Source organism: Electrophorus electricus, chromosome 21 (genome assembly GCF_013358815.1).
Source record: "Electrophorus electricus isolate fEleEle1 chromosome 21, fEleEle1.pri, whole genome shotgun sequence".
Classification (NCBI taxonomy): Eukaryota; Metazoa; Chordata; class Actinopteri; order Gymnotiformes; family Gymnotidae; genus Electrophorus; species Electrophorus electricus.
In genome coordinates this window covers 8,508,848-8,580,322 of record NC_049555.1, presented here as the reverse complement: position 1 = coordinate 8,580,322, position 71,475 = coordinate 8,508,848, and the positions used below count along the sequence as shown (strand labels likewise).

Genomic DNA, 71,475 nt, shown 5'->3' with positions numbered 1-71,475 from the left:
TTCCAGTCTTCCCATACAGCACTTCCAGTCTTCCCAGACAGCATTCCCACATCCCGACACCACACACACAAGACTGCTTCAAGTCCATAAGCTGCGCGATGAAAGCTTTTCCGCAAGCCCTGAGGCAACCGATAGAGGTTCCTGGCAGAGACAGGTCTGACGGCGTATGAATGTAGACATCTCACAGCCGTTCGTGTTTCCTTTCAGCCCCAGTCCCCCTGGCATAGCTAGGGCTAAAGCTACGCTCATCCGCACACTCTCACCAAATCAGAATTCCTCAGGCGGAGGAGTGTTCTCTATAGGCTGGGGGAACGTAACACTGCTACTGCTTACTGGGACTTCCAATCCAGACCAACAGCGATAGCATTCCTCTGAGCTGACTGCAGGGTCTTTTACACCATCCCTGACACCCCTACACCCCCAATGGCCAGGGCTAAATGATGCAGTGATGGATCCGTTGTTCATGCTTTTCACTCCCATGAAGAGAAATCAATGCGTCCTGACAATGTCTCTCTTCATTTTCGGCAGAGCCATACATTTGCCACGAAGCGGCTTCATTCTTCACAGATTCTGACAGAGGCGGCAGCCGTGGACGGAGCCTGAGAAATGCTCTCATTCTTCAGCAAGCGCTCACTCTGGGGGTTGTCCTGTTCTTTTCCCTCACAGACGCCAGGTCTCAAGCTGTGTCATTAGGCCTCCTTTCCACTTTTGATCCACATGGGCAGACAGACCGAGCAGAAGCAAAGAGAAGCAGGCGGCACTGCGACGGTAATCATCAGACGAGCAGAGCGAGGTGTGGAGAATCGCGCGTGGCACTTTCCTTCTTTATTCGTCCACCCTGACTTGAGCTCATCCAACCATTCGCCACTGCACGGTCCTGTTATGACCAGACCTCGCCTTGCCCCGGCACGAACACCAGGCTTACACGCCGCGCAGCAGCGGCACTAACTCGGGAAGACGGGACGGCGTCCCACTGTGGCCCATCAGCTGATCAGCCAGACGATGTAGCTGGGGAGGGGGGTTGGAGGACTGTAAAGGGCTTTAAGCACAGGGGCTTCGGGGACGGGGGTGTACATGGCTGCATGGTCTGCCAGTTCACAGCAGTGACATGGTGACAAAAGAGTCTGTCTCTGACCAAGAACACCACCAAACTGTTGTTGGCTGTTGTTGCACTGAGCGTTTAAATTTGAGAGCAGTCAGATGACAATGTAAAGAACTGCCTCTGTTCGCACTATGTTTGAAATTCCCTTTAAAAGAGTTTCATTACTTTCAAATGTATGATCTTTTTTTTAATTATTATTACCTCACCGTGAAGACACTGCACTAAGGGAAGATGACAACAGTCTTACTCACTCATTCACTGATGCACTACCACATTAAAATCACTGCAGTTCATCATTATCATTTTTATTATTATTATTATTATTATTATTATTATTATTATTATTATTCCCATATCAATAATTTCATGTAATTACCTTTGAATTTGATTAATTTTGTTGATTTGAAACAAACACCCTTTTCAAGGCTTTCAGTCTCCATTGCGGAGTTTCTATCCTCCATTTAAACAAAGAAATAACATTAAAAAGTAAAGGAACAAACATTGCTTTACAAAAGCATTACAGCCTTTCTCTTTCACGTTAAAAGGTCAAAGGAAAGCCCTGCAAAAATAATTTACAGCAGCCATAGCTGCATAGCACCTCCGACCACATTAACATTAGACACGCAGAAGACCGGCAGCTGATGTGAAGGGGCGCGAGGACTTACTGCTACAAAAGGTGGGAAGAATTCCCAATCACCATGAGCAGAAGCTTCATCAGTGGCCAAATTGAGTTGATGGTTGCATATCTTGCATAAAATTTGGCCTATTTTTCCATAAACCTCCTTGCACTGCATTTTTCAGGCCGCTTGCGGGAGGCACAGGGTGGCAGCACAAAGAAAGCTGGGGGAAGGGAGGCAGCCACAGCACAGGCTGCCATCAGAGCCTGGGCTAATCGGCTTTAAGCCGGCCCAGAGTTTAAGCGAACAATAGAGAAAGGGAGAGACAGAGCAAGTGGGAGAGGGAGAGATAGAAAAGAGATTGAGAGGGAAAAAAAAGAGAGGGAGGGACAGAGAGAGAAAGAGAGAGGGAGAGCGGAGCTCTTTCGGTCATTCAAAAGGATCAGCATGAAGAGACTGGGGCAAAAGTTAAGGTTCTTGCGGCATTAACCGCTCCTCCCTTTTTTTCAGTGACTCCGCTCCCATGCAAACTGATGAACTATCGCCAAAGCAAAGCCTTTTTTGTCCCTGAATCTGTTTTACAGCATCACTGACCCATGTGCTTTGAGATGGAGAACTACAGCATCTCAGGACAGGGTTAAATTATGCTCGATAATGGACGTGGATGTGGAACGGCCTTCATGGGGCTCGCTTCCTCCCTGGAGAAGGCATCGCAGAGAGGAGAGGAGTCGAAGCTAAAAATACAGCCCTGCTCAACCATGAGTCACAGGCCCGACACACAAACGCCTACACTGCACTCAGATGAACACACAAAAGAGTGTGCAGAAAGCGGAAGCGAGCGAGAGATAGACAGACAGAGAGAGAGAGAGAGTGAGTGGGATGGACAGACCAAGAGGAAGAGAGCTGGAGGCCGGGGTGCGTCAAAACTGGGGTCTTGTGAAATCTGGGACGTCATCCAAACCTAGAGGCAAATCGCAATGACGTAATCTGTAATTGTTACCCGCTCCTCATTAGCGTATGATTATGGATGAAATGTGGCCAATTATACAGTGACAGCAGTGTGATCCATGCTCCGGGTGGGGGGAGAGAGAGAGAGAGAGAGAGAGAGAGAGAGAGAGAGAGAGAGAGAGAGAGAGCGAGAGCGAGGGAGAAAGAGAGACTATAATTTAATTCATACTCGTCAAAATCAGTTTAGTTTTGACACTTCTGTGCGTCAAGCTATTTTCAGAAGGCACATGGGCTATTCTGGCAGTTTGGCAAAGACATCTATGCGTAGTAATTCATTCAGCTATCAAAGAGGCTATCAAAGAGGCTTGAACTGCTGCTCAATTATGAAATAATAACAATCGGCCTCACTTGTTTCCCTCTGAATGATGGATGAATAAAACCCAATTACAGTGTCCAAAATTATCACACTGGCAACTGATACTCCAGTGGGATAATGGAATGGTGTTACTGAACATACAAGCATACATATGAACACATATACTGAACATATATGTGCTCATATGTATGCTTTACATGTATGCCTTTCTTATAGAATGAGATGTCTAATCAAGTCCTGTACAGTGAAGATATGGGACGGTATGGGCACTGGAGGCTGGGTACAGCATCTCCTCACCGTGGCTGTGATGCACTCCCATGACCTTGAGCATGTCTGGCCCCAAGCCAGTGGCTGTGGTGACCCAGGCCTGGCCAGCACGTCTGCCGTGTGCCTCTCAGCTCCGCATGCTCAAGCGTGCCGTAGAAGCCACCCACACGAGCAGATTTACGGTCGCGGACGTCACCCCGGCACAGTCAAGGAGATGACGCTGTGATGCAACTTGATTTATCACTTCATTTACGTGCAAATGCATTTTCAGTGCATGTGTGCATGCATGTGCACAGGCATGCGCACGTGTACGAGAGTGCATGTTGGGGCGTGCGCACGTGTAAGGGCATGCGTGCTAGCATGTAGACACATTCGTTTGATCAAAGGCATGGCTGGGCAGTGGTGGGGTTGACTGCCTTCATAGCCACACAGCCATCTGTTCATGTCAGGGCTGGCTGCTGCTACAGAGGACTGTAATCCCTGAACCACCTCATCTGCTTGCATCCTCAGCACAGGGGCAGCATGTCCAGCTCTCACTTGCTCACTCAAGGAAACCTCTCATAGCAGAACCACGCAAAGCCAGCAACAAGCCAGTCATGTTCCAGCAGCAATACAGCAATGAGCTAATTCTCACTTGGCCTTGTGTTAACATAATGTGGAATTATTAGCCATGTTGAATATGTAACAAACACTAACAGATACACTAAAAAAATAAATTGTGTAGCCAATGAAAAATTGCTTTAAACAAAAAAAAAGAAAAAGAGTCTGAGAGTCTACTCAGAGTCTAAAGCATCAAACTACATAATCCTCTCAGAAGACAAAAGAAGAAGAAATATGTCTGTCTAGGCTTGCAATCCTCTTCCACACACATACACACACACACACACACACACACACACACACACATACACACACACACACACACATACATACACACACACACACATACACACACACACACACACACACACACACACACACACGCTTCTTGTCTGTCTCTTTTAAAATCAGAGGAGAGCCTCCACCCCATCTCTGTTTCAGACCATGGAGAACTAGTGGATTTAAAGCAAATTTAGATTTAAGTTGTTTCCAGGACACTGCACCATTTTGCTGACAAGAGGTCTGCTGAAGGTTTTGGGACAGATTTTCCCTAATCACCAAATGTGGTTGGAAAAAACCTTGAGGTCAAAAAGCATCACATGCCATACTAAAATACAGTAAAAAAAAAAATCATCTATTCTCTCCGACTCCCAGTTATGAATTTTCGCAGAACTCTCTGGTCATGCTATCAGCCTTCATATTTTTGTCTACCCCTAAAATACACGACGCAGACGCTCATGCAAACTTATGCATGCATGCACGTGCACATGTTCACTTATTGCTGTAACCATAGCAATGTGAGGCAACGCAGAAGGAAGATGCTAGAAATAATGCACTGAAATCAAGGCCTTTTTCTTCTGCATGCAGCAGGCAGCAAGACATAATGGCTTTCAAAAAGCACTCTATAGCTAAAGTAAAAGGCAGACTCACAGGAGAAAGAGGTAGCCTAATACGGGCTGAAACAGGGAGAAAAACACAACGCAAACCCGCAAAAGTACAGGGCAAAAAATACCCACCCATACCGTACCAGCAGTGTACACGAAGAGCATTCTCATGATACATTTAATTCATGCACTAATTAGTAAATAATAATGTACAGCATAAGCATAATAAATTCCATGTAGATTTGAAATAAGCCATTAGTTTAAAGGCAATTAATCTGTTTTATTGTTCCACATAGTAATTACATAGACAAGAAGTAAAAAAGACAAAACAAATCTACCCTTCTCACAACAGTTAAATTAAAACAAAATTTCAAAGCTTTTTTTGTAGTGAGCATTCTGTACACTGTGTGTATTCATGAGTGTGTGCGTATGCGTGTGCGTGTTAGTGTGCATACAGGTCTCCGCTGCTCAGCTGGGTAATGCTGTTGCCATGCTGAGCCAGGCAGCGCTCACCCAGGCCAGATGTGCACAGCACGTGCCCCACACCGTCTCCACGGATACGTGGCCGGCAACCGTCGATGTGGTGTAACGCAGCATGGTCAGCTCTCACTCTATTAGCTGCACTCTGGAAGAGGGCTCCATTAGATTAGAGGAACTCCTCAGCTCACATACACATTCAGACACACAAGCACACACACACGCACAATGCACACAAAAAAAGCTTACAGGCATACTTACACACATATACATCCACACACACACACACAAGCTTAAACATATGTGCTACCCCTCTCTCATGCAGTTAAGTGTCCAGAGTGCTACCTGCTTTTGTTGTTGCCAAAGTGGAAATAATAGCGGTATTTCAGCCCCCTCTGCACCCCACTAATCTGATTATGCCACACGATTGGATGCCTGGACCGAGGCTAACGGCCGCAGAGAATCACACATGGTTTTCTCGCACGCACACACATACACACACACACGCACGCACGCACACAAAAGTAGTCGGCGGGCCATCTGTGTGTGTTCTGTGAGGTGTGAGGACGGTGGCACTGTCGAAAGATCACAGCTCTGACGTAGCCTGAGGCAATGAGTGCAGTGTGTGTAAGCTCTATGGTCCATGCAAAATGTGAAACTTCACGCCTTATGTTATATATGCAGATGTCTGGGAATAAATCAGGAAGAACCACACATTTCCACATTTTCTTCAGTTTGTGATGCAAGTTCAATGTTCAATCTGTCAGATTTTTCTTGATTAGACATACAAGAAAAAATAAATGTATACATTATGACAGAGTTTGCACTGAAGCATCCCATAAGGCCATAATGCAGAAATAGCTTTCTTTAAAACCTATATTTGCTCCTTCAGATGTTTACACCTTTCCACTTCGTCCAGCCTAAATCACAGACCGCCCAGTATTTTTCACCATTTCTCACAATAAAAGACACAATTTAGGCAAAACTACAGCTTTAGTCTATTTTAAATGCAGATGTTCTTCTTATTTTTTTAAGAATTCCAAAGCTGTCCATAGTAGTGTTGATTTGGTAAACAGCTTAATGTAGTGGAACCTCCTCAAACCCCTGGAATGTGTGTGACACTACCATTCTGTTACAGTTGAATAACTCCATGTTTAACGTTCCAAAAAATAAGGGAATAAGCAAATGACTTATCTAAAGTCTAGTAATCCAAGTCGCTCCATTTGTATGGATCAGGTGGAAATCAGGCCCCGGTCACCTGATGTCATTAACAATACAGGGTATATTCAGGAAAAGCCAAAGTCAATACTGCAGCAGGACCATTATCCAGAAATAGTCATTATCAAAGCTTTCCTCCACAACACATGCAAGTCAATTAAATCTCTCTCCAGTCCATTATAAATGTAATTGACCCAAACACAAAGTGTGTGTTTATAGTTTTCATTAAAAAGAGAAAAAGATAAAAAGCAATTACACTGGCTTTGACCTACTAGATAGTTTAGCACATCCAACAAATCACTCATATGGCCTAAATATTACTACAAATTAAGAAATTGTGTTTGTGGCTCAAATAACAATTACTCAAGGTTACCTGAAGATGTTTCAGATGCAATGCATCTTCTGGGCTATTCTACTCAACACGAACTCACAGAGCTAAGGTTCTTTGTCTGATTCACCTCAGGATGAACACAAATTGTCTTCAGCCTGATGAGAACTCAATAGTATGATTCTTGACAATAAACCATAATGTTGGGCCTGTTTCCTTTGGTCTATGTTGTAGCCTACATTACAACATAAGAGCTATAAATATACATTCTATAATAAGGGCTATAGTACAGGCCTGGACTAGAACTATGTTTAATCTGTAGCTGGAAAGCTAGCCTGTGCTGATGGTTCTTGTCCTGTCTGCTTCCTGATAATGCCTTCTCTACATAATAACAGTGTAGATAGACAGGCGAACAGCTCTCCATGAGATACACGATGGCTTTTTAAAGGGCAGACAGGGTCTGATGGATCCCTCTGGATTTTATTCTCGCCTTAAAAGTTCCCATTGTCTCAATGGCTGAATTCTTCATTATTGCCATATTATCCCTGGCTGATGGAGGGCAGAAAATTAATGAGGGAGTGCCACAGCAGAAAAGCAGAAAACTGAAATATAACAGTCCTGCTTTTGTTCACAGAGGGTTCTTTGCAAATATAAAAAGAAAGCAACTGTAACAGAAGAAGTTACAGACCATTTATCTCTGTGTGTGTGTCTCACTGGAACCACAATAAATAATTCACTCTATTTTCCCTGATATGAAAGAATCTTCTTTAAATAATTTGTTAATTTCTGAGCTTTTGAAATGGCCATTCTATTCTTAAGTTGAACTAAAATCTGAACTAAACATGAACACAAACCAACTTAAACTCATTAATTCATAAATTAACTGTCAATACAGTACCTCAGGTTTACAGCTATACCTTGAATGTTTTTGTCAGAGGTTTGTGGTACTGTTCACACACATTTCTTCACACCCGTTTAAAAAACCTGCACTTGAAGCTTCTCAAAGAGCATTTCCACATATATGATAGAACCCTTTTCCTTGCCATCTTTACCATAAGTCAACCGATTCTCTCATAACACATGACAATGGAACAGCTTTCAGACCTCCGTTACTCACCATGGAACATGGAAAGTTGTGTAAGGTGGGGTGAAAGGTAAGGTGTGAATAATACCACAAAACCTCTTTTTTTTTTTTCATTGTTATTGCATTCAGGAATGTAAAAATGATAATCGAGGGCCAATAAAATGACTTGATTTGATTCCACACCTCTCGTCATCCTGATGGAGATATTACTGCTAGCGTAACATATTGAATCAACTCACTGCAAATATCAAGCAACAATATGAGTCTTACCTTTAATTTGGCCTATAGGGACACCATTCAGCCCAAATAAAGGGAATTGGGGGGGGGGGGGGGGGGGGCAGTGAGTCCTTATTCACATTCTAATAGCTCAGGTGGAGGCTTGAGTCCAATCAATAGCTCCAGCCCTTCAGCCTAGGTTGAGGAGCACAGCACCACAGCCATTCACTGCACATATGTATAAAAGTGGGTGGTTGCCATAGAAACCCCCAACTTGCCTTTGACTAAGGGTGAGAGATATAGCAGATATTCTATTGTTGGCTATTGCTACCCAGTCAATCCAAAAGTGACTTTACATCGCGTCAATATGCAGAAGAACGGTAATGTCCTTTATTACGAAAGCATAAATATTTCATTTATTCTTTGTTTTCCAAAGTAAGAAAGTAACCCACGAGTACAATGTTATCCAGCTATATTAACTCGAAGCTATAAGTAATAAAAGTTACAATAAATAAATTATTCAAACATGATATGATTGAATGACTAATAGTGAGAGGCATTCCTCGCTATTAACAAAGTGCCTTTTGTTTCTGTCTGTCAGCAACCTCCTCATTCACTTAATACTCTCTCTTCCATTTTCATCATCTAACTCAAAGTAAAAGCAGGATGATCCCTCTTGTCCATGAATAGAGTCTGAACAGCTAGGCATCGGTGACCACCTGACTAATGACCAGCCATCATGGCCCAGCACAACCCAGCCATCTGGACAGGATATACCCCCTCCGGTTCCTTTACCAATCAATCGCGCGTGCAAAACGACATCCCATTCATACAGTACCGAGGCAACAGCGACACCCTCCAGACGAATAAATTAATAAATAAATATTACTTCTCAAGTGGGTGTTGGGATGCTCTAGGCCATTGTATTGTGGCTTGTCAGAAAATGGTGTGAGACAAACTTGAATGGAGGGAGACACGCAGATGAACAAAGAAAGGGTGAGTGTGTGTGTGTGTGCGCGTGCGCGTGTGCCTGCCTTTCATTCTTTTTTCTCTGCACTGTCAGTGTCCCTTAACCCTGACTACGCTCCTTCACCCCCCAGTCTGTCGCACCACCCTCAGATCCAGCACACACACACCAGAGCACTTTCACCAGGCCGAGAGCTTCTCCTAATTAAACCCCCAAAAGGCCCATCTGTTGAGCTATTGACTACAGCCGGTGCTCTGGTTTCATCACAAATGCAGCACTCAGCTTTGAGGGAGTTTGTGATGAGTAATGCTCTAACTAAAGCTGCATGATTAATAACCTATTTTGGGGAAATATGTCATCATGGTGTCTGATTCCACCATACTGGACATTCGGTAATGGCTGTTGTGGAGTTTAAAGAAAGGATTCGCACAGGAGATGCCAAAAATCAATATACAACCTTCCTGTCAGGTTGTTTGAGTTTAACCCCAGCGATATACCCTCAAGGGGGCTGTTTACGGAAAGGATATCCCACAAAGCATCTGTGACAAGGTAGTAAAGGTTGCAGCATGAGGACAGGAATGGAGATAGAGAAAATGAGGACAAGCAGGACAGCGCGAGGAGTTGTGGGACTCTACTGGCTTTCACTGATAACCCACCCCCACCCCCTAGAGAGCATCCAGCTCCAGAGAGAAGCTCCGCAGTCTAGCTGGTGGTAGTGGTGGTGAGAGAGTGGTAGGAGGAGTCGACACAGCGCACAGCAGACTACCACGCTGACAATACAGACACCAGCAAGATGGGCAAATGGGGAGAACAGCCACTTAACAATAAACCAGAAACGAACAGCAGCCCAACCTGAAATCACTGCTTAAAAAACAAAACAAATAGACAGCTAGAAACCTCTGAGAATACCCCAAGTTCTGGCCTAAATTCATTACTTACATTGCTGATAATTATACTGTTGACTTGTCAGGTGGCTAGTCCACCTGTCCAGCCCTGGGGGTAACATCTTCCTCTATGAGGCTGACTCAAATTAAAGGGCTACAGCAATCAAAGGTAGTAATCTGGATACTTTCCCATCCATTTCATGCGCTAAAGCTTCAAACATAAAAATAATGCATACTGTCATCCTATTCTAATGGGGATGAGATTTTATCTGCAATGATGTCCTCATTCATTTCAGGGCATTCACAATGCATTAAGACAACTATCAGCTATGTGACATACTGAAGGCATTTTATTCTTATTTTATATCCAGTACCATAAAGCCAAAGGTAAAATGTAAATTTCAGACTTCTGGACATCAGTGAACCATTCAAATGAAAACATTGCAAAATAAATTTTAAAATTAATTTTAAATAAATTCCATATTCAGTATAAATTCCACTGAACATATCTTGTACCACTGTTATAAATGAGGGTGGGCAAGGAGGCTTTCAAAGCCTGGCTGTTGCTGTCTGCCTGTGATCTCCAAGATGGAAAGCATGGCCATTGTGAGAAGAGCCTTGTGGGAAGGGGGTGCAACCATGACAACCAGTTACTGTTATCCAGCACTCTACAAATGAGAGCCAATTGAATGCTGGGATGTGTCTGGGAAAAAAAAGAGACTTCAACCCCCTCAGACAGAAACACACAGACAAATTGTTCAGAAAGTCTTCACAGCAAGACAGCCATCCACTAAAACATCAAGTGGGCTTTTCAGGCTATAACACAAACTATTTGTTGTCATTCATTCAAAACTTACATCAACTTAATTTTCACAAATGCCCAAACAACAGCGAAAAAACAACATTTGCAGCAGACAATTTAAGATAATTTGAATATTATGGACCATGACATCTGTGAGGTTTGCAAAAACCCAGTATAATGGCAGACAGCTACACCCCAATGTCTTGGATATGCAGATGTGTAGAGAAACATTGTTAACCATTTCCGGTCCTGACGGCTTGTTTCCCAAGGACATAAGACTTAAGAGACAGGGGCTCAGGTCAAGCCAGATGGGAGCAAAATGAAGGGGCTCCGTTGGTAGCCTCTTTGCTGCTGGATCCACGCTTCCCCACCAGCAGACATCCACTGGCCCTGGAGTGGAATGTACATGGCTTGATTATCTCCTGCGTCTAGTCTGCAAGTGTTTCTGGAGGCCTGCAGCTTTCACAGAGCACCGCGTGGAGCCTTGCCTACAAGCTGCATGCCCATGACCCAGCACTCCTGCTCTGTCTTTGGGTCTGACAGGCTGCGTGCCCCAGGTACTTCCCTGCTTCATTAGAGAGGAACCCTTGGGATGCCTTAGCTCAGTGAGTAGAGTAGAAGAGAGTAAAGAAAGACAGAGAGAGTGAGAGAGAGAGAGAGAGAAAGAAAGAAAGAAAGAAAGAAAGAAAGAAAGAAAGAAAGAAAGAAATAAGCACAGAGAGGAGTAAGAAGACAGAATAAAGAGGAGATAGAAAATAAGGAGGAGGCATAGGGCAATGTGGAGCAGCTGAGAACCACAAAACAACTGTGCATGGCCCCCATACGGTACCACAGCTTATCATTATGAGCTGCCTCTGTTCAAACCGGCCATGCAGATAGCTCAATCTTCCTCACAGCACGAGGCCCTCTAATCTTCACCTCTGTGGCTCTTCTGCAGCTTACGCATGGCAAAATAAAGAGAAGAACCGAGGCCAGCACGTCCGATTTTGATCTTTTGGGGGGGGGGGGGGAGATTAAACAGGAGCGTCCCTTTTTCAGGCTTTTCATGGGGGTCTCCCTTTAGAACTCCCCCAAGACCCTCCACCCACACCGCCACCCCCTCTCCCATCATCCATCTTGTCCCCTCCCCCACCTCCCGCTCTCACCATAGGAGCCTCTCTTGTGACATATGGACGATCGTCCGCAGCAACGACGGTGGTGGCAGAGACAGGCTCTGTTTATTGGGCAACACTGCTCTCGGCAGCTATGCCAACGGCAGCAGAAAGATCTAAAATCCCCAGCACTTACCAGGCAGAGGCAGGCCTGGCCTCAGGCTAGGAGCAAGAGTAAGACTCATTTAGGGATAAGGGGACAAGAGTTTTTCAGATCAGCAGTGAACTACTGTAGGAACAAAAGCCCCACATGAACTCAGTCTTTTGTTGGGCTACAAGGAATACATCCAGCGTAAGTGCATGTGTCTCACATATCCTGGACATAAAAGATGTGAAATTTTCAATATAGAAGATATATAGAGGTTGATGAAGTTGAAATACACTGTCAAAGTTTTTAAGGGAATTCAAAAATCCAAAAAGGGTTTATAGTTATTTTCTGTTGGATAGCAATATGTAGAATACATTACTTCTCATGCCACATGTTTAAGGTTATTCATATCCTACCAACCACAACAAGCACCTACAAAGGTGTTTAATCAATATTATCAATAAGCATATGTACACATAGGTTACCAATGTGTACATATGCACGTCAATTCTAACTCTGAGAAACACTGGTATACTAGCATCCCCTTCATGTAGTAGCCTCTGGTACTTTCACAGAAAAACGACTTTGATTTGAGGATTTAGCATGGACTCTGGTCTGCACGGGTGTGCATACAGTTTAAACCCTTGCTCTATTCAATACTGGCCTACACAGGATAAGCAACTCTGACTGCACTGTATCAGCACCAGTCAAGGAGAGCCCATCGGTCATTCCCAGCCTCATATCACAATGAGCACCCAACAAATGAACTGTCGGAAAACAGATCAATAAATTCCCATGTAAAAATGCAACAAAGACAGCAAAACACTGAAAATAATCACCTTTGCACTCAAAGCCAACCCTTATACTCCAAAACAGGAGATTATCTGGATTTAACTACCAGAGGGTTCCCCAACACTAATTTAATCATTACTTCATTATGACAGACATGTCTGATTACTTTCTTACAAAGCCACCTTACACAGGTCAAAAACAGGGCAATGGTAGGACAATAACAGGACAATAACAAGTCAGCAACTACAAACTACTGAATTTGTTATTTGTGCACTACTTCTGGTTTTAAGGTGCAGAGTACAGTTTTAGAGTTAACTGGTCATATGAAGCACAGTGAAGGAACAATGCAAACACAGCGATACACAGACCATCGCAAAGGTTCATATAGTGGAACACTACTGCAGGCTACTGAAATCTCAAAGTTCAGGACTACATTTTAGCACTATTATGACTTGAGACATTCCAATTGCCAGCAGCGGGAGCCATTCTACAGATAGGAAGGAGGAAAACGTTCCTTAAGGACACCTTGTACCATATCTGCCCAGTCATAGAAAAGCTCCAAAAACGTAGACTATCGTAGCGTGAAACATTTAGATCTAGGCTGTTGCGTTGGGTAAATGTGAACCCAGTATATAAAGAAGCATATCCCGTTGCCTGGCAAATCGGGATTGGCGATCTTAGGTTAAACCAAACGGAAGCCGCAAAGACAAACTGACAGTTGCAAAAACCAACTTCATTTTTCAAAGAACAATGCAATATATCACAATTTCCTTTAATAAGCAACGTGTAACTGACTGTCATATAAGCACGGGACCCAATTCAGTTGTTGCGACAGAGCAAAAAGTGGACCGGGGTCTCCTCCTAACCTGCAAAAACTGCACAATTGCCCTGCCTCTACATGATTACATATAAGCAAACCTACCCGGCATATCCTGTCCATAACTGAACTGAACCTCAGCTTGTGCTATTAACCTATGAAGAAAGCATCATGACTCCCAAAAAACACAAAAGGACAAACCTGTCTGTCCCTTGCCGAGCGTTTTTTCCAGGCGATACGGTCCCACGTAATTCGCATGTTGAGCGCTGTTGTCTTTACTAGATGATGACATTTTGCTTTAGATGAAAAGGATGCTTTAACGTTAAATTGCTGTAATTCAGCAATTTAGTATTTTTCAAGGCCAGTACTGCAGTTACTTCCCCCGCCCAGCTTGCTCCAGTCGGTGCCTCACTTGGTCGCTCGAGGGTCGGTGGGGCTCGCTCGCTCTCTCTCGCTCTCTCTCTCGCTCTCTCGCTCTCTCTCTCTCTCTCTCTCTCTCTCTCTCTCTCTCTTTCTCTCTCTGCTCCGTGTCTCCCTCTTCTCCTCTGCTTCGGAGTGTTCTAAGAACATCACAGCATCGTATTCTGCTTAGCCTCCGTCCGCCTGCGATGGTGCTAGAGAGCAAAGCGCACATAATTCATGAGAAATCGTTGTGATGGACGTGGCGTTCAACCAAACGGCGGCGCGCGCCTGCTCCGCTGAGGGGTGAATGGTTATCACACACAGAACCTGCTTCCTACAACATTGCTAAACCAAAGGGAAAAAAATCTTCACAGAACTGCATTTTTCTGCATTTTTCAGAAACTTGACCTGTAAGGAATAATTCTAAAATTGTGATGTAACACTACTGACAAAAATGACTAAAGTGCTACTCAGCACATAAATTAAAAATTGAGTTTATGTACTCCTTGCAACTATTGATAATTTTAACCTATTACTGACATCCACAGACTATATATATATATTTTTTACATTCGGTGTCAAGTCAAACTTTTTGCAACATTTTACCTTTCCAAAATCATAAACAACCACACCAGAAACCATCAGTGTAAAATGCATCTTTCCATACCTCTCTTTCGGGTGGTTCACTGGATATTGAGAAAACCAGTATGTCGAATATGCCTTGGCTTCTGAGCACAACACATGGTTGCTCTCTAAGAGGGGCATGGCACTGAGAGCAGCCTGGCACCCTTTCAAACCCAGATCCCGGAGTAACTTACTTCTGAGTGCCACTGCCACTTTGAAGTCACTAGGAACATCTGCCCATGATGCCACTATCGACAGAGCAGCTCACCGAGTCACCCGTTCCCCCTTTGCTCTTTCAACTCCACGCTTAAGAGAAACTCATCAGCTCTGATGTGGAGGAGTAAAAATGTTATGGGCCAAATCCAGGCTGGCATATCTGAATGTATATCAGATTGCTGTATGTGTAGAGCTGAGACAATTGCTGTGTGCCGCAGTGCAGTGCTTCTTAAAGAAGTGTTCTCATTGCCTTTGAGCATGTCTGTGTAGCTTGCTTCCTTGACAGATGACCCCGGTACCAAAATGGATAATTGTCCGGCACATCTTTGCGAGTGTTTCACTGAGTTATATCAGAAGTCAACACAGTGTCTGAGACCATACCTTTTCAGTGTAGGAAAGTGATAGAGGCACCTAATACACACACACATACACACACACACACACACACACACACACACACACACACACACACAAGCTTCACAAAAGGGAAACATTTAGTATTTGAAGCTTGACCCCTTAGACACAGAAAACAGGGATTTTACAAGCTGGATTCTCCATTAAATCATTGTGTCCCCATCCCCCCTACAGCACTTCCACTATTGTTTCATCTCCAAAAGCCAGTACTCCATGGTGGAATCAATCATGGCTCTCCCTTTTCCTTCTCACACAATAGTCTGCCTGCTCATGAAAGAGAGAGGGAGAAGTTCTAGGTTTTAGACTGTGTGCTGTTTAACTTTCACTGCCTTAATGTTGGGCCTAACTAAACTGACATGAGGACAGAACACAGACACACACTACAACACGTATCAATACTAAGTACTTGGCTTTCCTCTGTGGTATGCAGAATCAGGCATAGGGCTGAAGGGGAGGGAAAGCTTGAGCTGTGGGGGGCCCCAAGAGGTGATCATAACTAAAGAATAATAATAAACGTCAAAAAGGCCCTCTTGTGGCGGGGCCCCAGAATTTTGCACTACGCTAATGTGATGATATACTATAATACTCATGAAGATATTGTCAATATCACTAGTATAACAGAGAATATTTCATTGAAGGATTTTGAGAGCTTGGAAACAAACAAACAAATAAATGTAGTTAATAATGTCAAATTGAAATTGCAGAGTAACAAGTTGCTGACTGGACATTACTCCATTATGCCATTGTTTGATTTTTTTAAAACCAACTTTCTACCAATTGTTTTTTTTTTTATTCTTTCTGTTCCTTCTGAGATTTTTGTAAATGGTGAATAAACAATGTTTTCATGACCTGAATTGGGACATGGTTGTTTTGCTAGTTCTTGTTAATAAACCTTAGAAAAATTAAGTTGTATGAAATGGATCCTGAAAAGGCCTTGATGTTATAGGATCATGACATATTGTTTTTGCCCTATCATGCATCCATAATCAAACATGTATACTAAATAAAAATCGGACAATCTGACTGTAAAATGCATACATGTCTGGTTTTAAAGTTTTTTTTAAACTGAACTGAACTGAATTTAACATACTTGCCTCTTCACATTCCAGATCCAGTTCACAACACATCACAAAAGTGACGAAGCATGTGCTCGCAGATCACAGTGCGATTTTTGTTTGGACCAACGCTGGCGGAGAACGCTCACATGCTAAAACGGCTGGCCGGATTAACGCTCCACCTCCGCCTAGCTCATGAATGTGTAATGTAAATAAGTGACCGCGAAGCTGAGTATGACTGTTTTGCCTCCACCTTCACATCTGTGCAGACCTACCTGACCTCTGTTACATCACTACATCTCTTGCTTCCAGCACAACCAATTAACACACCCGTTAGGGGGAAATGACCTCATATATTGGATGGATGCCTTGAAATATATTTTCTGCATACAAGTTTTGCTTTACAAGTGCAAAAATGCACAGATTGTGAGAAAAATATGCCTCTCTTTGGCTGGCATATTATCTTTGGAAAAGGAGAAGTGTTTTGCAGTTCTTGATACCACTTTATTGTGTAGCCTGAAACAATGAAGTATGTAAATCCGCTCCATTGTCCAGTATTTCAAGCAAGGAAAAAGTTGGCTCTTGGGGGAAAATATGCTGTCATTAAGCAACCATCAGTGAAACCTCTAAGATCTATAGCTAGGTGTAATCTGCCTGGGAAGCTAATTAGTTTTTTATTTTTATTTTTAAGAAGTGTTTTAACCCATACTAGACTACTGTTAAATATTACTAGATTAGTAGTTTACCATTTGCATCATTTGAAAAATAACTCTGGAATCAGGTGCATGTTATAGAAACAGTGTAATTATTCATTGATCCAAACCAATCCCAATAGCAAAAACTTCCATTCGTAAATAATACATTGTGGATTTCTGTCTAGTCTAGTCATGGAGGCCAAAACAACACATTGACCCCTAACACCTTTCTATCATAACCAACATGAACGTTTCAGCAATTTGTACTACAGAAGCTCTCCTGTGGGATCAGACGAGACACACTAGCCTTCCCTCCTCATGCACATCAATGATCCTTGGGGGTTGTTGTTTTTTTCTTTTTGGTAGGTACTAACCACTGTATACTGGGAACACCCCACGCTGACATTTTGGAGATGCTCTGACCCAGTCATCTATCCATCACAATTTAGCCCTTGTCAAACTCACTCAGATCCATTTTCCTGCCTCCAACACATCAACTTCAAGACCTGACTGTTCTCTTGCTGCCTAATATATCTCACCCTTGACAGATGCCACTGTAATGAGATAATCAATGTTATTCACTTCACCCAACAGTGGTTTTAATGTTATGGCTGATCAGCGTATATGCACACTAAACACCACAGATATAATGCCCTGTTCATGACCCATTTCTCTCTTCAAAGATCTGGAAGTTAAGAGGTAAAAGAGATACAATTGGTAAAAGAGACTTTATAGAAACAGAAAAGCAAAAAGACTATCTGCAAAAATATTGTGTGTGTGTGTGTGTGTGTGTGTGTGTGTGTGTGTGTGTGTGTATTGTATGTTGGAATCTGACTGAGGTCTGTTTGAATAAGGGCAGTTTGAATAAGGGCTATGTCCACTGCTGTGTTTACTCAGCTTTGTGGAGACAAACACCACTGTCTCATCACCTTGTGTCACATAATGAAATAATCACTGCACTTCATGCATGATTGAAAGTGTTGGAATTGCTCAGATATTCAATGGATAAGCAGAAGACTTACATCCCATAATCAACAATGGCATACTCACACCTATACCCACCCAATGCTTAGTGTCTCATGAGTCTTTCTGCTTGTTTTAAACACTTAAACTAGGGCTATTTCCCAACAATGGGGCATAAAATCCAAAACAAAGAAACTTCAGCAAAAAAAAAAAAAAAAAACTCTACAGAGTGGGGCAGGGTGAAAATGAATGTATACTATTGCTGTTAATTGTAACTTAATACACATGCTTATGAGGTAAATAATTACTATATAAGGCACAAGTTGTTAGCAATCAAGAAAACCCTGGAATGTTAGCAGATAATTGAGACTGGACTCCCTGAGTAATTGCATAGTGGCTATGGCAGAATGCTGCGCAGCAATTCAAATCCCAGTGCAATTACATTAACCAGACACCATAATTACCCCCCACCAGTGTGCAGTGTAAATCTCCACTAGGCCTTAGCCTGCTCCTCCATGCTCTAAAGCTACAGGGCTCATTTAATGTTGATCTGATAATGGTCTTCATCAGCTCCATTTATTTTTGCATGTTTGTTACTGCCATATAAACTTTAATTGAGAATTTTCCATTTTTTCTGGAGGAGAATGAAAAGAACAATCTAGAATGCCACTGGTCCTTTTTGAATTATATTTCTTCATGAAAAGGAAACATCAAACAGGGGTCCTGACTCCTGGACTTCTCTCAGCTGTTTCTGATCCTCCTGCCATAATGGAACCTGTCACTAGTCCACATGTTCTGACTTGGTCTCCTATGAGTCACTTTGGATCCTAAGGCTCTTGCTACAGATGATATATAGTGGCAGTTAAATTAAATCCTCACATGCAATGATCCTGGCAGGGGAGCAAAGACACACATCTTCGCCAAGGATTCGAATTGGTCAGTTCAGTCTAATCCACATGCCCTGGGTGTTTGTCCCAAATGAGCTTTCTTAGATTGAGGTCAATAAGCTGTCACAGAGAGGGAAACCTAGCTGGTGGAGCTCGTAGCCAACAGGGCATCACTCTAGCAGCTCTGACCCCGTCACCATGGGATACAGCCGTCACTCCAGCTGAGACTGTGAAGGCAATGACAGCGACCTGACAGCCAATAAACACACTCGCTGGGCTTCTCTGCCTTGCTCCCAAGGGGCGGTAAAAATCGACAAGTCCATGGCCACACATTAAGCCCCATAAATGCCTTCGTAGGCCTTGTTTTGTTTTTATGAGCTTTCTGTCGAGCGCTTAGTGGCCTGATGTACTATGGTGCCCTAAAAGTGCTATCAAACACACAGCACTCTCAGTAAAACCTCACTGCTCTGTAGATACCCAAGAGACAACAAAATGTCAGAAAGGCCGTTAATTTGCTTGTTTAAAAAAGTGAAGCAGTAAACAGGGCCAGCAATCTCTTCATAGTTAAATGGGACGCATAATTATATGTGTAAAACCAGTGTACTAGCGGTTATTTTTAGTATACCATGTTTACAAATAAAAAAATAAAAGGGCAGGTAAACAGGTTGAATGGAGCACAGTGCCGATAACAACACTGAAGGGTGTAAGAGGAAAGTGCCAGCAACGACTGACCCATTAGCAATCGCAGCTCTACTGAGGGGCCTCTAGAATATCTCCCCTGACTGCCATGGTTAAAGTTGCCGGGGCTTTTTTTCTCCTGCTCGCAATAAAAGCTGATTAGAGTTGAAACAGTTGGCCGATCTTCCCCTCCTTCCCAGCTCTGGATTATAGGCTGAAGCCTGTCATCTGTGAAATGAAATTTTGGACAGTTGAGTGGGGCGGGCCCATGTATGGGTGAGTGAATTGAGTGGGGAGGGGCCATGTACGGGTGAGGGAGTGCGTGTGCTCGGAGGGGGGCTTCTGAAAAGAGGGCAGGAAAGATCACAAATCGAAGGTCAAAGGTTCACTGAAAGTGCATTATTCAGTATATAATCAGATATCAGATGATTGCATCCTATTGGACACTGGGACAAACTCATATAAACATTCTTATGGTTAATTATGTGGAATTTGTTTGTTGCCGTTATAAGCTCTTTATAAATATATGCCCTATTGCTGTTATCTCTGAGGTAAAAACCTCAGGAGGGAGCTTCATGGCCACATTACGTGCAGCATATGTTGGAGGGCTGGTGAACTTGTGAACCTTCAAGTATATCGAATGAATGTGCCCTGAGCAGAAATCCCTCCAAAGCAGTGAAAAGCTTTCCATCTCAGGACACCCACCTTTGCCTCCTGATCCCGTCTCATGGAAAGACACACAGCCAGCATCAAGGCTTTAGATTTTTAGGTTACACAAGTTGAAGAGCAACTGCACACTGCTCCAAGGCATTCAGATCTTAAGTAGAAACATTAAGGAAACAGAGGTACTGCGGTCAGTCAAAAGCAATGGAAGCTATTTTCTCTACGATACAAATCCTGTCATTTACTCAGGAAATTATAATGACCACAGAAAATTTCCAAAAGTGTATATTAGCATGGTATACAAATGATGAGAGCCACACAAACATGACATTTTAAATTTATTTATATTTATATCTCCAGACATCAAAAAGTAGTAATTATTTAGTTTTTCCCTTTACAGAGTAAGTCTTCATGTTATATTCAAGTATGTGTGTGTGTATATTATCTATCTATCTATCTATCTATCTATCTATCTATCTATCTATCTATCTATCTATCTATCTATCTATCTATCTATCTAGATAGATAGATAGATAGATAGATATAGAAATAGATATCTATATATATATCTATATCTATCTATATTAGTGTTTTTTTTTTAATTGCTTACCAAGCAATTTACAACAAAATGCCAAATCCAAAATTATTTTCATTAACAAGTGAACATACCCAAACATTTAATTTGGATAGAAAAGCTTCATATATACTTGCTGTGTATTTTTCAAGCTAGAAAATAATTTTATTCCTATACAGCAACCAAATGAACAGCTAGTCACAAACAAGTATGCAATTATGTATATATAAAAAAAGAAGGAAAAAAAGAAAAAAATTCTTCCATGCACACGATTCAGGGTGTTTTGAGCAGCATACAAATTGTCATAATATGTACATGTATCTGTTTAGGTGAAGTTATTGTAGATTGATTCATCTGTAAAAGAATCAAAGTGCTTCAACTGGTACCCAGAACACTTCAGGGCCTTTAGATGTAATAAGCATGCAGCCATGCAAAGTTTCGGATGAATGGCGCAGTAAAGATGCATGTATGTTAGGTCCACTAAAGTTTAAATCCTTTCCTTAGCAACCATAACAGTAGCTGTCATCTTTGCAATTATCCCATGAAAAAAGGTGCTGTTACCAAGTGAGATTGTCATAAACACTAAAAACCATATGAAAAGGTCACTTCATATTTATATTCATAGCAAAAAGAAAGTCAATCTTAAGTGTTGAATCATAATTCAAGATTAATGATTCCAGGAGTTTCACACCCCTAAGCTTCAAGTGAAGTAAAATTATGCAAAGTTCTAGTATTCTTTTGGTTACAGACACTTGCCAAAATCCAGAAAGTGATTTATGCTATAGAAGTACCATGCTGATAGCCTTCAGTAGCTGTTTAACTACTGTGGGAAACGTGGTCCTTGTTTTGTGGGAAAGCTGCAGTACCCATTGCAACTGCGGGTGCACAGGGAGGCATGCCAGACCTGATCAGCAGAGGTCGCTAAGGCCTGCAGTTTTTCTGGCTTTCTGCATGAGAGCTCGCAACTGGAACTGCTTCCGGGAGAGGAGCCTCACGTGCTGTAAAATAAATGTGCATGCAAGAAATTACAGACAGCATATCCTAAATTCTGCTACTCATATCACCATCCTGCCCATCTTGAAACCTTCATCGACTCTCCATAAAGGGTTGTAGAGACCTTCAAGGCACTGCATAGATTGGCCACTCTCACCTTCCTGACCCCTCTCTCTTTCAGACCCTTGCCCCATTTGGTCCTTCTGCTGCTCTTCTAATCACTCCTCCTTTTTGTCCATCCGGTTGGATTTCAGGCCTTCAGCGGCATGGCACCCTGCTTGTGGAACGCACTCCCACTAGACTTAAGATCTCTGAACTCACTACAACAGTTTATACTGCACCTCAAAACTCATCTGTTAACCTTGGCCTATTTTTAGACAGCTACCCTTTTTGTTTGTTTTGTTTTTTTACTTGCCATCTGATTCTACTATAATGATACCTCCCATTCCCTCTGGTCTGCTATATGATTCCTGCCATAACCTCCGGTCTGCTATATGATACTTCCCTTTTCCTCTGTTCGTAATGTATATTTGTTTCTTGAAAGGTGCATGAAAATGTAATATATTAGTTGTATTTGTATTATCTCAGCCAACAGCCATGAACATTCAGCTCTTCAGTGAACGGACAGGAATAGGATGGGACGAACAACAAAAGGAACATATGAAAGGGAGAGAAAGAGAAACATGATAGAGACCGACCTTGAGGAAGACGTCCAGGTCTATGACGTCTCGGCGCAGAGCCTCCCCCAGGTAGAAGATGGTGTCCTCTATGGCATTCTCCTCAGCGTAGAGGCTCAGGATCTGGCGGTAGAGCGGTGCTGTGGGCACGATAAGGTCATCAATGTCATTGTTCTCTGTGTGGTTCTCCATCTTGTCCAGAGCAGCTGTCAGCTCCTCGTCTTTTTGCTTCAGAAGCTCAATGTTTTTGTCCACATCAGCCTAGCAAGAAATGCAGGAACGGGGGGAAAGTATTTGAATGCCCTACTATTGTCAAAATCACCCTACCTTACATAATCTCTTTCTATTAATCAGTAACAGTAATCAAGAGATTGTTTTTAAGAAACTTTCTAATTTTATATTACCTTACAAATCTGTAAAACACAACCACATCTTTAACAGGGTCACAAATATTATGCAGTGATATCGTGGTGATGTGATTTTTTTTAAATTATACTTTAACCCAGTTGTTCTAACTCTACAAAACACTACTTCTAACATTATATATCCTTAACTAAGATTTATTACAGATAATCAGGTACTTCTCAGCAGGGCTGGTCCAAAAATACTGCAGCCACTAGGCTCTCACAGGGGCTTCCTAATTAGCCAACAGGTGCAACCTTCACATTTTGCCTCATATAAAATGTTCAGGTCAATGAAAGTGCTATTTGCTTCTTAAAACATAAAAAGCCATACTATCTCTTGATCCAGCTTGGTGACCATCTCCTCCAGTTTCTGGTGCCCCCTTTTCAGGTCCTCCTCTGTCCTCTTCAGGGCATCCAGCTCAGCCTGAGCTCGGTCCATCTCCTCCTTCATCCTCCAGCGCAACTTGTCACTCACGGCGGACACCAGGGATGCACGGATCGTGTCCTCTCCGATGGTGGCGTCACGACTGGGACCTAGGTCAGGGAAACGAGTTCAGAGGAAAACCTATGTAATAATCACAACCAAATTGCTGTAGCAGGAAAATGAGAAACAACAGACTGAGAGGAAAAGCTGAGTTTCAACAAACTGTTATCAATGGCACTGAATGAATGACTCTCCGTATTAACTTACCCCCAGGAGTAGTAGGAGGGTACTGTGTTGCACCTGATGTGGTGGGGTATCCAGAACCTCCAGCAGGGTAAGGATAACCCTGAAAGCCCCTAAAAGAAACAAGATGGATACAGCATATTGAATTTGTGATACAGGCCTTTGCATTACTCACATCATTGAAGGTGGAAACATGAATATGAGACCTAAATTAAATCATACTTTTACTATTAGGTGCTAAAGGTATCCTGACTAATCTCAAACATTACAGATAAGTGTTAAAAGGGCATTTTGATAAACTAACCTGATTATCAAGCATTCATTCATCTTTGCTTTCAATATACTGAAAGTACATTACAAACACAATGTATAGCCTAATTGCTGTAATATACTATTTTTGCCCATACTGCAAAGTCCTAGAGGACAAACATTTGATTCTTTGCATTCAAGAAACCATGACAAATTACTAAAAAGAAAGTATTCGCTAAGGACTCCTTACCCTGGGTTAGCAGAATGGCTCTGTGTAAATGGAGAGCCAGGTGGGTTTGGGATATAGGAAGCTAGCAGAAAAGGAAAAGAAAATCTGGGTAATCACAACCAGTAAAAAAACTTTTGCCAATCTCAATTAAAACATGTGCGATGTCACAAAAAGCTTGTACACAGTGATGAGCACCAATGTTGGATTCCATACAAAGGAAGTCATAAGATACGAACATGAAACTCAAACACCAACTGTAAACTAAACAGTAACCTTTAGGCACTTTTGATGAATGGGGCTTAATGATCTTGTTGGTGAGATTAGTATTTTCAGCATACTTTTTTTACAACGAGATCGCTAATTTAAACCTGCTGGCAGTTTCAACATACAATTTGGTGGGCCAGCCGTTTGAAAAGCTGGGTACTGTGTCTGTGTGGTAGGCCGAGAGAAGACTGGTGGCTCTTCTCCAAACACCACGATCATCACCTGGATCAGGCCAAACAAGTCGGACTGAGGCTAAATAAACAAGAAACAATCAAATTATTCTGAGTGCTCGCAAATTTACTTTTCACAGTTATAGCTCACAGTTGTAGCCAAGTGAACACACTAGCAGTTTAAGCTCACAAAGCCGGCAGTGAAAAAAATACTGTCAGAGTAAAGATTAAAGAATAAAAATAATGAATATGAAAAATTAACTGTCACCTACATGCTTCCATTCATGCAAGTATGGCAAGTAGATTTTTCCATTGGCATCAATATGTTTTCCTGTTTTGATCATCATAGTACTTGTGGGCTTGACAAAGCAGATGGGTGGGTTGTATGGATAGGAGTCAAGCAGCCACAGGCATATGGGAATGTTGTAAATATTTCCTGAAAATAATACACAAAGACAATACAAATTGTGAGAAAAAAGTGACCACATAAATAAAGAATTTCATAACAATGACTTAGAAGCGTATCTATGTAACATTTTGTTTTGTTGGCCTACTTAAAACAATGGAAAACTACAATTCTTAACGACAAATTTGATTTGCGTGACAGAAACATAAACCAAAGAATGGCATGTGTATGGAAGCAATGTGCTACTGCCTTCAAAAATGCGTGTGTTGATTCCTGTGACATTTTTCATACCTCGGTAGGTTACTGGCACAGTTCCTGTAAGACTCAACAATTCCTTGGTGGAGCCATCATTGAACACTATGAAGACACAAACGTTAGAAACATATCTTTTCTTCATATGTCGTTAAAGACAGCCTGCCTCGACGATGCTGCCTTGTTTCCTCTACTAGCAATGCATTCTAGCTAGACTTAGCTACCTAGCTATATCTTACCATAGTTGTCCATCACAGGCCTGAGATCTTTGTACTGAGTAGTCACGTTGGTGATTTCACGCACAGTCAAGTCCCTGTATTTATAACCCTGGGCAACAAGAAAGTCCATCTGTCCAAAAAGCAACAGACTCTGAAAATATTCCGTAACCCTGAATACGAATAAGTTATAGCTAGTCAGTTAGTTAGCTAGCCAGCTATCTAGCAACCTACCTTAGACAACATTTTCCGCAGAGCATTCTCATTTATAGCCATGTTTTTTGATATTTTGGCCGAACCTGACGAACCAAGCTGAATATTTTCTGTTGTGCTGTTAACTTGATTCTAACTATAACATCTCTACACATATATCCAACCAACCAACCAACCAACCATACAAACAACCAATCTGTGCCTCGGGTCTCACTCAAAATCACGGAACCCGAAGAGCTACATAACTTCCGGTCAGCTGAGTAAAACCCATCTAAAGGGAGTGGCGACAGCAGTCCGCTGCTGTGTTTTTTTTTGTTTGTTTGTTTGGGTTGAGTAACCTCTAGTATTCTTAATTATCTCTTGTTCTGATCTAACAAGATTGTGATATATTTATATTGCCTACCTGCAAAAGTCTCAAGAAAAGAAGGCTCTGGAATATTTAACACTTTTATCAACATAGCATAATTTTACAATGTAAGACAACATTTAAAGAACTAATGCGCACACATACACGAAAGTGAAAGTTCTAAAATTCATATTTCTATGTTCATATGTTCAAATGAATATTTATAAGCTTTGTTGGAAGGTTGTATGTTAAAATAGCAGACTCAATGTTGCTTTACAGGAACCAACCTGGTTGAGATATTTCAATAAAAATAATCACCAAACACTATAATTTAGCAGCAGCCCTCGTAGAGAAACCAACATTTTAGGCAGTAAGCTTCTTGACATACAAAACTATGACATTTCAATAAGCAGCCAGTTATGTCATTTCCTACAGAACTATGTCCCTCTAACAAAATGAAGCAGCTGATTTTTAGGGTCAATTCCTTAAAATGATTTGGATGATCCAAAAGTAGTTATACGGCAGTTGCAATATGTAATTTCTTGTTTGATAATAGCACTGTAATTTTAAATATTATCTAAATGTGTGGTCATTGATGTCTTGGGACAGAACAGTGCTTAAAATCTGATGGAAGCACATGCCTATCCAAGCTATCCATCCCTAGAAGTGCCTTTACATCACAATGATGTAATGCCACAAGTTATCCATAATGTCAGTCCTTTAAAAGAAATTCAAAAGACCATTGGGGTTCTATTCAACATGTTATTAACGATTCGGTGAACTCACACAAAAAACAAAAGTAGGTAATTGCATTTTCTTTAAACACTAAAAAGTCATAGCCTAATTGATGCAGAACCCCATCTCCCAATCTTTCTTGGATCATTCATATCAGGACTATTCACCATGTACCACATCTAAAACTCCAAATTGGAAAAACTGCTAATGCACTGTCATAGCCACCCCAGTACTATCGCTAAGTACAACAGACATGGCAACTGTGTAACTTGCTATGTTTTAGAGTGTGTGGTATTGTAGCACTGTTATTTGTTGCATTATTAGAAATTAGCAGTTGCAGCAAGTGCTAATAGAAGGACACTCCTGGAATGTGTTTATGTTTTAAATCTTAAAGATTTATGACATCTTTTTTCCTGGTAAAGCACTTAGAAAGAAGAAAAAGCTTACAGGAATGAAGCAGTAACTGCTCTTCATTACTGCAATTTAAAGACAACATGTTGCTAACAAATGTGTTATCAGTTACGTCAAACTTCGCTAAGCAACTGCCTCTACCTTTCATTTATTGTAAGACTAAAATTGAAAATATATACTTTCCATTGCAGTTTAGAATATTAGAATAAATACCCCTAAAATAACAGACCACTAATTTTAATATTTCTGCACTTGCATCTTTAACATCAGAGCACATTATCCTTGTTTTTGAATAATAAGACAGTGTGGGGGTGGGGAAAGAGGCACAAATTTAGTGGTACAATGATAGGGAAGAAAAAAATATGTGAAGAAAACCCATTTACAGTAACACAAGAGACTCCAAACCGAACTACAATGTTTCAACCCTATGCCCTGAGCAGAAATCGAGCACAGTGATAAACAGAAACAGTGCCTTAGGCTTTTAAGGTTGCAATATGTGCAATTCAGTTAAGAGTCTGCCCTCTGACAAATAATCTACTGGCACATTTCAGTGCTCCAGAAACCATCACATATTACAGACAAACCTTGTCAAATGTTTGTCATTAGAATTCTGCTTGTTTTTTTACATTGATATCTGTTGTCATTTAACTAGAAACTAAGGGATAGTGAAGAAGAGGATCACTTGAAATATGAAATATGCCTGCCAACACTTTAAACACAGTCCTATGCCATGTGCAAATCGATGATATACCACAGGTGTGTTCCTTATATCACTGTACCTTGTAATCACCATTGTGAACTATTGTACTGGAGCTCATAAGATTTTAAGTATATCAGTGAAGAGCCTCTTTGCAAGAGAAATCAGTAAATATGTACATGACACTGAGTTAGGCTCCTACCAGCAAATGGTATACAAGTCATATATTTTTCCCCATGTCATTACATTTTGCTAGTCTAAGCATTATCATGTTTGCAAATCCAAGTAATGTAGCAATTATACTCTCATTTGGTCTGATGATGAAAAGCCCAAAGCTGATGAGGTGATAAGCAAGGTTATTTTGTCATCTATTGTTTCCAGTTGAGAGTAGATAGTATTGTAATGTGGATAACATATTTTAGTACGGCAGTCCTTAACACAGTCCAAGCAAGCCCAGTGTTTAGACTAGTCTTTGAGGTAATATTTTTTTGCTCCAGTAAAGGCCAGAGTCAGATGTCCCTCAGCAGACAGGTGTGGACTCTTAAATCCACTAGCGCTGACAAAAAAATAGTTTCCTTTTACACAGTCTGTAGTCCCGACCTCTAGCTTGTGGGAGGCATTGCAGTGTTGGAGCAGTGCAGCTTCTTCAAAAGTCCTCTCCAATTGTCACAGGTTACCTGGGAGGTGGAGAGTTTGTGGATGAGCAAATGAACACACTACTGGAAGACCTTCACTATACACTGCATATGAGTTGTAAAACCTTCCCCTTTTTATTAAACAGGAAGAGGCCATTTGAAACATGGCACAGTCATGCAAAGAACAAGACAAATTACCATCAGTCAATTAAGTTATGAATAGATTAGACCTGTCCTTTAAGATTGGTAACCTATATTCATGCAGCTATATGGAATAGGTGTTCTTAATAAACTATCAATTCAAGCTAACTACAGTTTTTAGCAGTATAAGTCAGTTTTAACATAATATGACTTGAATGAAACCTTTTGTTGTTTGCTTAAATAGTAATATTGAGGCTACTTGCTTGGTCATGACACCACACATCGGCAGTTCATGCAATCTTGGCCGTTGTCATCCGGTGGATTCAGCTTCCTCAGCTTATGCTGTCTGATTTCACGGACAAGTGTGTAAAAAGCATCCTCCACTCCCTAGGCCCCAAGCCAGTCCTCGTTAGTGGAGCCTATCATAGCATTTTCTAGACAACTCTTATTGAATATTCTTAATTCTACATAGTTTTCTGGAACCAAATGTATGCCACTTCAAAGGTACTCAGGTTGATGACAATCTACACATGGTAATGTGCTTAAGTTAATAAATCAGGTTATACTAATTTTATCTGCACATACAAAGCTGCTTTTGAACCTGACCTGTCTCGTCTTGGCAGATGTTTCAATATAAGGGATGCCATAACTCCGAGCCAATTCTTGAGCTTGCCTGGTGTCCACCGTACGTGCAGGGAGGTCACATTTATTACCCACAAGCACCATGGGCACGTCATCAGAGTCTTTCACCCTTTTGATCTGTTCCCTGTGAATCCACACACCCAAACAAATCAAGCAAAATACAAACCAGTTGCACTTAAATCAGCATTATTCCCAAATAAGCAAACTGGCATGGAATGCCCTAACCTGTACTGGTGGATGTCTTCAAAGGACTTGGTGTTGTTGATGGCGAAGACACAGAGGAAGCCCTCTCCCGTCCTCATGTACTGGTCTCTCATTGCACTGTACTCCTCCTGTCCAGCTGTGTCCAATATGTCCAGGAGACATGTCTCCCCATCGATCACCACTTGCTTCCTGTAGGAGTCCTGGGAGGGACAGAAAGTGGGCACGGAGTATAATACTATCTTGCTTTTTTATTCAGGTACCGCATCCTTACACAATCCACTCCTGTAAGACTCCTGAAAAGTTGCTGCTGTGTGTAATTTTAAAACATATTTAAACAAAGAAGAATAATGTCATAATAATCTTCTTAAAATGACCAAGCTGAAAAAACAACTTAAGGAAAAGTAATGTGTTGGGTCTTACTTCAATAGTAGGGTCATACTCATCAACAAAGTGGTTCTGGATAAGTTGGATGGTGAGGGCACTTTTGCCCACACCTCCAGCCCCAACCACCACTAGTTTGTACTCTGTCATCCTCCCAGCCGTAGTAGAAAATTCTGAAATGACAAGAGGGTGTGGTGACCAAATGAATGAGATTATGGTGCATTTTTTGATGGAAGAAGTTACTCATACTACACCAGAAAACCATGATGGAAAACTAAATTGTTGTAAAGAATCTAACATAAACCTTAAAGTTCTGATTCTATCACCAGGAAATAATGACAGATCCCCTGATTACAGCAAGTTCAAATGCCCTCTGCCCTCCATTACAAGTTAGGGCTCTTGACTTTTTTGCAACCAACTCTCCCTGAATAGTGCATAGCAACCAAACACCTAGTCTTTTGTTGCCATGACAAATGAGGCAACCTTTTTTGTAGTGACGTACAAGAGACAGAAAAAAGAAAACCATTTTGGCAGACAAGCGAAACTCTCCTGCTGTCACTGACAGGGTTTTCCCTGTCAAAACCCTGCTGGTGATTTATTAGTAGCTCATGAGGTATGATGCAGCGCCTGCCAGAAATGCCAGGTCGACTCTGTGGAAACTACCTGCCCAGTTTAACTTCTGCCAATAAGCAGATGACTGCCCAGAATTTTAAAAATTATTTTAAAGGGATTTTTCAAACACTGTTTTTTTTTTTTGTAATTAAGTGTAAAGTGTGCGTGTATATATATATAATTACATACATAACACATTACATATATAAAATATTAAATATATAAAATATTTCATATAATATTTATATTAATATACAGCCTAGTTATTATTTATTCCAATCAGGTGAGATAATTTTGTCAGAAAGTGAACCTCCAATATTTAAGGTCAACATTCACTTCCACAGAATCTCTAGTAAAACATTTTTGGCTGAAGCTGAGTTGAGGCCTCTAGTTGTTTTCTATTTGTCCAATGATGTGCAAGTCAGCAAGTTTGGTTTCTTAATATATAACTAATACGGATGATAAAAGCGAAAGAACAAAAGGATGGCCTGCAATAAGGTACACAACTAAAGAAAGTTGAGCACCAATCCTTGTTTTTATATATATATATATATATATATATATATATATATATATATATATATATATATATATATATATATATATATATATATATATTTATTTATTTATTTATTTTTTCAGGGGCGTTACCCCCCAGTAGCATTCAGTCAGTATACAGAAGTGTAAGGCTCAACTAGCTTACCTCATTATTAGCAGCCTGAACATTTTGTGCAAGTTTACCGTGCAAGGAAATCATAAAGAATATACTTTTTATTTTTCTAACGGAAAGGATGGAAATTCTATTATTGTTTGCCGTAGCCTATAGCAGTATATGGGCAGTAGGCCGCACGTCAGGACGCAGTGAATGACATCACTCTTATTGATTTCCCCGGTAGGCTATGTAAACACTCATTAGGGTGTGCAGATCTGTAGCACGGTGAACCAGCATGGGCAGGCTGTGGGCTATACGCTAACTTTGAAAAGCGTAAACAAACACCAATCATTAGATGATTTATGAATAAATAAAACTGCAATCAACACGAAAAATGATTGTACTAGCCTCTTATCGGCAGACTAATTGTTGTAACTTACAAACACATTATCACTTAAACCGCAATGCACGTAGCGAACCAACTAAATGTCGCGACCCCGAGCTCAAATGAACCCAGTTGTGCTTAACCTGCAGGTTATTGCATGTTCTAACAAACTGTACCAAACTATCAAACGGATATAGCAGGCATATGAAGCAGTGATTTGGGGAATTGTTTCGTTCTCGGCGTGTTAATGGTTGCAGAAGCTTCAGTTCAAAAATAAAAACGTAAAGGAACACAATGTCCTGTTGGTACAGAAACGTGAATAAAATTTCACAAAGTGTAAACTCGGCAAGACTACTTACAAAATACGATGCTGGCGTTCCCTTCGAGGACAGATCGTGATGTATAGGTTACCCTGAAGACAAGTCAATAATGTGTCGACAGTTCTCTGAATAGCCTTAAAAACCTCAATCTCGTTGATGCAAACATACCACTGCTGGAATTTAAGATTTTACACGACTGGAAATTATTGGCATTTCAAACGAGCAATTTCTCTGACAGGCACCGTCCGCCGCCAAGCCTGTACAGCGAACTACCGGTGAGGTTCGGATGTAACGCAAACAATGTACTGAGGGGGAAACAGCGCTCTGATTACCGCAGCCCACGCCCAAAGCCAGCAGCTTAGCTGTAGCCCGCCGTCTGTCCTCTGTCGTTCACCACATACTTTACCATAGAGGCGACAACCAATCCGCATCAACTCGACTAATTTAAATGTGAAAATTACTTTGCTTTACTTTGTTTAAACGTAGCGTCTGAAGGCCACAAAGAGGTACGGTACAGTAGGATACGCTGAGCACTGGTTCCTCTGAAAGCTTTTTTTTTTGTCCAGTAAATGTATTTTCATCACAAGCAGATCCAATAACTTACCCAGAGGTTACTGAGAGACCTTCTTAAGAGCAAAGGTTCAATTAATATAAGGTCATAGTTTTAGATATTGTAAATAAAGAATGAAAACAAATCCAATATTTTTGTTAATACTATGTGTGATGCTAATAATGAATTGGAATTGCTGGATTTCTTTCATAGGCTACATGTTAACATTTTATATTTGTGTGTGTGTGTGTGTGTGTGTGTGTGTGTGTGTGTGTGTGTGTGTGTGTGTGTGTGTGTGTCAGAGAGCGCAAGGCAATGTGGGGGAGGGGGTATACTTTAATGAAGTGCTTCACATTTCATATTCAAAATTTCTTCACATTTAAAAATTAGCCAGCTGCAAGATATGTGACCTTCCACTAGAGTGCAGCACACTCCAGGTTTTGCTGAGACTGGCTGAGTGAGGAGGATATTAACCCATAGTCAGCAGTCTTGTCTGGGCCACTGGGTTAATGCGGAGTATTGCAGATAGGTTAACTTGCAATATTTCTTGTTTTATTGCCCTGTGGGAAAATGGAAGTTTCACACCTATTTTAGACTTTAGGTGCCAAGCTCTTCAGTCCAGTGTGTGTCAACAAGCCCTTTTAAATACTGAGACATTGCGATTACTGTAATGCAAAAACATGCTTTTGGTGATAGCACAATTTCCATTCAGCTACGGTAATTACAGTGGTCCGCAATGGTTACTAGCAGAAAATGAGTTATACTGCCATTCTGTGAGTCAATAATCCTCACTCCCCATGTCTTCTTTTCTTCTGAAAGGCAGCCTGCATGTCACATGGTCCTTTGTGTGTCTACCATTTGAGCTTCTTATTGGCTGACCTGCTTGAAAAAGCATCCGTATCCAAGGCAACGGAAAGAGTAGCAGCTCCTCTTCACTTGTCTGCTGAGGCCTTAGCTAAGTCACATTGATCCATTTTTTACACTCTGTCTGTCCTTCTGCCTTTTCTGTCTCCATCTTCATTGTTTGCCCTGGTGGACATCGGGTTTTAGAAGAGGTGAGTCCATTGACAAGGCTTCTCCTGAGGCCCTTGTTTTTGCTCAAGGATACATTTTCTTTCACAATAACTATACCTTGGTGCTTTTCACACAAGTAGCACATGTCTTTGATGTGATATTCTGTAATTATTACAGTACTGCATGTTAATGCACATTGGCTGGTATTATTCTTTTTACAGGACTTCTTTTTTTTTTTGTAGTAAGTAGGAAACTTTTCTCCTTTTATAAACCCAATTGCAAATGTTCAAGGGAAGGTTTGTGAATTGTGCTTGTGACCAGCTCAAACCATGACCATCTGAAAGACTTGACTTGTTTATTACACTCACTCACCATTACAGATGTATGTGCTGAGTTTGTCGTGTTTTAAACATTTGTCTTGGGTTTATTTATTAGCCTCCTCAATTGTTAATTGCAAACACACTTCACTGTGAAGCTTACACTGTCGAGTGTGTAACAAGTGCAAGATGTTCCATTGTAGATATCAGTGGCAGTAAGTATGGTAATAAGTCCTCTTGCTGTATTGGAGATCAGCGGGAAACAGTCTGTTATCTCAAAAGGTGCGCTGTGTTGATAGGGAGGACATGTCCTTGTTGAAACAGACATTTTTACAGGGTTTGTTTCTGTCATGGCTCCTGACTCGTCTGAGGTTGTCATGGTTTTATATAAAAGGCAATTCTGTTTGTAGTGAAAAGAGACAAAGGATGGGGTGATGCTGTCAGCAGCTGTAAGCATGCGCACCTCAAAATGTTGACAACTCTGTTGCCAAAACTCTTATGAAACTTTTTGCATTCATCTGTATGCTAATTTATGAATGATTCTACCGACACCTTTCTTGTGGTGCCCCACTTAATAATATTGAGAAAGGAAGATTTGTGAATTGCAGCCTGCTCTGTGGACTCGAGCCTTTTACTGGTTTCTGCTTAATTTATTTGCATTTGTTATTCTCTTTCAATGTAGTATGAATTCATATTTGTTTTGAGTGACAAATGTGTCCTTTGTATAGCATTTGGTCAAGACTTTGCTTTCTGCTGTGTTCTAGTATTTAACTTTAGTTATGTGTAATCTGCTTATATTTACTTTAATAAAGAATGCATGCAAGTTTGTATGCAATTTTGCATGTAATGCAATAGAGCCTTCTAGTTTTATAAATTATAGGCCATTTTCAAGTTGACATGGCTCAAAAAGATATGAAAAAGGAACTATAGCTATTCATTGTATCAAGAGAGGAAGTTAAAACATCAGAAGTTCACACAGTATGTGTAATGTGTCTTGTCATTTGTGCCTGTACAGGTTTTCAAATTAATTAATTAATTAATTTTTGGCAGACACAATTGCATCATATATATCATTATTTTTAACTCCAGTGCAAATGTATGAAGTGTGTGTGTGTGTGTGTGTGTGAGAGAGAGAGAGAGAGAGAGAGAGAGAGAGATCTGAGAGGGAGTGCTTGTTTGTAGCTATCACCTGTGGAAGGGGGAGGAGCATTGAAAGACTACAGTATGTGCCAGCATAGCATTGTAGTGCGAAACGCATAGAGAGAGAGAGAGAGAGAGAGAGAGAGAGAGAGAGAGAGAGAGAGAGAGAGAGAGAGAGAGAGACTTTCAGAAACTCAGGCATTTAAGACTGCGCCACTGCTAGTAGAGTTCAGCTGACCACCTGTTGGACCGTATCAACACACATTGACTCTTTTTTCTTTTTAATTATTTTTAATTTACATTCTGAGACGCACTAAAAGAAGCCAGTACTGTTTTCTTTGGATTGTCCTAGCATGATGAGACGAAAGCTTGACACACGGGAGAGAGGTTTCAACTTAAAGGTAAATATAGCCTCCTGGTTCAGAGCAGCAGGTTTGTCGAGTTCTTCCACAGGGTCCGTCAAGTCTGCCAGATTTTCCAGTGGTGTTCATGTCTGCTCTAGCCTTTTTGCTGTAGACAAAGAAAAATAATGTTTGTGATGAAATGGTGCTATATACTAGGTCAGTTTAAAATAAAAACAAAAGTGCAGCATTAGTCTTTTCAGTGTTAATGATAATTGTAAGTGTATAACTTAAAAAATTGTATATCAGCATTCAGTTCAACGTGGTTTCAACATTCGGTTCAACCTGGTTTTAACATTTGCCCAATTCAATTGGGTGGATATTATTTGTCCCACCAAATACTATACTAATTTATCACCTTAAACAACATAGATCTCCTGCTTATTGGAGGCCATAGCTTGTATGCCTTTGACCTATTGTAAGGTTTATAACATATTTTAAGGTTTATAGCATATATTTCTCTTTGATCTTAAGTTACATTGCTAGATTAGAGTTATAAATATGTGACCTGTGTCCATGGCAGACATGTACTTTTGTAATTGCTGACTTTGTCATGTTTCTCACCTAGAACAGTAAAACTCTGACTCTGTACACAGTGGCAGAATGTCCTGTGGCTGATGTTGCAGATGTGTATCTTCATCACAAACATTTCCATAGCATTTTTGTTAGATATAAGTATAAGGGGAAAGTTATTATAGAAATTTAGAGTTATTATCCATCTTGTAATATTTTTGTTTACTGACTGGGTTGGTATGATATGGTTAATCACTTTTTTTTTGGTGTCATTCTTACTAATTTCACTTCCTAAAATGGATAATCTCCTTCCTCATTTCTCACAAGCACTAAGCCTGATAAATTCAATATTCATGGGTAATAGGTACATGTGTAACAAAATCAGTTCAACTGTCCAGTTCTGCCTTTTTTGCAATCTGGTGGGATTTCCCAGAGAACAGGGTTCTTTGTATCTCATTTTACTTATCCACGATTAAAATGAGCTGTTATTTCCTGGTTGGAACTGAAAGATTTTTCAGTATGTATTCACATGTATCAAGACAGGATTGCACATTTATAAAGACATTATCAACAGCCCTGGGGACCTGGGGAAGCTCATGGGAAAACTGGGAAACAATGGTGGGAATGTATACCCATCAGCTTCAACACTTGATACATCATATTGTCAGAAAGAAATTACTGGAGGTTTTGTGGATTTATAGAGACAGGAAGGTTAGACATCTGAGCTATTATTTTAAACTTCTTTCAGAAAATTCACTCTAATCACTTTTTTTTAATATTTAGTCCCTCAAGACCAGTGTTAGGTGCCTCTGATGGAAACACATTTGAATGTTCCAACAAAGCTATCCAGTTGCAACTATTCCCATTAACAAACTTCCTGTGTCTGCTTTCCGCCAGTATCCGTAGCCTAAAGTTTTAAGCATAGCTGTTATCCCTACTCTAATAAAGTGGAAAGAAGGATAACTTCTCTTTTACATTATGAATCTAATATAGTGTACTGAGACACCCGGATTAGTACACACACACACACACACACACACACACACACACACACACACACACACACACACACTATATCAGGATACAGACCACACTAAAGTCCCAGGAAATAAATTGGGATACAAAACTGAAATTTGACTGCAACTAAAACAAGAAGGAAGTTTCATTTTGCAGTTTATTTTCAAAAGGGACTTTGGACTTTCTGGACAGGAAGCTGTAGGCTGATCCACCTGAAATGCTGCATGCCAAAGGTATCATACTCATCTTGCAATCATTGTTTACTTCCGTGCTTTAGTGAGCTCATATACGCAGGAGAAAGAGAACACTCCTCCCTTTGCACACAAAGAGAAAGGCTTAGCTATGCTGTGGGACTTCACCAGGCTGGTTTCATCCCCTTTAACCAGATATGCGAAACCTAATGCCTGTGTGAGAAACTAATGGACCTGGTTCTGCATGATTTATTTGCTCTGTGGAATTCACACTGTTTGAACCTTTTTGGTTTTATTTCATGATATCATATGTGGTCATTATGTGACAAGAATAAGGCAGTAAGAACACCCCCTTCTATTTTTTGCTGGGCATTTCTCAGATCTTGCCAGCCGTTAAGCAGCAGCCATCAAAGATTTGTCTGCACACACTTTCGTCCAAACATCTCAGTAGCTCATTAGACACGTCATCGTGTGGGACAAAGGCCTTGAAAGCCAGCCTCTCTTGTTTGCCCTTTATTTCTTAGTGTTTATGTTGTCATGTTTCTTCCTTGGGACAGATCAAATTTCAATGTGGACAGGGAAACATGGGAAAATAGGAGTGCATATTATCTTCAGTGTCAGTGTATAAGTGTCTCCAGTTACATCATACAGTAGCACTTAAAAAAAACACACCCACCCAACCCCCCACACATATACCCACCCGCATTTACTGAAATAAAGAATGAACATTTTAACCATTAATTTGGGGCTACTTTAAATAACACTCCCCTAACTACCACTAGCATACACACACAAACACAAACACGCCATGTTCAGCTTTTATTAAACTCCCTGTGCATAGAGGGACACCTAAATCTTTGATGTCTCCAGTCATGATAGTGCTCTCGGATGAAGAGTCTAAAATTTCAAGCTTGGAATGTATTCAGTTTGGCTCCTTCCTCTGGCTCTGTGCTCCCCTACCCGAGGCACATCTGAGTGGTTAGAAGAGGAGCTGGGAGAACAGATGCCTCTTTTGTGAGGGACATTCACAGAGACTCAATCTACTACACGTTTGCTGAGTCAGGCAATGGGTGTATAATTACACACAGATCCCAGAGACTGCATACTAACAAAGATTTTACTGGATCTTTCAGTGTCTGTTGAACAGAGTAATTGGTTGGCTAGGGTTAGGGGCATTAGGAAATTTGCTGTTGCCTTATTCAGAGATGATGTCAGATGCATAGCAGCTGACCTGTAATACAAACAGCCTGTATGTCTATGGTTGAAGGACTGTGCTTTTCTGGTTAATATTACTTAGGGATGTCTGGTTAATATTACTGTAGTGAAACTTACTGAATGGCGACATTCAGTTTACTTTCTAACACAAATCTTGGCATTACATGTAGTCAGGGTGTAATATGAAAGAGTAAAAAAAGTGTTTCATGTAGTTATTTCATCATCATTCTAGCTGATGTTAATATTCAGATGGGATGTTATATATATATATATGTTTTGTTAAATCATGCAACCTACTTTAGTTGTTATAAGGGTGAATAAAATGTCATTTCAGATGGATTAGTGTGTAGGCCTTTTACATTAAACAGTAAGAAAAAAAAGTCAGGCAAAAGGCCTTGGTTTTAAATTTCTCACATTGTTTATTAATAGAAACCTTTAAAAGGAAGCCATGAAGACAGATGCTAATGTGATAATGGTTATAAAAGAGTTTTACATTTTTCCTCAGACGTAAACCCTCTAACCTGCGACGTGTTCTTTCACTATTTTGCTACTGATAACTTAGTAAAGCGGTATCCTGGGATTCACTGTGTTCAGTGGGGAGAGACGCCATGCTGATATACAGGAGGATTCAGTAGAACATCGGTGAACATGTACTATAGCCCTCCTGTCCTATGCTAATTAAGTTAAATAAATAAAATGTAAATAAATTAATTAACTCTTTATAACCATAGGTTTAAAACAGAAGTTAGATAGAACTTTGCAAGAAAATCAAGTTTATTTGTAGAATTGAGAGGAACATAGCTGGCTGCCTGACTTTTTGCCTACCACAGAGCACAGTATGTGTTTGATTTGAGTCAGCGAGCTCGGTTCCAGGGCGTAGAGGAATGTGGATGCTGGTTAATGATTGCCTTAGGCATGTACTGTGAAAGGTTGGTAGAGACTAGTGCCACCTCCACATTCACTCCCCACTCTCACTGGTCTTTGCCCTCATAAGGAGCTAGTGGGAATGGCTGGCCAGTTAGGGCCTCACTCAGCAGTGCAAGTCTCCACCCGCACATTTGCAAGTGTTGTCTTGAGGAGCTGCTCTCCCTTTAAACATGTATATGGAAGCCTGAAGATGAGGGCGGGAAAGAGCTGATCCCTGATCAGTGCCCAGAAGGCAGCTTGTCCTGATTTTGATATATTTCATTATGCAGAGTGTAAAGATTGGATTGACTCACCTAAAAGGAATGAAAAAGATTTGCAGTAACTCAACTGATAAATATTTCAATCACATGTTGCCATAGCAGAGACTGAGTAATTTATCATTTTGAGTGCAAGGCATTTTTCTGTCTATAACCTACAACTTCTTCATTCCAGGTGAAAGTGCATCATCTCCTGTAAGCAGTATAGTTATGACTCATTTTGGGTTGCTTGGACAGTGGGAATGGATCTGTATTCCATTTTACCACAAGCTCCGTTTTCTGTGAACATGCATGTTATTTGAGGTATTTGGTTTAAAAATGCACACCTCAATGTGATACAGTGAATCAGGCTCACAATTGTTGACAGTATTACCCTTCCTGTGGAAAGCATCAATGTATCATATCATACTGTGTATAGTATTGAACAACAGATTGCATTACGCACCATAGAACAGAAGTAGAAATAGACGCTGCATAGAATACCAGTACAAAACAAAAATCATCAGTACATTGTGAACTATTTGCTGCTTGACGTCATAGCTCATCAGTGGCGCATGTGTCCTGGTTTTGTTAATTATCTCAGACTAGCAAAGCAGCATTCCTTGACAAGTCACGCTGGAATGCAGTGTGTGGAGATAATATACAAAAAACTCGGCCATTGGTCCCTGTTCTGAGATGACGTTATGAGCACTTCCAGGATTTCAGATTCTCAGGCATTTGCTGTGTTACTGCTGTCATGTATGTCACTCCTGCATTTTCATACATTTACATGCTCAAAGGGAACTAATCTAGATGCGTTGTTCTAGGTAGTCAGATGGGATTAACTCTTAACTTGGTTCAAAAATTCATCAGAGAAATTAAACATCTAAATAGTTTTACAAATATTATGAACTGCATTGTTACTGTCTTGACCAGTCCTTCACAAATTTCTGATATACTTGACACTCTCAGAGCTTTCTTCTGGTAAAATGAGAATATATCACACTTTTGGAATAGCTTTCAAACCATTTCAGATCTGTTACCTGAAAGAAAGTAACTGAAATATTCTGTCAGCACCAGGACTTGTATATGTTTTGGCATTACCAGTGCACTTTTTTGTATTTGTCTTTAGTGAGACACAGTAGTGGACTTTCCTTTAAAAAAAACCCCTAGAATTTAAACATATTGGATGTGACTATTCCCTCGAGTTTATTGAGGTCAAGTTTTCCCTCTCTCCTACAGGACACTGAAAAGGAGACCATGTGAAACGGGCTCCTGAGTGAAGCGGGTGAAGAGAGATGGAGCTAAAGGTGTGGGTGGATGGGGTGCAGCGTGTTGTCTGTGGCTTATCAGAGGAGACATCCTGTCAGGATGTGGTCATTGCCCTGGCTCAGGCAATAGGTATGGATTAATATGTCTGTAAGGGAAAAATCTTAATGGTATTGGTTTCTTTTGGCTGACTAATATCTTACTTGATGTTTAAAATTCTTTTCACATAGTGTATTTACCACCAAATTGCAATTAAAATATATATATATATATATATATATATATATATATATATATATATATATATATATATATATATATATGTGTGTGTGTGTGTGTGTGTGTGTGTGTGTGTGTGTGTGTGTGTGTTTATTGAATAACAAGATCTGTGCCTCCGTTAAAATATCTTTTAATTTTTTTTCTTTCTCTAGGGCAAACAGGCCGCTATGTCCTAATCCAGAAGCTAAGAGACACCGAGCGACAGCTTGTAGCTAATGAGCGGCCCCTGGAATCCCTGGCCAAACTGGGCCAGCTGAGCAGTGAGGTGCAGTTCATCCTACGCCGCACTGGCCCCACCAGCAGCGAGGGCTCCGACCTAGACCAACTGCCTGCTATTCCCAAGCTCCTGGAGCCTGAGGCCCCGAAGAAGAGAGACACCAAGAAGGCTCTCAGCTTCAATCTGGGCCCCTCTACCTCAATACACACACATACTAAGCAGCTCAAAAAGGTGCCTAAAGATCCTTTGGACCCAAGAGAACCCTCTGCACTGTCCTCATCCCTTGCCCAAGTCGGGCCATCCAAAGAGGACATTTTCCGGCAGGTCCTTCAACAGAAGGGGAAGCTGCAGGCCCTCCAGGCCCATCTGGAGGCTCTGGAACAGCAGGTGCAGGTTTTGGAGCAACCCCGGCCTCCTGGACTGTTCCCTGACCTGCAGGAGGAAATGAGCCACCTGGGAGAGGCATATAGGTGCAACGAGGCTGAACTGGCCCACGGTGAGTACTGGGAGTCTGAGTACCACGCCGAAGTGCAGAGGGAGCAGGAGATGCTGAGACAGCTCAGGGAGCTCCACACTTCTCTGGATGAGCACAGCCGCCGGATCCATGAGACTGGAAACCAGTCTGAGAGACTTGAGCAAAACCTCCGGCTCCAAGTGGAGACCAGGAAGAATGGTCTTCGTTATACACGGGCAAGCATGGAAGAGTCTCTGGGGCAGATGAGGGGACAGCTAGATAGTGCACAGCATCAAGGTTCTGAGCTGGCCCTTTCCCTTGAGGAAACAGAAAAAGCTCTCAAGGTGGTAGTAGACCTGCTACAGGTATGCAATAGTATGTCAATGCCTCACTCTTAGAACTTTGTAGAGTACATAATAAAAATTGTTGGGTGTTTTTTTGCTTGTTTGCAATTTTTTACTTGTTTGTAAAGGGAGACATTTAAAGGAGGCAGTCAGTAATATGCCACCATTTAACACAATGGTACTGATTCCAAACTACTTAATTATACACATCATTTACTCTGCACTTACCTCCTGTTTTGCATTTTTACCTCTTTTACCTCTTGATGCCTAGTCTTTATTCTGATGTCCACCATACCTGGATATGGTATCATTCAAAAAGGAATATAAATTCATTGAATTAGACAGTCTCTGTGTCCCAGTGGGAATAGAATATTGTGCAGCAGGACTCAGTTTCCCTGCATAAATATCTCAAATGTAGATCTTGGACTGGCAGACTCCAGTTTCAAATGTGCTTTCAATGACCATTTCTGATGTGCCTTTAAGCAAGGTGCTTTAAAGCCAGTAATGCTACGCTTCTCCCAAAAGTTTAATTTTTCCTACATAAAGCTATTTGGGCCAGTTTCCCAGGCCCAGATTAAGTACAAGCACAGATAATAAAATAATGTCAATACTGGCACTGTAATTTAGTAGTTTAGTCCATGTCCTGGAAACCTTTGAGACTTGAAACAAAAAGTGCCATATTAGAGGCCTTACTATGTGGTTACTGACCCTCTTTCTTTAGGCTAGGGGAATATCTTTTCCTGTTTGTTCTGTATGCAATGCATGGAGATATTGACCTTAGTTTTCTTTGGCTTTGCTTAGGTTTTTGTTTAGTTTATTTTTCATGAGGACAACTGATCAGGCTCATCACCACTGTCTCTTAGCAACTATTTAAAATAAAACACACTCTCATTTAAATTCTGCCATTGTTTTGTTTAAAATTATGCGTCACTGTGTAAACAGTGACGTATACTTAATACCTAAATAAATATCATGTGATAAGTTTACCCTGACTAATATCACCGCAGGGCTGTGAACACGCTAAACATCTACTACATCAGTCTCTTCTACCTTAATTTCTTAGGAAGGCATAATGTTCACATGTCCTTCAGGGAGGCAGTCACCTACAGACTGAAAAATGTAATTTTAGTTGTCAACCTCATGAGGCTTAAAACACAACAACCAACCAACTAAACAAAAGAAAACCGATTTTGTCAGAAGACAAAAAGAAAAAAAAAAGTATAAGCAACATGTTTATGGTACAAGTTCCTGTAAAAATCTTACTTTTTGTTTTGCTGCCTCCTTGTGAATGCTTTGTTAAATAACTAATAAATAAATAAATAAATACATTCATAATGCATCCCCTTCCAGATGGGAAAGACATAGAAAGTAAGATTAATCTAGATTTTATTGCAGACCCCATTATGATTATAAATGGATTCCTCAGGACCTACTGGTGGAATCCTTTATGTGCATCACATAAGTATTGCCTCAATAACGCCTCCGGTGTTGGTTCCTAGATTAGGCCTTAATTTACATCAAATGTGACAAGCGGTCTTTATTTATCCCTAATGACATGATTGAGTCTAACTGCAATTTAGCTTGGCGGATTAGCTTGCTAATCATTTTTGCTATTTTTATAGGCTAAGAGCAATGAAGTGGATGAGCTGAATAAGGAACTTCGCCAGTGTAACCTACAGCAGTTCATCCAGCAGACAGGAGTCCCCCCAAGTCATCCCAGCATCCAGTCGGATGACACAGACCTAGCTCACCTCATGCCCGATGGACAAAGCGATGAAGGTAATGGATATAAAGGCAAATCCTAAATTAGTCACACTTAATTAATGGTAGTGACAAAAGGCATAAAACCCCCTAAAAATTCAGTTTAAATAGCCTTTTGCTGCACGTAATGTATTGCTTCTATAGTGTGAAACCATGTGAGCTTGACAAAGTAAACAGTCACTTCAAGATGAAATTGACATAGCTTATCTCCTGAATGCTCAGGCCAAACCTTTGGCTTAAGAATAAAGTATGTTGTACAATTTGTTGTACAATGACATAGACATAATGCCCCATGTCTCCCGCTCTCTTTAAACAGACTCAAACCATTCAGTGTTGGAATTCAACCCTCGCACCACTGCCAAGCAGATCCTGGGTAACCCTCGCAGCCTACAAAACCCACTGGTCTCCAGTCTGCATCCAGAGGGTGTGTATGTGTGAAACCAGCCAGTAACAGACACTCAGTACTCTGGCGCCCCCTAGCATCCCGCCTGTAAGCGCCCTTCTAAGCCTTCCTCTTCCTGCCTCCCAGGCTACGCCCTCTCCTCGCTGTCCTTCTCTTGGCTCCTCCCTTCTTTTCTGTTGGCTCTTCTGGTCCGTGTGCGCTCCTTTGGGGATTTGTACGCTGTAAAACAGCACTAATCTGACTGAAAAATTAATAGATAAACACAACACAATCTTTCATCAGTCCCTGGATGTGCATTTTTGTAGCTTCCAGACTATGAAAAATTTTGAATAAAAAAGTCTTAAATATTATCATTACAATACTAAAATGATCCGGTTTGATCCAATTACTGCTATTTTTTCCAGTCTGGTTTTTTAATACTCTCTCATCTGTTATAAAGGCACAAATACAATAAGGTATTAGGCAAACTAAAAAGTCCTGTCTTTAAGTGAACGGAGACATTAATGGTTATTTTCATCCTTTATCGCTCTGGAAAGCTCAATCCATTTTTGTGTCTTGCAGTCTTGTCATCAAGAGAAGTGTCATGGCGATAAAGCTCGGAATGCAAGCCTGGGGAATTGTTCACTGTTCACTTTATAGCCTGTCTAGACAATTTTGTTTTTTATTCAGGATGTATTCTCTTTGCATCATTTTATGAAATTGGTTTGTGAAAATGTTGCTTGTAAGCATAAATACACATATGTAAATATTGTTATCTTTTTAATTATTAAACAGATTAAGCTGTTGAATGTATTTTATAAACATTTGTTTTTTTTCTTTTTCATGATATCTAAATACATCTGTAAATGACATGCATAATTAAACAGCAAAACATGCCTGAATGTGTTTTTTAAATAATAACTGTACATTTAAGAAGGTGTGTGTGTATGTGTGTGTGTGTGTGTGTGTGTGTGTGTGTGTGTGTGTATATATATATATGTATGTGTGTGTGTGTGTGTGTGTGTGTGTGTGTGTGTGTGTGTGTGTGTGTGTGTATATATATATATATATATATATATATATATATATATATATATATATTCTACCAGGGGCCTTGAAGTTTTTTGAGGGTGCAGCACAGTATTGCGCTCTTCTGGACTGAGATTGATGTCATTCCTGGCATCTATTGGAATGCAGACTTGAGAATTAGTTGAGGAGAATAGCTGGTCCTGTTCTTTATTGCAGGTCAATGTTAACAAACATTGAGGCATCCTCCGGAGAATGTCTGACAAATCACACAAAGAACCAAACTTTGTACAGTTTTCAGGAGTGATTATGTAATCGCCCCACCCTCTTTTACACCCCCAACAAAGCATATATTCTTCAATAAATGCAAATTGAGATCCATCATTATGCAAGTTGAAGCTTGACACCATTATATCCCATTGGATATTTTTTAAACGAAGATCTCAACTCACACCACCAAACATGTGCAAGATAAAGTTGCTCTTCTGTACCACTCTGTCCTTGGTGATAAGGTAGCAAACTTTGACTAACCACAGAACCTTTAGAAAAAATTAGCTTTCCCAGTACTAATGAAGTTATTTCTCACAGGAACAGTCCAGAATGATCTGTCTTAGACTTCACGGAGGCCTTGAAACCACCTGCAACAAAGCATGTGCTCTGCACCCAGAGACCCACAAGGACCTCTATTCTGTGTTCTAATTCCTAGGCTTTACCTTAGGGTTTTGTATTCAATGCCCAAGCCTACAAATATACTTTTTATTATCTCAGCTCCTCCTCTACTTCCATGCTGACCACATACTCCATTTGACTGAGGCACTCCCTTAACAGCTCATCCCAGGGGACCACTTCTTGGATGGATGTTTTTTTTTTACTCAACCTGGACTGTGGATCTTACACTTTGAAGGTCCCTTCCTCCCTCTTGCTTGCTTATATACAGTTGGATTTTGGATGGAGTGCCCTTGCATTGTGAGGCGATTTCTGGTTTTGACATCGGTAGCTTCCGGTTCTTCTCTTGGCCAGCATATTGTGCCTACAAGGTGTCTGATGACCAGCAGGACATGCGCATTTATGGCTTTGATTTTATTGTTCCTATTCAGCTGACTCTTGAGCACCTGCCTTACCTTATGGAGGTACATGAATGTTGCTGTCTTTTCTTCCTAATGGTTTCCAGGTGATTGGAGAATCCCTAGATATTTGTAGTTGTCCTCGACATTTGTTCTACAGCCTTGAGGAAGTTCAGTTCCCTCTGTCCTGATCACGTTGCCTTTTGTACTATCAGCTGACCACACTTTTCTAGCCTGAATTATATACCAATGTCCTTGCTGTAGATATTGGTGATATTGGTGGATCAATAAGTCATTGTCACTTTCAGTCTTGCTTGATGTCATCCTTGTACAGGAGGTGGATGATGGATGTTCCGCTCCTGAATCTGTATCATTACCCACTCTTATTTATGATCTAGCTGAGAGGATTTAGGCTTATGCAGAACAGCAAGGGGAACACTGCTTCTCCTTAGTGTATACCACATTGCTATATTGTGACTTTGGCAATTGTATTCAAGTGTGTCTTTTAGTATTGTCCCCCAAGTTTCTTCTTCTTCTTCTTCTTCTTCTTCTTCTTCTTCTTCTTCTTCTTCTTCTTCTTTATTATTATTATTATTACAGCAGTATACAGGAAAAAGCTTAGATATTTTTATTTACATGAAAATCTGAAAGGAGCAAAAAAGTAATTTTTCCAATGATTCTTCTTTACATTATGATGCAGACATTGTAATGACAACTAGTCTGGGTGTTTCAGAGATGTTTATGTACTAAATCTATTTTAAACATGGTCACTTCCATGTAGAGCTCTATCAAGCATAAGATAGCTCGTTTGAGGACTACAAAACAATTCGACTCTTCGTCTTATGTGAATTGCACTTTATAGGGGAAAAAAAGTAAAAATGATAAATAATCACTTTCCTAGATTTTGTTCGCTACTTTTTGGTGGTAAAAATGACGTACTGCTCTTTTAACTATCAAAAGTCCATTGACAGTTTTATAGCTTGTTTTCACAAGACTTAAAAGTATTTAAATATATTTCTCTAGGAAGAAAAACACGTAGGATTTATGTCAGTAAGCTTGCATTTATGCACATGAAACTTAGTATGATAACTAAATTTATATGTCTTCATTTTCATGCTTTGATCACAACTGAAGAAGCGTTTATACACGGCAAAACAAAGTCGGGATCAACCTTCACTATAATAAACTTGGAGATAGCTTGCTGTAATGTTTTGTACAGCGACAACAGGTCGGACACACTTTCCGGCAGCCTACACTGTAACACGCCTACTGAGTATTATTGATAGTAACTTCATCCAATAGACAGACATTTTACTACCTACGAGGTTAAAAGGCGCTTGTCATATCCACAGTATCCAATAGTATTTAAGTTTGAAGATGAATTGTTTTTCTTCTGAATAGGCTAGCGCGTTTCCATAGCGTAATGTAAACACGATCGCTTTACTATCATTTAGGTTTTTTTTTAACCCAAATTACTGTAAACTGGTGTATTACCTACTTTTCCTATTTAATCTGCACTCCTCAGTTTTTTGATGCAAATACAGATGCTTAGCAAAAATAATGGGCTACAAAATAGTTTCCTTCTGACGGTGCTTACTGTAATTTAGCTATGTTGGCTAACTAACGCTAGTTAGCTAAGAATCAAATGTGAATTCTTTGTTTCTGTCTTCAGTAACTTAACCTAGCTGTTAAACCGTAGGTTACGTGGCTAGCAAACGTAACCTATCTTACATAGCGTTAGCTAAGATAGCTAGCTACCTGACGGTAAACGGTAAACATCGCGTTAACTGAAACCCTTTGGAACGGCACCTTAGCGGACGCATATTTAAAAACCTTGTGTACTTTCTGGGAGAGGCAGGGACTTCACCGATCAGCAACCCTTAAGTATGCTTAAAAACGGCGTTGCTGCTATATAATCAGCTAACAATTGTGTTTATGCATATTACTTTATCAGACGTGAGGCTATAGATGGATAATCCTAATCGTGAAGGACTGATGATGGACAATACCGGTTTTGATGCCGTAGAATGCCTCATCTTTTTGAATCCCTTCAGCGGGCAGCCAGTGGCCAGGACACACAAGTGTGAACACCTCTACTGTTTTGCTTGCATTACTGAATGGGACAACGTGAGAGAATACTGCATGGAAATACACATTAATAATAGTATTTTATGGATGAATTGGCTTTCGTGATTTTAATTGAACTAACTGATGTAGTTATGGACAGTGTTTAAGTTTGTAACGGACCATTTTCTTTCTAGACTACAAATTCTTGTCCTGTGGATCGACTAGAATTTGATGTCCTATATCAGAGTTGTGTTGGAGGTGATATTAAAACAATAGTAAGGCTGAGTTTTTATGCTTGTTTTTGAATATTTCTTATGTGTCTCTGTGTTTTTGTGTATTGCACATAAAAAAAATTATTTTGGCTGGGATCATGTTTGAGTGACAAATTAAGGTGTGTGATTTTGATGTTAAAGTGGAGCTCCCTCAGCATCAGAGATTAAAGGAAGAAGATGCGGTTGAGCTGTGTGTGTGTGTGTGTGTGTGTGTGTGTGTGTGTGTGTGTGTGTGTGTGTGTGTGTGTGTGTGTGTGTGTGTGTGTGTGTGTGTGTGTGTAAGTAAGTGTAAGTAAGTGTAAGTAAGGAGTGACTGGAGGCACCAGATGCTCTTCTGCTCTGTCTAACTCAAGGTGGGACAATCGAGCACAATGCAGCATGAACTCAGGGTTAAATATGGCATTTATAAGGATACTTGTTTCAATTTTGCAAAGTACCACACAGGATGCCTTACCCCACCTTACCCCACTTTGCCATTTGAGGAGTGGTTGTGTGAGGAATGTACCAGTGAAAATGGTCACACCAATAATAGTCTCTTTCTCGAGGAGAGCGAGATAGACGAAGATGAAATAACGGATCTCCTGGCTGAGGTCGTCCTGACTTCCAGTCGCCTGAGACTTTCCACTACAAGGCAGCACCCTCTTCCTCACTGCACACGCAGGAGTGCAAGGGTCCGCCAACTGAGAAACCAGAAGCCAATTTGGTTCAGGCAGTCCAGGCTCTTTTCATAACTTTCTTTTATTCTTGCACATTCTATTGTTTTGACTATGCATTTCTGTGTGTTAGAAAAAGAGAACTATTTATATATTTATCTTAATTATTCTGTAATTTCACATAATTGTGTTCAGCAACTTCATCTTTTATGAACAATTTTCCTTATTTATTTAACAGCATTTGCCCAGATACCTTTTGAAATCAACCTCTTCTAGTACTGAAGAAGATTCTACAGGTTTATATTAAATACTCGGATCAGATAAACAAGTCAACTATGTAAGGAAATGAAAATAAAGCACAGATAAATAAAGAATAAATGAACTGTTTAAAGGCGTATTATCATATTGCCATGCTTTAATATGCACTTTAAGTTTTCACACTATTTTTTTTGTTGTTTTTTAAAGCAGAATTATGGCTGAAAATTTTGAGCAAAAAGTAATAAATAAATAAATAAATATCTACAATTTAGTTCTTTGCTCAAGCATAGTTTCAAGAGGAGGTAGGACAGCCAAGGATTTCTCAACTACTGGTCTGATACACCATTTAAGACATCCCACTGAGTATGCAGAAATAGCAGTAAAACTACAGAATTAAAAAGTTAGACCCCTGTTAGTACATTGTCGCCACCTGTAGAAAGACTTTGAGAAGACAAAAAAAAACCTCAAAGACAGTGCAAAGCACAAAGTAGGCAACCAAAAAACAAGCTTAAAAAAAGGAATTAATTGCCATGGAAGACCAGCAATTCCTTGTTGTTGACAACGTTGGATTTCAAAGTCTAACAGAGACTTATTACAGGAAGCTTAACAGATGCTATTTTTTAATGTTTTGGGTTTTCACTGCTACAGGAAAAATAACTCATCTAGCTGTAATTTTAACACCTTGTAGAATACGTGTTATGATCTAAACATCTGTTTTGAACATAAACTCGTTTCATCTCCTAGAACTTTGCTAGCACAGCTGATTAAGGATCCATATCCGAAACATCCTGCTTCTCTGGAATGCGTGTGTGTGTGTGTACGTGCGCTTGTGTGTTTGGGTGTGTACGTGTTTTCTGTTTAATGCAGTTGCTTCTAATGGCCACATGATGGCAGCACGTTCCTTGCATAGAAGACTAATATTTATCGGTTCTGTAACTGAACATAGACACAACCCACTGATTTTTTCAGGGGAAAAACTTACACTGGATAGAACAGAAAGAGCAAAATAACGTGTTCAGTGTATTAGCTGAATATTTATGTAGACTGTATGTAACTTTAAGTGCATATAAGTTGTGAGTTTTGTTAGATTCACAAGTGTTTGTTCTGATTGTGATTTTGTGTTCCTACATTACTAAGTGTAGCATATGATATACATACATAAATGAATAGGTGACTTATACATAATGTGCAGTGTTGGTTGGTTGAAAGTTTATGACATCACTCTACCTCTTATGTGACAGAAACTTTAGAGAAATACTTTAAAAATATTTAAGGAAAAATGAAAGTAAAATGGCACCCTAAGGTCTCATGTTTAAAATAATATAAAAATAAAATGTTTTATGTGAGATACCCACACTAGAAAAAATATTTTAAAGCTGATAGAAATTCTAGGAAGAAAGCTTCATCCTTTGCTGTATGATCTCATCATGATGCTCCTGAGCTCTTCCTATGAAAGAGAACAAGGAAGTGATTTCCACTCAGCACAAAGTGACATCGCAAAGTGAAATTCTCTAAACCAACTCCTTATTAGCATGCTTACTTTAAATGGTAAGTACATTTTAAATGTTTAAAAGTGAATTAAAAAAACTTAGTTTAAAGGACTTCGCCATTTAATCCAACCATGTTTTGAGTAGTATTGTAAAACCATATTTAGCCCAATGTGATCACTCTCTTGATGTATTTCTTAGAATGGCAGAATGGCAGAAAGGAGGAGGACATTTCAGAAACTCAGATCGCTTCCTCCTGCTCTATTCAAGAAAAGTCAGCACACTACCAGGGTAAACCTGCAGAAGAACAGACTTAGAAATGTTACTGGTATCTCTTGTTTGTCTAAACTGTCAGAGCTCAATCTGTCCAGGACTGAAATATCTGAGTTTTCTCAGGAGATTAGGGAACTATGGTGTTTGGTGAGATGGTAACTAAATCAGAACATTATCAAGAACATACCTGATAATATTTTCCTATCTCTGGAGAGACTGCAGTTTCTTAAGATAAGCACTAACAAGCTTGTAGGCTACCTTCAGATACAAACACATGTCAGAGCCTCACCTATCTCTACTTGTCCAACAACAGCCTCAAGGATCTGTAAGCCTTTGGTGGGCCTTAGTCAACTAAAAGACCTCTTTGTTGAAAAGAACTAATTGGAAGAACTTCCAAGTTCCTCTTTCAGTCACAGAACTTGACTGCATTTAAGGCAAAGGGCAAACCCCCTCAGAAAGCCTCCTGAAGAGATTTGTAGAGGGGGTTTAAGGGATATTCAAAGCTATTTTGTCATGCTAGACAACAGTTCCTTCAGTGACTGCATTATTAAGACCATGTTCCTTGGATCCACCATGGCAGGAAAGTCCACTATATGTCGTAGCCTGATGCATAGTGGTCGTGTTTCTGTGGCTGAGAACGCTTGTACTGTGGCTATTGACATCAGTGAAGTGGATCGAGACGAAGTTCGTTTCATCTTTTGGGACTTTGCTGGGCAGCAGGAATACTACATCACCCACCACATCTTCATAACACCTTAGGCTTTTGTCATCCTTGCCATCGATCTTTCCAGGTATTACAGCACAGTTAACATGATCCTGTATGCAGAGGCAACAGAGGTGTGTGAGAAGAAGAAAGATATTGTACAGAAGGTGAAACAGATGCTGTCAGAGCGAAAAGAGAGCCTAGAACACCAAATGAGAAACCTCCAGGAACTGGATGATCCCCCACCGACTTTTAGAGTACAAATTGAAGGTGAGTGTTTAATGCCTTGTAAAGTGTACATTATTAGTTGTGCTTAGTGATACACAACAATTCTTTTTTCTTATATTCATGTCCTTGATCTTATACCTATTTACTGTACAAAGTCTGAAGAAATCAAGATGTTACAAGCCCACATCAAAGATGTGGTCTTAGATAAAGACACATTTCCTTTCGAGGGACAGACAGTACCTCAATATTTTTCTTCAAGACCTTTTACACTGTGGTGACATTCCTCAACATGATTAGTGTTTTTCTCTTTTTAGATATACAGCTGCTCCTCAAAGAAAAGTATTTCTTACTCTTTCCTAAAATTAGGGGGCTTTTTCACAGGAATAGTAACTCAAGATGATATCCTGTATCACCTAAACAACAAACACAATAAATTGGACCATGATAAGGTGAGATATATTCTTCAGTACCTGCACAGTCATTATGTGGTACATGGAAATCCCAGATTTGAAGGACACAGTGTTTGTTAAACCATCATTCCTCATTTCATTGTTGAAGATCTGTTTTTAAATATCTACATATACAAGACCTATAACTGGATACTTTCTCTGATACCTGAATAACTAGTTCATTTTCAAAACTATGTATGATTTATTTTGAGACAGGCCATTGTAAGACATGATTTGGTCACTAAGATAACCAGTATTCCCAGCAAAATTCTGAAGTCAGAGAATGCACTCCAAAAGCACAGCAACAGTTGGATAACTGATTTCAAGGATAAAGCTACACTGAGCAATACAGCCATACGCATCATGGTATGAACAGAACTTGAGAGGTTAGCCGCTGATGATAAAGATCTGGTTGAGGAGAATGTTGGAACAAGAAGAAGGCTGGGAGTCTTCTCACACTGCTGCAGCACTTTGATGTCTGTTTACCAACCAGACAAAGTGATTCTCTCAACTCTAAAGCACAAGAGTTTTATCCAGGAAAAATGGAGCTATCAAATCCCTTTTTCCAAGATGATGCATGTCTGTTCCCCAGTTCCTTGTCAAACAATGACAAGGTCAGAGAGATGTGGGGAGAGGACAACTTGGAAGACATCAATGTCCAAGTTTACTTCCTCCCTGAGATACCTTACCAGTTCTTCCACAGGTAAAATTGTCTTCCTCTCTTATTACTTGTGGGCCTTGTCTTGATTGTACTAAATTGTACAGTTACAGTTTGCTCTCCACTGAAAAGTCTGGTAACACATCCTTTGAATCCTGTATTTATAATGCACTATAAATGCATTTGTAATGTATTATATGGCATAAATGTTGCTTTATAATATCTGCCATAAACCTGTCTAATGACTAATTTGTATGTATAGCTACATGCCTTACAAAGAAAGAGTGTATGACTTCTTAAAGTCAGGTTTTAGAATTATAACAGAATTATATAACATTTGTTGATAAGAACATTAGACATGTTGTAATGCACTCTTAACAGGTTATGATCTTATAATCCATTATAACGCGTGCACACACACACACACACACACACACACACACACACACACACGTGTGCACACACGCACACACACGCACACATGCACACACACACACACATACATACACACACTCACACACGCACACACATATACACATACATACATACATACATATATACATACATACATATAGCTGAAGAAGGTTCCAGTGTGCTGTAGTAAAAGATATAAGGAATGCAGTAAAGTACTCAAGGTTTACAGAGAAACAGGAAGGGCTTTCTTATTTGCTTGCACATTTGCATCACTTAAAGCCTTTAAATACCTGGTATAATACTATATTATATGTTATTTACACATGTTATATACTTTTAAAAATAATTGGCCATGGTCAGTTTGAGAAACCAAAGTTATAATGCATTATAACCTGTGAAACTGTTATAGTGCATTACAGCATTAAACTTTCTTACAACAAGAACAAATCTTGGAATGGTTTATAAAACCAGATTTATGAAGTCATATACTCTTGCTTTATAAGGTGTTATGCAACTACTTATAAGTGATTTTACACTTGAGGGTTAAGGGTTTTGCTCAGGGGCCTAATAGTGGCAGCTTGCCTTCTGATTATAAGTCAAGTACCTTAACCACTGAGCTACCACTGCCATTTCCCATCATGAACAACAGTAGAATTTAGAAGGGAAAGTCCCAAGACTTGTAAAAGAAATCCACACCTGGAATTATTTCAAGGGAGCACAGAGTACATGTTAATATTTTTAAAAAGTTTTCACAGGCTTGTCATCAAGATATGCTCCTTTTTGGATGCTCAGACTGCTTTGAGTGGAGAGACTGGAAAGACTGGTTAGATTCTTCTGGATCTGAAAATTTTAACATGTAATATATGATTTATGGTTGGGAACATAATAAAAAGTGATGCTAAATGTAAAGATGCTGCTTTACTGTATTTAACATCTGTGGGTTTGTCTATTATTGCAGTTTTAGGGCACAAAAATGCTCAGCTTCATTATGTAAAACATTAATTTATAATTTCTATAAGAAAATATAAAAGATATACAAGTAAAATCAAATTTGTATATTTTCCTAAGCATACATATAAGATATTACACTGACATTGATCTATCTGTTCAATACAGATATGTTTTTGTTTTGACAGTGCCCTAGGAAAAAAACAAAAACAAAAACAAACAAACAAAAAACATGTTGCAGTGGACACACCTGAAGAACTGAGCTGCTGATTCCCACTAGGTATTGTCAGTCCAGTATTTTTATAAACTGCCAGAAAAATACAGAAATTCTACTTTTTAAAAACTCTTAAATCATTCATTTTTCCAACAGTTCCACTGGTCTAAATGAAGGACAATGGCAACAACTGTCTCCAAAACAACCTTTATTTCAGGTTCCTGAAATATATGTAAAATCAAACTTTTATAAAGTGTTTTCTATTTCCTGTAAGAAGACAGACGGAAAGTAGTAAATAAAATGGGTTGAATCAAATATAATGTGATTTTAGCCATTAAATGTACTTACTAACGAATGTTATGTTTATGTTTAAATAATCCATGTTCTTTAGTTGGATTTTGTTGGAAGGCAAAACTTTTGTCTTTGAAAATGTCACTACATCCTTCATAAAGAAACTATTCCTGCCACTAGAGGGTGTTTGTTGTTGTTGTTGTTGTTGTTCTTGTTGTTGAGTTTGTTTGTTAAGTGTATCAATTAGAACGACCAAGAGCCATAAGACTGTAATAATAAAATCTCTTAGGAAGGCTTTGTCTTTCCTGTGGGTATTTCTACCTATATTTATTTAATACAGAGAAATTAAATGCCATATACAAATAAATTTGATTAACAGTACTATTTACATTTTTATGTGTGATAACTCTAAACTGCTTGATTTCTTAAATGCAGTTCAGATGCTGGCTTTGATTTCCGGTAGGAAAAGTAGCCTGTTGTATTAAAATTAGGCTTACCCTTGCAGAAACAGCCCATTGTTTTACTCAAGCATTTAGTTTTAAAATGTATCAGCAATAACCTTCTGTGTTGACTTAGTTTAACAAACCTGGAAAGTGGGGTCTAAGCATGGGAGACCTAACCTATTTGGTCCGTAGACTGTTAAATCCTTCAAAGAGAAAAAATAAAAGTGTTACTGATCAAAGCTGAATAACTGAAATTCATCAAACTGACAGCTCACATTAAGTACTATCTTTCAGTAAGCTTCAGCTGGCTAATAAGCTACGGAGAGATGACCACAGCCAAATGTAAATTTGGTCGGCTCATGCGCGTGGCGCAGGGTAGGCGCAGAATGGGTTCTTTCAAATCCTCAAAGCCACGCGCCCGACTCGTGAAGGCAGAGCCAAGGAATCATTCAGTGGGGCGGGGTCTTCTCAGGGAGCGTGCAGCTCCAAAGGGGGTGGGGATGTGGTGCGCGTGTTGAAAAGGACCGCGTGTCACCCATCACTTTCAAATCGGTTGTTGAACAGGTGCCACCAACATCTAACAAATTCCTCTTGCGTTCCGGTTGTGTGAGCCACGCGAAAGGCACGAGAGCGGTGCACTGCCATTCTTATTGGTCTTTTGTTGTGCACAACTTCGGTGCTTACTTTTTTGTTACCTCGGTTATACTTGATGCATTTTACGGAAATGGAGACCACCGTCATCACAGCGGCACATTTCAGTCACGGTCCATACCGCCTTCAACTGTCAGACAGCTTTGTACCTCTACAGAAACTACCCAAAGAGCGCAGCTGTTCAGATCCGAAGGACAGCAAGTCCAGAGTGCTGAAAAGACAGCGCTCCACTAGTCCGGAGCGCCTGAGGTGCAAGCGCAGACTGACTTTTAACGGCCTTGGATATTCTATCCCTCAGCAGCAGCCGGTTGCTGTGGCAAGGCGTAACGAGCGGGAAAGGAACAGAGTAAAACAAGTGAACATGGGCTTCCAAACACTTCGTCAACATGTTCCCAACGGAGCGGCCAACAAGAAGATGAGTAAAGTGGAGACGTTGCGATCTGCAGTGGAGTACATCCGCGCGCTTCAGCAGCTCCTAGACGAACATGACGCTGTGTCTGCCGCGTTTCAGTGCGGCGTGCCGTCACCGGCTGTCTCAAACGCGTACTCTGCGGGTCCGGAGTCACCTCATTCCACCTATTCTTCCGACGAGGGCAGTTACGAGCATTTGAGTTCAGAGGAGCAAGATCTGTTGGACTTTACCACATGGTTCGACAGGTACTAGTCACAGGTAATGCAGTTCCTAATATATCGCACTTAGTTTGCTTTCATATATAACGCTTGTCTATATAATGGACCACAAATAAACTCACATTTCTCTGTAACCCCAATCCAGGTGATGAAAAACTCATTTCAATGGTGCTGAAAAGGACAGCGGTTTTGAAGAACCTCTTCGGTGTTCATCACAAGTGCGCACTAACCAATATACTAATGAATAAAAATCGCAAAACCAACCAGTGCGTGAGGATCACTCCGGCTGGCGCACGAAACAAAGTTGTTTTTTTTTTTGTGCTCATCAGCCACGCGACTTACCCACATTGTGCTGAAGACAAGTTCAAAAGCACAAACTTGCAAATGTTGAGCGCGGAAAATACAAGGAATATCCATCAATATCCAGTAAATATTATTTCTTGTTAGATTACTTAAATGATCTTTTAACATACTGGGTGCTGAGACTACTGAATAAGAGAGTTGCTGAATACAGCTGTGGTGTAGCCTTTATGATAGAGGTACCACCTTAGGTGCGCTGGATGGTGCTTGTGGGTGTGTGCGCATCAAGGAAAACAGACTGAGGCTGTAGCATTCCCTACAGGCAAACTGAATAAAAATGCATGCATATTAGATAAGCAGTGATGTTTTTGTACTGTATGAATGGCTTTTATATAAAAGTGTGCACTTGTGTCTTTTCATACAGACCTATGTATATGTAATTGTTTTGTAAAGAGAACACTTATTTTATGTAAAATAAAGATGATTTTATTTATTCAGAAACTTTTTCTTGTTTGACATATTTGAGACCTGGTCTGTTGCGCTTTGTATGCCCCTTTGGCATAGCTGTGTTTCTGAAATTTGAACCAAGAGACTGAGAATGAGCACAGAAATCTAACCCTTGATCCTTAACTTCTGTGGTTATGAAAGAGTCACAAACTCCTTCAGTTTTATAATACTGAGCTCAAGTAAACTATAAGGCTATTTTGTAGATGTTTTACTCTAACTGTTTAGATATATGATTGCTCCATCTGATTGTAAAAGTAGTATTAAAAACCACTAATAGTCTCCAGCGTATTTCAGTTTCAGCATATCTAATGCATTATTTCAAACTGTAAAAGTTGCTAGAAAACAAAACCTAATATTCAATGTTCAATAAATTAGTCAAGTTATCATTGCAAAATAAGCCTTATGTCCTGGGGGATGAGTTTATCTACTCTTCAAATCACTTTCAGTGGTCATTTGTAAAAATCATTTATCTTGGTCTCACATTGCCTGACATTTCAAAAGGAGCAACTCTGAACTGTGTCAACTTGGTTTAATTGATGACACCTATTTATTACCACACAGAAAAGTGACACAGACTGGGAAAGGGAAGGACCTGCACAACCTTGAAAAACTTTGCCTGCTGGTTAATATTTAAGAGACAGCAAAAAGTTGAAGTTCAAAGCAATTTATAATATATGAATATTTTCATAGTGTAGCCAATTTGTTTTTAAAGGACAATACAGGCAGTGAAAAGACACCAGAAGACATGACGATAAATTAATTGTTTTGGAGGACATGCAAGAGAGTTTTGCCAGTGACCTCTTTATAGTCACTTTTTTTTGCATAATTTTCCTCTCATATATGTGTTGTTTCCTTCCAGCCATGACACATTCAATGGTGGCTTTGTGGAGAAACGTCAACAAAACAACATTAAATATACCTCTCGTGCACCAACCTGTTCGTATGGAAACCACCTGTATATATGTTAAATGCTTGAGATATGAATCTACAAAATACAAGGGTTCAGTGTGTAATCATTTGCATTAGCCATTGTGTCTGCAAAGTTTGGATGCGGCACAAGGCCCTGTTGCCATTATCCAATCAGACAGGCTTGTTCTAATGGTGAATGGCCCTTGCGTAAGTGACACAAAAGCACTTTTGTGCGAAGGGCCACACCATATTCATCATGTAGTGCCTTCAAGACAAATCTGATTGGTTGTTCCAGGCACTTTGATGTTGCTCCAATGTGCAAGTGGCACAGTGATGGCTAACTTCAGCCTGTATTGCCTATTTGCATTGCTTGGAGCAGGGGGTCCCTTTAATCTGTGAAAGAGTAAATTCATAATAGCATCCCTGGTCCTACAAAAACAATCAGGCTGATTGACACTACTTTACAGGCAAGCAAACAAAGGCCTGATTTATGTCCAGTGCCAAATCAATGGGGCCGAGCGTGGGCCTCATTCAGACAAATTTGAATCTCTCTCTCGCTCTGTCCCTTCCTTATAGACTCCCTCCAGCACCTCTGTTTAGATTCTTTCCCCCTGCTCTTCACAGCTTTATTGAGTGCGTGTGGCTATCCAGGGCCATTCTGTTTCAGTAAAGCAGCTATTTGTTTCACGTCAGTCCTGGGACTGCCCAGGACCTTTCTGTCATACCCAGCCTCTGTGTGGATGAACCATACAAGACCAGGATGAATTTTATTCAATGGGCTAATGAGGAGAATAAAGACAGAGTGAGAAACACTGCATCAGGTGTTTTTTATTCTATAAGACTGTCAATTCTAACATCTTAAATTAGGTATTTGAGTCTGGCTTTCGGGCTAATCATTGCACAAAAACGTTGTCTAGTTAATCAAGACGCAGGTAGCCTATATTGGTTCTTTTTAGATCTCAGTGCTGCTTTTGACAGAGTTGACCACAATATTACTTCATCAGCTACAAAGCTGGACTGGTCTTTCTGGTTCAGATTTTTTCCAATCCTACATGAGAGGCTATGCATATTAGGTTGATACAGTATCCAAAAGTCTTGTCTCAAAGTTTAATACTGAGAAAACTGTTTAATATATATGTTCAAAGATCATTAATAAGTACAATTCCTTGCATCAGTATGCAGATTATACACAGTTGTATGCAGATGATACACAGTTGTATATGACCATAGCTACCAACCATAGGAGGTCTATTAGCTCCTTGTTTGATTTTCTATAGGACATCAAGCCCTGCATGTGTCCCAGGTTTTGCAGCTAAACCAAGACAAAACTGAATTCCTTCATAACCAGAATGAGGAACTAAGACATGTTGTGCTGGCAGACTTAAAGTACCTATCTGTAAAGTACCAGAACTGTGTCAAAAACCCAGGTGTCACTTTCCACTGTGATTGTAGTTCAAGAACCATAGGAGTAATTTTGCAAAAATACATTGAGAAATATATCCAAGATCTGTGACATTCTCTCAACAACCAATAACAAAAATATTATAAATGTGGACTACTGCGATGCTCTTCTTTGTGGCTCACCAAAGAACTACATCTCTCGCTTGTGGAGAATGCAAAATGCCTCAGTGACAATTTTTACAATGAAGGAGCATATTTTATCTGCTCTTAGACAACTACACTCAAGACAACTGCACCCGCTACCCATGTCTTGTAGATGCTCTTAAAGGCCTTCAAATGCCCATATGGTCTTGTTCTATCATACCTCAGTGAATTGATTATTCTGTATGTTCCTGTAAAACTCTGAGGTCTACCATTGGTAACATGGTAGACATACTGACACCTCACTAAAGAGTGACAAAGCAGTATTGTCCTTATAGCCCCAAGCTTTGGAATTCCCTTTCTAGCAACCTGAGGGCTCTTGACGATCTAGGCACTTTTAAGAATTGTGTTAAGACCTATCTGTCTTTTTTTTATCCTATTGTATTTCCTTTTCTGTTTTTTCTTTGATTTACATTTTATCTTTTATTTTACCTCAATTTATTCCATTTAATTTTATTTATTTTTAAAGTAAACCTTGTTTTTAAAAGTGCTATCTAAATAAAGTTGGCAAAGTGTTGTTCATCGGTCTGTTCACTGTTATTGCCAATCATTTACCTCAATTTGCCCATCACTAAACATCCATATTATGCACAAACAACAAGGTCTGGAAGCTCTTTGATCTTGTAATTTCATGCATCACATCTTAATCAATATTTGCCTTGAGACAACTCTTTTAGATTCTGCTCTCTCATATACCCACTCTCTTTTTGCAGCATGGTTGTGTGCATAGGGAATGATTTATCTTGTCTGGCTCTGCATGCTAAAAACGGTCTTAAATTTCCCCCACACCCTCCTCACACACTTCTTTCTGCATGCAATGGTCGACTGGCTTGGCACAGGGCCAAGGCCCCCTGCCTCAAACTTTATTGCAGACATTCATAGCTAATCAGACCCCATCCCTCCAGCTTCAATAGAGTCTTCAAAGTAAAACAGAATCTACTACAAAACAAAAGTAGACATTCAACATCCTGCCATCAGTGAAACATAGAGACCTTCATGTTGGCAAATGTATGCATGGAAAATGATCACTCTTCCATTCCTATTATAGTTTTATGGATTTCAAGAGGGGAAATGAATCCTGAGAACATGAGATAGCAAGGAAAGCACCAGAGAAGCACTCTAAAACATCAAATGGTGATACTGCAAATCTGTGGGTGGCTAGCAAAGTTTCCCTGCAGGCTTGTCGGGGCCACATAGGCAAATACGTTTCTCTTGCTCCTATCTCTCGGCCACACTTCCATTGTTATGAGGCGTCTAATATCTCCATGGATTCTGTTTGTTTGAAGAGCTGCGCTGATTAGAGGCCCTCTTTGTGGGTGGCTCTCAGAATTTATTCAGCCACCCCAAATAATCTCAATGGCCAACTAACTTTCCCCTTCAGGATGAAGGCTGCCACATAACGGACGATTAGGAATTATCTTCCCCTTATCTGTCTAATTACACGGCAGTCAGCTGTGTTGGCCGGCTGCCTTTTAATGATACTGATCAAAATGGTCAGTAGTTGTGACCTCAGCTCTGAGCTTTGCCTGTCATTTTATTTGCCAATGGTTCACTGGGTTCCACACTTCACTTACTTCTTCAGAAAGTATCTATAAAAGCCTATTAAATTAGCCATAGTAGAGTAAGCATTCTCTGTAAAGATGTAAGATTATAATAGTATTCTTAGGACTATGCCCTTCCCAGAAGTTCACTTATGCTGCTCTTTTACATTTCTTTCATTGTTATTAAAATCTCAACATTAATTGTACATGGGCATAGTATGTTTAATTTAGAATATTTTTGCTGCTCTCATGACTAATGATTAATAGTCTATAATGTCCCTTAAGCTTCTACTATGTTTCTGCTATGCTGGTACAATGAATCCATTTTATATCAAATCTATATTTTATGCATATCACTTCTTATGCAAACAGTGTACTCACAGGGCAGTTGTAGTTCCAGTCAGTTATAATGCAGTGTGACAACACAAACCGATAACCTGAAAAAAGGTCACCCAAGAGAGAGTGTGTCACAGCAAATTACGGCCCTGTCGTTTTGGGCATGTCCACTGTATACCACTCTTCTGTCTCCCTCAGGCCTCCTTTGCCTGACCAACTGACAACAAATGATAAGACAGTTCTCTGAAAAGCACCGAAGGTCTACAGCCCTTGATTATGGTTGGTTTCAACTAGGCCTCCCGAAATGTGAACTGAAACATTTTGCAGTGTGTAAAGTATGTGTTTATTGTATGTGTAAGTTTGATTTTAAAGTAACCTTTAAAGGTACATAAGATGATATCCCTAAAAAAAATCCCATCCCTAAACTTAGGCTGGCTTCCCAGAAATTAGATAAATATTTCTAGTGGTGATTTTCAATGGACACTGTAATTTTGTTTTGTAAACCAGCATTTGAAGCACCAACATCTTTTCTTTTGCATATGTATATTATATATTATATAGTTGTAGTATGTGATTTTACATGTTTGCACATGTGTAGCAGAGTGCAAATCATATCTGCTTGTCTAAGATGATAATTTGCATGTGGTAGAGGGGCTGCCTGAGAAGGACCCCTCAGTCTGCTGCCTGCGGGTTTAATCATTGCTTGCAGTTCAGGTGTCCCGTTATCACCCCATGATTAACAATCTGTGTATTTAGCCTAGCAATTGGCCTGAATACGGGACCTCATTTATCAGAGGTTTGATTATTAAAGATATGACCTCAAAAGGGCTTGTGTCAACAGCAGGTGCTAGCCATGCAGCTACTGTAGAGACCTTTGTACTTCCGACAATATCAGTGCTATAGGCACAATATCATGCTGAAAAATTGATGATGCCAATGGAATCTATGTTCTCAGCAAGTTCAGGAAGCACTAACACGAGTGTTTTAATGGTGTATATTGTTGTCTGCATATGGATATAGAGTACTTGATAATTAGTGAAAAACTTCCTTATACTTTAATTTAGAAACTTCAGAATAAAGAAGCACAAATATAATGAACGCTTTGTGCTTGGCATGGAAGTTAATGTTCTATACAACCTTACTGGTGTCCAAGTTGAGAGGCTCCTTCTACTGGTTTTACTTTGACAGCTCTTAGGCTAAAAGTATATATTTTGGATGCAAGTTTTATTTAGAATACAAACAAAGCCTTGTACCTTATTGCCCAGGCTAAATATCTATTAATCTATGAAAAATTATTTGCACCCTCTCTATTAGAAATAAGAGCGCCTGAATCTGTTGACATAACAGCATTCCCAGCACAGAAAACACACTCAACATTCATAATGCAATTAGGCAGAGCAAACATTTATTTATTTTCAAACAGCACCCAGTGACAAACCCATCTGTTTAGCAGGTAATTTCCTCAGTTGTTTTGTTTTTCTCTTCACTCTACTGTCTACACACACTCATGTGTTCTTAGTACCAATATTTACTTCTGCCCATGTGCAATTATATGCATCACAATGCATCTGCTCAGTCAATGTGGTGCATTTTCAAATATTTAACTCTTTAACTCTGTTTCTTACCAGAATCCTCACTGCTTGCACATTAAGAGATTTAAAAAAATTTTTGCCTCCTGCAAACACTTTTTCATAGATTCATATTGCTTTTTTATCCACATTGGCCAAAAGATATAATGAAATTCAATCTCTAACCAGGCCCTAATGTTTTTTGTATGCTTTCCCTTATTTTCTCTCTCTTTCTCTCACTCTCATTATATCAATACCTCCTTTCCTGGCTCCCTGTGTGAATGAGGAATGGGGACAGAGGGCTCGGGTGAGGCACAGAGGGGGTGGAGCAGTGAGCAGGACTGAATGGCTTCAGGGTGGGGGGTTGGTGAGGTGCTGGAGGAGACGGACATCTGAAGTGTCATGGTAGTTGCGGCTATACATGTATGTCTAAACCTAACATCTCTTTATTTGAGAGACGTACTTCCACCATTCTGTTCATGTATTTCCTCTGACTCTTATCATAGGTTGGGTCTATAGAATTTACATGAGTCTCCCTGCCTTGGTCCTTCACTAACCTTAACTACCTCAATTTTTGTGACAAATTAGGCATTGTTGTTTAATATAAACAACCCTCTTCAAGTACTACTAAAAAAAGAATGGTTCCTAAAAGAATTGAGAGTGGTATCGCAAAAATGCCTCTCTGTCCTTCTGTCAAGGTCTGTGTAGCAGTGAACTGGGCTTGACCAGTCTCTTAATGTTCACTCACTCTCTCTCCCTTGCTGTTAAGATAGGAGCAGCTTGCATATTCCTTTTGCTCAATTAGACCCCTTCTGTTTGGAGTGGAATTTGGAGGCCTGGAGGCCTCTCCTATCTCAATGCTGAGAGATAAGTCTACTTTTATGCAAATAGAACCATTTAAACAATTACATTTTTGTTCCTAAAACTTTTATGTGTTTTTTTTTTGTTTTTTTTTTTTTCAAGCATGAGTAGGATGGTTATTTTTGTGGGCATTTTAAATCAAAGGTGGGGGTGATACAAAAAAAAAACAAAAAAACAAAACAAACAGATATTCTTTATTCACAAATAATACCATAGAGAAAGTAGAAACCTTTGGAGTACATTAGTAGTTGCCAGAGTCACATTTGCCTTTTTTCAGGCCTGGTGTCAGGGCATGGAAAGTTTGGGGGGTGATAGTCTGCTGTAGGCTAGAGCCTGTAGGCCAAGATAACGTAAGCTTCAGTTATTCGGTGCTTCAAAGCTTCAGTGACAATAACCTGTCAGTTATTCAGGTCTGTTCTTATAACAAACTCATTAGTCTTGTTCTCTTTCTCACATTTTCTCTATCTATCTATCTATCTATCTATCTATCTATCTATCTATCTATCTATCTATCTATCTATCTATCTATCTATCTATCTATCTATCTATCTATCTATCTATCTATCTATCTATCTATCTATCTATCTATCTAGTAAATAACTAAATATTCAAATGCATCCAGTGCAATTTGTATGGTCCTATGCCCATTCCCAGATATGGCATTTATGTGATACTCCATTGGGTCTAAAATGCGGTATAAATAACGTGAATGCTAACTGCTCCAAAGGAATGGATTTTTAGGCGTTTGCCCTCAGCTCTGTTGACAGTTGAGACAAGAAGTAAACCGTTGAGACAAAAGCAAACTGAAGGTGTTTTCATGAGGGCATTCATTTTGTGGAACAGGATGTGTGAATTATTTGTGATACACTAAATATACTTCCATAACAAAAAGTGCTATTTTCACAGATAAGGACTTATTGCATAACTCAAAGATTTTGAAAAATAACGAATAATAAAGTGTGTTTTTGGTGTAATTTTTCATCAACATTTGGCAGAAACAAAAACACAAACAAACAAACAAACAAAAAAGGAATCTGACTAAGCTATGTTCTGTGAATTGGCCAACTTTTGGGAAAATTGAAATTTTAAGTGATACATTTTAAGGTGGTTCTTCCATGAGAGTCTGAAAAAAGTTCTCAATTTAAAACTGTTTGTAAATTATTGTCTCAAACATGATTTATTAGATACACCTAAATATACCTCCTGCTTTGTTTTTGTCAGTTTCTTTACACAGAATCACAACTTCTCGGGTTGCTTTACATATAATTATGATTTCCAAAGGAAGGTTGGACATGATCCAGCATGTCTCACGTTCTCCATTTTTGACTGTCTGCCAGAGATCATTAACTTTTCACCTCCTTTCCTTGAGGTGATGTGCTATCAAAATGATTTGTGAATCTCATACCATGCTCCGATACTGATTCATTCTTTCATCATATTATTGATTATTATCAATAACAAACCTCTATTTGTGTGTATGGGGAAAACAGCATGCAGTGTTTGGGGATGCCAGCCTGTTTTTGACATGCAGTGGCAGCCCTCTAACAGCCACTGCAAGCATGGCCGGCCCCACAAGAGTCTGAGGACATGTTTAGAGTCGGTTGTACTCGCAACTCAGATATGGATCTTAAACAAAACAGGACGTTTCAGGTAACTGCCTGTACTTGTTCTCTGAATGGCTCTATGCCACCTACATTAGGCACTTCTCCTTTCTGTGAGACATACAGTACACAGCCAATACACAAATAAGCCACATTTTAGCATTACACCTACATGGCTATATCAGTGATTGTAAGGTGATGTGCTAATGTTTTCCTGATAGTTGTATTTTCCATTATGGAATTATGGAATTATGAAATTAACTCTTGGCCTTTTCATGTTGTATTTTTTCTTCTGTTCTTTCTTGCATTTTACATATGTATGTATAGACTTTATTGTGGACGTGGGTTTTCTGTGTCTTTCTTTGTTAGCACTCTACTTAATTCAGTCCCTGTGCACACTCTTAAGGCTCTGTCCTCTGTGCTCGAAGCCTCTGTGTTGGCAGATGGTGGCAGGCAGCAAGAGAAAGACCTCCCGCCGTCGGCCCTCATTCACCCCGAGCACTGGCGTGGCGGCATGCACGCCACCCTAAAAATCCCAGCATTCTGGGAACAGGGCAGAGGCCCGGGGATCCAGAATCTAGATCTTTGTGGGGGCCCAAGGAGCATTTTTTTCCCTGCACCCCTCAAAGCACGTGGACCTAATTCCTCCACCTTGTCCTTGTCCTCTGCACTGACTCTTTGCACAAGTTCACCTTTTGGCAGCCTCTCTCTCTTTTATTTCTCTCTCTTGCTTTCCTCATTCATGCTCTGATCGCGTGCACAATAGATGGGGCCAGGGGCCTCTTGCAGGCTTTGACTGAGCTGAGAAATCACATCCTGTCAAATGGAGACCAAAGAGTTGGTCACTGCATGATGATATGTGGAGCATGGAGGGCCCATCTGTCCATTTCTGGAAAGAGGTGTGAATGAGAGCAGGAGTAGCTTAAAAAGAAGCAAGACTCTTAATGTGTGCTGGGGGCAAAGGCAGAAGATTCAATGCAGGTAGTCTTAAAGCAGTTTGCATCTGATATTGTAGGGATAGGTGTTGTGAAAAGAGGTTTGTTTTTTACATACTGGTGGAAAAGCTTTGACTTTCTAGATACACATGCAATTTGTCACATGTGGGTTGACCTCTCCTCATTTAATAAAGAGTAATAACTACTATGACTGCCTTCCTTCATCACAATTTCTCTCTCTCTCTATCTCTCTCTCTCTTTCTCTCTCTCTCTCTCTCTCTCTCTCTCTCTCTCTCTCTATCTATCTATCTATGTCTCTCCCTCTCCCTCTCTCTCACTCTCTCTCCTCTGCCTCTTCTTCACCCAGTGTGGCCCAGACACCATGCCGTCTGGAAGCTGTCCGCCCTGCGTCCCCTTTTGAAAGCCTGGAGGAACTGCAGGGTAATGGCTATTGTGTGCTCTCATTGATCCCTGACTGGCCATATTGTGGCCCAGCAGGGTTTCAAAGACACAAAAGCGGCGTGCTGCAATTGTCCGGTGCTCCCAAATGAAGAAGTCCGTCGTCCTACTGAGGACCGACTCTGGAAGTATCAGCAGTGAGAGGCTCTGTGGGAGGGAGGTTAAGGGGCAAACGGTTAATTATTAATACACCAATACAGTTCACCAACAGGAGTTGAACTCCCTGCTATTTCATACAAAAGACAATGGAATGCCCATAGACTTGCACAGATGTTTGGCCTATTAGGGCATCTGTACCTTTATAACTTTTTTGTCTCTGTCTATAAAATATTTTGTGCTCTCTCATGTATCTTCATGTAAAATTGCAAATACATAATTTAAAAAACTTGGCAGTAATGCTCAGACATGATCAGTAAGCAGTGCTGCTGGTTAGGAATAAAATATAGGTGCCTCATTACCACATTATAGCCTCCTTTACTGCAGTTGTTCAATGGTGGAAGGAGGTGGTACCCACACAGTATACTGGTGCCATTTTGAGCCATTTTATAGCATACAATGTAATAGTCTGGGAAGTACAGTTCATTGTTGTACCTTGGTTGTGTTTTGTGGTCCATGAAATCAGGGTCAGGCTCTCGGTGGAGCTGAAGTAGAGTTCCCTCTTTTTTTAAGACAAGATTTCCTCAGACTTAATGTGAATTCTGCAGCAGCACAATATAATTTAATTAATCAAAGAACCTCTCAAGCATTCAAGAAATGGTTTGCCATATGTCTGTTAATTAATGAGCATGCACCCTACATTATGGCTTATCACTCACTGGTATATTCACTTGAACATTTAACTCTTCCACATTAGCTGTTCAGTTTATGGTCTTCTAATAAAATTACCAACAATGTCTAATAGGTGTGGAAAGTACTATTAGTTATAAAGTCTGATAGTTTAGGAGTCTGATAGATTAAGGAGTTAGCAGTTAAAATGCATTTTACAGCCTAACCTAAGTTTGAAGATCTACCAGCTTAATTTGGTTGAGTTGTGGCTTGAGTACATACCTCTAGTTACAGTGCAGCAGGCACTGTGGCAAAGCTCTGGACCCCATCCCACGTCCCAACCCAGGGCTTCTCCTTCATCTCGCCTCTCCCTAATGAACTTGCTCTCTCCACTAGTCTAATCCCCCATTCAGATGGAGGGTCATTTGGTGCAGATGCACCTTCAGCCCTTTCCAAAGTTTAATTAAACACTCCCCCCTCCCACTTTAAGCCAGCCAGCCCTCTCCCTACAGGCCTGCTCCTTACAATGGACCAAGCCATTCATTCAGTGCATTGTAGAACTTAATGGCGTCCTTGTTTGATTTGAATCCGTCCGCTCGCTCTTTGGTGCAGAGAATGCCAGGCTTTCTCATGGTCTGTCAGGGCAGGGAGGTTTAATGAGTACGCCATGCATAAGTCTGCCCCAACAATGCACGCCACAGCGACACTCTGGTGTCACATAACCATAGGATACAAGCAGCCTTCCCAGTGGAGGAGGCCCATTATAAAAAGAATCCACATGTAGCTCCACTGCCTGGTGCTAGTTAAAGTGGGCTGCATAAGCATGTACACAACAGAAATGTGTTCATTAATATTTTGGTTTTAGGCAACAATATTTTAGTTTTAAGCAACTCATTTGGTTGACTTAATGAGTGCCTATCTAATAAGTCATAGCACATTGCTCATTTATTACCATCTAAAAGAAACAGTTGGTGTGGGTACGTATTCAAACCTCTGTAATCACCTCATCTCATGCCTTAACTTAAGCAAATCCTGGCCTTTCACTGATTATCACAGCATAGAGAAGACAAAAGTCAAGCCTTGGGAAAAGCCCTCAAAAGAATAAATGCTCCTTTCTCTTTTGCATCAATTCCATTTCTTATCTTTCCTTGCCAGTGCCAGACACAGAAGTGCACAAGAAAGATCCTGCTCCTGCTTGCTTGTGGCTGTTGATGCTGTTTGGTTGTGTTTGTTGTGGGTCACTAGATTCCCCCTGTATTGTTTGTCTCTCCATTCTCCCCTTAACTAGATTCAGCATGTTTGTTTTCCAGGGGTTGATGTGTAACGATTGTCGGGTGAAAAGCCCTGGCTGGGTCTCAGGGGGTTTTGGGTTGACCTGACCAGGCCAGCTAGCATATGGAAAAAAGACTGGCAATCAAATTACCTTTGTCTTTATCTTTTCTCCTTCTGGAGAAATGAAGCGGCCTTTTAGACAGCAGAGCTTGGAGGAGGCCAGCTAGGCCAATAATGGGTGCAGATTCCATAGGTGCTAATTGGTAAATTAAATAATTGGATCATCTTTCGCTCATCTATCAAAGGTTGCTTGGAAGAAGGTTGAAAGCAGCGAGCTGTGGAATGCCCCTGGGTGACCAGGTTCTTTTCAAATTCCCCCTCTGTCTCTCCAAAGGGGAAAGAATAATCCAATCATTTTTATGCCTTTATGAACAGTCCTGAATAAGCTGGGAGCCTACAAAAGTGTTTGATCTAGAACCTCTTTTCTCACCTTAAGCTTAACCCTGCTAACCCTGCCCACATACCCAGCAGCATGCCAGAGGTACAGCCATCAACAACAGCAGTGCCACAAATAGTGAAAGAGAAAATATGAGTAAAAAAGAATAATAAAGAAGACACAAAAGAATATATTGGCTGTTTGGATTGGAAAGTCTCTATTTTTGGGAAGTCAGAGTTCTTGCATATGTGATGCCTTCCTTTCTTTTATCCTCTCTTTTCTGTCCTTTATTTTTTTGGCCTTGGGATCAAATGTGAAAGGTGAATGGCCATAAGCCATGGGTGGCCAATTAGGAAGGGTGAGGCAAAAAGTCTCTTTGTGTAGTTGTCCCCTACCTAGCACGCCTTTGCACTTTGTCCATCCATCTCTATACTGCCTATAACCCAATTACAACACAATGCTTGAGTCAGGCCTACCATCTTCTATTTGGAAAAGTCATACAGTCTTTCCTACCACACCTCAGAAAGACACTGTTTGCACCTGCAATTGTCCTGGTCTTTTTTAGATGTCTGTACAACTGGACAAGTGGTACTTTTTGACATTCCTTTTTGAGGAATATTTTTATTTTACAATAATTTCACAGTTTCACAAAGATGCTATTACCTAGGTTTTGGCTGATATATATTATAGCCTATATGTTTTACTGTTGCCTTAGGTTTAAACAACATTTACATATAAGAAAATGTGTTATTGGTAATCACTGGTTTAGAATAATGCATTAGATTTTTTGTCAGTGCTCAGAGACTGGGGACCGGATCTCTAAGTCTTTGTGATTAAATGGCAGTGGGCTTGACTTTGACGGACTCGAGTTGAGATGAGGACAAAGCTTCCACATGATTAACCATATCTGCTCCAAAGAAACTGATTAGCATGAGAAAATGACCTGGTATTAGGGAAGAGCTACAACTCTGCAGTGGATGGTCTTCTGAAACCAGTGAAGTAGAAATTCTGTGGTGTGAGGCAATATGTATGGGTATTTGGTAAAACATAGCTATGTCCAGAGATATGGACATCACCAAACACAACACACACAGTTTGAAGATTTCCATTTCTTTCTTAACATTTCTTTTCCATGCCAAATTTAAATAACATTTTGGTAAAGAGAAAAGGATATTAAAATGAATAAATATTCACCATATAAACATGAGTCATTCGAAAAAAAGAGCAACCTCTGCTTGTGTAAATCTTTATAAACATGACAGAACACGTTACTATTTAAAGTGTACACACTGACAAAGCTATCTAGAATTCTATCACCATCTAAAACTCTGTAACAAACCAGTTTTCTCTTTCTTAGAATCTATTGAACACTTTACTCCAAACCTTGGAACAGCAGGATGATTTGTTATTGTTTGGGTTCACAACACCAAATGAGGCATGCGAGAGAAAGAACACAAACTTGTTTGGTTTGTTCATGAATGGAGCCTCACTTGCAGTACTTTTACTGAGTGTTTATTCCAGTATTTGTGTTTCTTTCACTCAGTGTTTTGCCTCTACATTCTTAAAACCTAAAAATGCTTTTAGTTACAATGGCTCCAGGCTGTCTACTTCAAAGTCTGAGATCAAATGTATAAAGATTTAGCCTTAGTGCTTTCAAAAACTCTCCCAAAATGCACTTATTCAGTATTTCATTCAACTTCTGTTCTTGATTTTTTACTGTAAAGCACTTTTGTTGCAC

General features: G+C 40.1%; 6 protein-coding genes across 12 annotated transcripts in view; 3 read left to right on the top strand and 3 right to left on the bottom strand.

Moving 5' to 3' along the window:
- brsk2b (BR serine/threonine kinase 2b) overlaps positions 1-14,116 on the bottom strand; it is a 95,766-nt gene extending 81,650 nt beyond the window's left edge. For all 5 annotated transcript variants that reach the window (XM_027013801.2, XM_027013802.2, XM_027013803.2 and 2 more), the window contains exon 1: positions 13,820-14,116. In XM_027013801.2, coding sequence (XP_026869602.2) covers positions 13,820-13,910 — 91 coding nt within the window. In that variant the 5' untranslated portion in view covers positions 13,911-14,116. The remainder of the gene's footprint in view (positions 1-13,819) is intronic.
- A 6,894-nt stretch (positions 14,117-21,010) lies between these two features.
- On the bottom strand, positions 21,011-25,751 carry tsg101b (tumor susceptibility 101b). Of its 2 annotated transcripts, none has more exons than XM_027013792.2 (10): positions 25,550-25,751; positions 25,340-25,448; positions 25,140-25,205; positions 24,715-24,878; positions 24,398-24,524; positions 24,030-24,090; positions 23,555-23,643; positions 23,195-23,397; positions 22,481-22,720; positions 21,011-21,787 (listed from the first exon to the last, which is right to left on the bottom strand). In XM_027013792.2, the coding sequence occupies exons 1-10, from the start codon at positions 25,589-25,591 to the stop codon at positions 21,698-21,700; spliced, it is 1,191 nt and encodes a 396-aa protein (XP_026869593.1). In that variant the 5' UTR covers positions 25,592-25,751; the 3' UTR covers positions 21,011-21,697. The 2 variants fall into 2 exon arrangements, with proteins under 2 accessions (XP_026869593.1, XP_026869594.1); XM_027013793.2 differs by having other exon boundaries at positions 25,340-25,427.
- A 1,490-nt stretch (positions 25,752-27,241) lies between these two features.
- On the bottom strand, positions 27,242-32,058 carry hrasb (HRas proto-oncogene, GTPase b). The gene is made up of 6 exons (XM_027013819.2): positions 31,729-32,058; positions 29,760-29,893; positions 29,361-29,539; positions 29,100-29,259; positions 28,757-28,880; positions 27,242-28,394 (listed from the first exon to the last, which is right to left on the bottom strand). The coding sequence occupies exons 2-5, from the start codon at positions 29,868-29,870 to the stop codon at positions 28,761-28,763; spliced, it is 570 nt and encodes a 189-aa protein (XP_026869620.1). The 5' UTR covers positions 29,871-29,893; positions 31,729-32,058; the 3' UTR covers positions 27,242-28,394; positions 28,757-28,760.
- A 1,129-nt stretch (positions 32,059-33,187) lies between these two features.
- Positions 33,188-44,813, top strand: rassf7b (Ras association domain family member 7b). Of its 2 annotated transcripts, none has more exons than XM_027013818.2 (6): positions 33,188-33,294; positions 40,453-40,611; positions 40,911-41,794; positions 43,396-43,552; positions 43,851-43,958; positions 44,499-44,813. In XM_027013818.2, the coding sequence occupies exons 2-6, from the start codon at positions 40,509-40,511 to the stop codon at positions 44,528-44,530; spliced, it is 1,284 nt and encodes a 427-aa protein (XP_026869619.1). In that variant the 5' UTR covers positions 33,188-33,294; positions 40,453-40,508; the 3' UTR covers positions 44,531-44,813. The 2 variants fall into 2 exon arrangements, with proteins under 2 accessions (XP_026869619.1, XP_026869617.1); XM_027013816.2 differs by lacking the exon at positions 33,188-33,294 and adding an exon at positions 34,849-35,111.
- Positions 44,814-50,788: 5,975 nt separating this feature from the next.
- Positions 50,789-53,129, top strand: si:ch211-210p4.6. Its single transcript, XM_035520688.1, is given in 8 exon segments — positions 50,789-50,804; positions 50,945-51,034; positions 51,843-52,197; positions 52,199-52,245; positions 52,314-52,422; positions 52,424-52,506; positions 52,614-52,823; positions 52,826-53,129. Coding segments are annotated over 8 exon segments (1,188 nt in total). The 3' UTR covers positions 53,104-53,129.
- Positions 53,130-56,073: 2,944 nt separating this feature from the next.
- Positions 56,074-57,387, top strand: ascl1b (achaete-scute family bHLH transcription factor 1b). The gene is made up of 2 exons (XM_027013843.2): positions 56,074-56,685; positions 56,791-57,387. The coding sequence occupies exon 1, from the start codon at positions 56,074-56,076 to the stop codon at positions 56,677-56,679; it is 606 nt and encodes a 201-aa protein (XP_026869644.1). The 3' UTR covers positions 56,680-56,685; positions 56,791-57,387.
- The last annotated feature ends 14,088 nt before the right edge of the window (positions 57,388-71,475 follow it).

What these genes read in the sequence shown, in the direction of transcription:
- tsg101b (XM_027013792.2), bottom strand. Translation starts at nt 25,591, where the DNA reads ATGGCTATAAATGAGAATGCTCTGCGGAAAATGTTGTCTAAG. An exon ending in AACGGCTGGCCCACCAAATT is followed by an intron (nt 24,091 to 24,397) that starts GTATGTTGAAAC and finishes CTTTTCTGCTAG; the next exon opens with CTTCCTATATCCCAAACCCA. An exon ending in AGCCATTCTGCTAACCCAGG is followed by an intron (nt 23,644 to 24,029) that starts GTAAGGAGTCCT and finishes TGTTTCTTTTAG; the next exon opens with GGGCTTTCAGGGTTATCCTT.
- hrasb (XM_027013819.2), bottom strand. Translation starts at nt 29,870, where the DNA reads ATGACAGAGTACAAACTAGTGGTGGTTGGGGCTGGAGGTGTGGGCAAA. An exon ending in AGTATGACCCTACTATTGAA is followed by an intron (nt 29,540 to 29,759) that starts GTAAGACCCAAC and finishes TGTCCCTCCCAG; the next exon opens with GACTCCTACAGGAAGCAAGT. An exon ending in GAAGACATCCACCAGTACAG is followed by an intron (nt 29,260 to 29,360) that starts GTTAGGGCATTC and finishes GTGGATTCACAG; the next exon opens with GGAACAGATCAAAAGGGTGA.
- rassf7b (XM_027013818.2), top strand. Translation starts at nt 40,509, where the DNA reads ATGGAGCTAAAGGTGTGGGTGGATGGGGTGCAGCGTGTTGTCTGTGGC. An exon ending in TGCCCTGGCTCAGGCAATAG is followed by an intron (nt 40,612 to 40,910) that starts GTATGGATTAAT and finishes TTCTTTCTCTAG; the next exon opens with GGCAAACAGGCCGCTATGTC. An exon ending in CGATGGACAAAGCGATGAAG is followed by an intron (nt 43,553 to 43,850) that starts GTAATGGATATA and finishes CTCTTTAAACAG; the next exon opens with ACTCAAACCATTCAGTGTTG.
- ascl1b (XM_027013843.2), top strand. Translation starts at nt 56,074, where the DNA reads ATGCATTTTACGGAAATGGAGACCACCGTCATCACAGCGGCACATTTC.